At 42.3% G+C, this 72089-nt stretch overlaps 2 protein-coding genes across 2 annotated transcripts in view; one reads left to right on the top strand and one right to left on the bottom strand.

The window, feature by feature from the left end:
• The window catches only part of endou2 (endonuclease, polyU-specific 2), a 21892-nt gene extending 19510 nt beyond the window's left edge, over positions 1-2382 (top strand). Inside the window, exon 7 of the mRNA XM_059987120.1 lies at positions 1538-2382. Within this exon, the coding sequence (XP_059843103.1) occupies positions 1538-1792 (255 nt within the window). The 3' untranslated portion in view covers positions 1793-2382. The remainder of the gene's footprint in view (positions 1-1537) is intronic.
• Positions 2383-17679: 15297 nt separating this feature from the next.
• On the bottom strand, positions 17680-37589 carry LOC132403464 (C-type lectin Cal-like). The gene is made up of 6 exons (XM_059986869.1): positions 36954-37589; positions 33212-33280; positions 26175-26308; positions 22663-22803; positions 21701-21818; positions 17680-17885 (listed from the first exon to the last, which is right to left on the bottom strand). The coding sequence occupies exons 1-6, from the start codon at positions 37144-37146 to the stop codon at positions 17809-17811; spliced, it is 732 nt and encodes a 243-aa protein (XP_059842852.1). The 5' UTR covers positions 37147-37589; the 3' UTR covers positions 17680-17808.
• Positions 37590-72089: the final 34500 nt, after the last annotated feature.

Raw genomic sequence — 72089 nt, 5'->3', positions numbered from 1 at the left:
TGTGGTTAGAGCAGCGAAACGATTGCGTTCTGGTGGAATATTTTGAAGATCATATTTTGCTACTCTGGTGAAAGGCTTGTGCTTCCTCAACTTTACTTTGAACTTGCATATTAGTAGTTAGTGGTTTGAGCCACAGTCAGCTCCAGGCTTGGTTTTTGTTGAAATGATAGAACTTTCCATCAGACTTCTGCAGATATTGTCCATTTGATTTCTATGTAATTCGTTGGGAGAGCTCCAAGTGTATATTGTGCGCTTGCATCACTAGAAAAACGAATTTGAGATGAACAAGTTGTTGGTTTTGCAGAAGTTGACCAAACATTGTCCAGCATCATTTCTGGTACCCAGTCCATATTTCCTGACTCCTTGACCATCCTTTCTATTCCCATAACTATCAATATATCCTGTTTGCCTGTTCCATCAAGTTCAGCCTGTACTTGTTCATAGAACTGATCTACTTCAACTTCCTCTGCATCTGTTGTTGGTGCATATATTTTTATGATGGTAATGTAGATAAGTCTTCCCCGTAGACGAATGGAGATCAGGCGATGGCTGACAACATTGTGTTTCAATACAGCTCAAACCAGTTTCTTCTTGACTATGAATGTGACACCGTTCCTCCTGCACTTGTTTCCGGCATAGTATATCCAGTGTTGATCAGATTGCAAGCGTCCCTCACCAGTCCACTTCAGTACCCTGATCCCAAGTCAGTCAATTTGCAATCATTCCATTTCATTTGTCACCATCTCCAGCTTCCCTTGTTCCATACTGCCTAAATACTCCCTGTTCCAAGTACCTAAAGTCAATATTTCTTCACAGCTTCTGACCCTCGATCCTGGGTAAGGCCCAGGGACATCAACAATTGAAGGTCCCGAAGACTTTACTCCAGCCACATCATAAACCTCGGCCTTACTCTGAAGGTCATCTGCTCCTCTGCTCTTCCCCTCTTCCCCGGTAGTTTGTTGAGTGTCTTCCGAGCTGGGGGTCTCATCCTCCAGCACTATATCATATATATATATATATATATATATTTAAATGCAGTTATCCACAGGGTTTTCATGGCAAGATGTGGAAGTACTTTACCAGACCTTTCTTCCACACAAATACTGCAGCTGCCCAAGTGAATGGTTTGTTTTAGTCAGCTGAGACCTGTCCATTATGGGAGACCCTGCCAGTAGATGAACTACCGATGGCTTAGCTCTCACACAAGCCAATGTGGCAGGACAAGCGGACAAACCTCGTGAGGGAATTGAGGGGCTAGGAGATGGATCCAGGGATTCCATTGGCTTTGGGAGATTTTGCTGAGGTGCTCAGGGACTCAACTGGGCGGTTAAAGTGTTTCATTGAGTGGTTTGATGGTTTATAAGTAATTTGTGCAGTTACTTCAAGGAGATGTTGGTATTTCATTAATGGAGGTTTTCTTTTATACTTTGGGTTATTGAGACTGTTTTGAAGCTTCACAAAGCGGGGGTAGAATTGGGAGGGCTCGAGGAGCTGGAGGGTGCAGATGATATTCTTGTTTTCTGTTTTGCCACGACAGCCGGATGAGAATAAACAGCTGATCACACTGCAGTTCAGATGGAAGAAGAAGGTGAAACTGCAGGGCAGCTGCTTCCTGGGGGTGAGCCCCGAGTTTGAATTCGCCCTGTATACCATCATCTTCCTCATTTCGCCAGATCGCCAGCTCAAGCTCAGGTTCAGTCAGTACGAGGTTATTATTGTGTGTCACAGCAACAAGCACAAGAACATTGAGACCACCTACCCTGTCCTGCTACGGTATCTAACCGTCAACTGAGTCAGGTTCAGGCACTTGCTCAGTCAGTGTGGTAGAGGCTATCGCAGAGACTGTGATGATCGATGGGTATTTTCAAGGCATGAGAGCAGAAGTGTGAGTGGTTTATGCGTCTCCTTAGATCTCCAGCATTCAGTAAGACCCTCAGAATTTTGCATAACAGCAGAATTGAGTGTTATGGGGAAAAGTCTGGAAGGTGGAGCTGAGTCGATGGCCAGATCAGCCATGGTGGGCAGACTTGACAGGGTAGATGACTACTCCTGCTCTTACTTCTTATGTTCTTATCATAGTTGATCTGGTACTTGACCCACTTTCATATTAGATCCTTTTATTTTCTAAGGACTTGATCATCCAAAAAAAAAACTAGACATGCAGTAAATACTCAATAACTGAGCATCCACAGCCCTTTGTGATGGAGCTTTCAAATAACCCTCTGTACTGAAATGTCTTTGTACCTTAGGTCAACATTTCATCCCAAGGCTATGGTTCCTGGCTCTTGACTTCATCTGAGGAAACAACCTCTTGGATAAATCTTGTATCTCCCACTGAGATTATGTCTCATTCTGTGAAGGTCAGTCTTAGCCAGCCTTTGTCCACAGGATAGCCCCTCTTCCTGGGAATTAATCTGATGGATCTGTGCACACTGGTTTTAAGGCAAATATAGACCCTTCTTTAAGTAGAGAGGATAAAACTGCATGTATTACTTCTAATGTGGCTTCTCTGAAACAGCACAATCTGAGGAAGGTGTTGTAGGGTAACGTAATTGGGAGAAATGTATCTAATTCACAGCCATAGACATTGAGTTGGGGTTTCACTTTATGAGGCCGATCTGATGTAATGATGCAATTATGTAAAAGGCTTTTTTTTAGCGCACTTTTGTTGTGTAGGTTTTGGAGTTCAATAAAATGTGTTACAGGTTTTGTTAAACATAAATCGCCTCATTTTGTTTTATTTGTGGAAACCTACATTGGTGACCTCGATGCTCTAGGATGATCCTGGAGTTATTGAATGTATTGGTCAATGCAGTTGCTTTGAAGCTGCTGGAGTTCTGGGAGCAAAATGCTGTTGCTTGGTTTGTACAAACTGAGGCGCAGTTCACTCTGAGAGAAAGCTCCGTGGATGATAACAAATATTGCTATGATCTCCTTGTGGATTAGGATCCTCACTTGCAGATCCCAATCAGTTTGAATTTGCAACATCTCCACAATCTCCATCAGCCCAGGTGCACCACAAGGCTGTGTGCTTAGCCCCCTGCTCTACTCATTTTACACTTATGATTGTGTGGCTAAGCACAGCTCCAATGCCATATTTCAGGTTTGCTGTGGTAGGTTGAATCAAAGGTGGTGATGAATCAACGTGCAGGAGGGAGGCTGACAATCTGGTTGAGTGGTGCCAGAACAACAACCTCTGATTATTGACTTAAGGAGGGGGAAACCAGAGGTCCCAGAACCAGTCCTCATTGAAAGATTAGAGGTGGATTAGAGGATTGAGCAACCAGGACAACCAGGGCAGTGAATGAGATTTTAAATGACAGACTGTCAGGGTGGGGGAAATCTCATGGAAGTAACAGAACCCTTGGAATGAAAGAAACCGGATCTGAGAGTGACAATCAGGGAGCAGAGTGAACAGAAAATTGGACAGTACGGGATCAGATAGTCAATGGATACAAAATCTGATCTACCAAAGAAAGCCAGTGAAGCAATGCCGAAAGGAACTGTGTGTGGGGTGGCCGAGCGAGCCACTGGGATCCTCCTTCAAACTGTGCAGAGTTGATAGGGTCAAAGTACTATAGAGAGATGTGGTGCAGTCAGAAAGCAGGGACCTTGAATACAGTAGAGTCACCGATCAATCTAGCAGGCTCTTCGCGAGAAACCCTTTTCTCCAGTCTGTCTAGGTTGTGACTCACAAGGGTGAGGGATCAGTGAGACAGATCAGAATCTCACATTTAAGGGAAAGGTGGAGAGGTTCATGAGAGAGAAAGGAAAGTCACACTAATCATGTCAGATGAAGGAAAGTGAGAGGAGGCTCATGTGGAGATAAACATGTAGGAATTTATTTGTTCACAGGATGTGGTGACACTGGTGAGACCAGCATTTATTGTCCTTCCCTGATCATCCTCTGACCATTTCAGAGGGCAGGTAAGTGTCAACACATTGATGGATCTCTGGAGTCACAGTGAGGCCAGACTGGGGAAGGATGGCAGATTCCTCACCCTGAAGAACAACAGTGAACCAGATGAGTTTTTACAACAGTCTGGTCATTCCATTGTCACCATTTCTGATAGAAATGTTTTACTCCAGATTTATTGCATTTTATTTATTTTGATGCAAATTCCCGCTTGCTGGGATGGGATTCAAACTCGTGTCCCTGGATCATTAGGATACACCCAGTAACTTAACCCCCACACTGCCACACACCCGTAACTCTGCAGGGCTTCAAGTGTAATTCTGTCTGTGAACACTGATGAGACTCCAGAGATCCATCAGTGTGTTGATGTAATCTGTCCTCTGAAATGGTCAGAGGAGATCGAGGAAGAACAAGAACTGGTCTAACCAGGTTTGTAACGTCCTACATCGTAACATGTCATAGTTAGCTTTACCTTGGATAGGTCATTCAGTCCAATCCAAGCCTTTGGTGTGTTTTTGTTCACAGCGTCAATCAGGTTAGAAATGAATCTGTTGCGGTAGGTTGAGATCATGGATGCCAGATGTGGGTAATGTGGGAGGTGATTGCAAAACTCCTTTAAACAAAATAAACAATTTATCTGCTGCTGAGAATCAGTGTTGCACCTTCTCCTACAAGTCCTTCAGAAAATTTTTTGAACTGATGTTGGAAATTCAACAGCTTTGTTCATATCAAATAGAATTCTTGTTCTTCAGACTCTCTGGTGTTAAAATCCACACAATGTTAACTTCTGGATGGAGAGATTCCCCTAGAGTTTATGGGAACGAACCAGCAGAGACCAATATTCCACAGGGCTCCCAGAGAAATCACTGGATTTCAGGGACTTACCTCAGCATTCAGCCATGTCCCGTTGTCACAGAAATACCGGTAACAGGATTTTAAAGTAGGAAAATAAAATCAGTTCTTATCACAGGGATTTTTGAGTTTCCCAGGGCTTGTTGAGTCTCCTCCACTTCCAAGGAATTGTAATATCCAAATTGGAATTACAATATCCAAAGTATGAGTTCTAAATAATCACAGATTTCGCTATTTCATGGCACTGGACCAGGTCAGGGCTCGAGAAGATGAAGGAGCATTAGCTGCTGCTGTGGCTTCTCCAGTGTTTAGCACAGGCCTAATGTGATATCCCGTAATCCTGGTTTTGTGAAAGAGGAAAGGGACAGATGGAAGGACTCCAGGCTGATCTGCCTGACATCGGGAGTGTCCAATGTCCCACAGTCCCAGCACACTGCCTGTACAGTCATTCCTCACAGCAATATATTTATAAAGCTCCTGGAATCAATGGACCTTACCTGCCACATCACTGACAAGCAGTGCGATCACCACCAAAACCCACATCAGCATCGTGTTTCTTCCCTCGAACCTGAAACACAAGAAAATAATTCATCATTAGTGTCAAGTTTCCCAGTGAAAGTGGGGATATCTTGCTGCCATTCCCATCTCTCTCCCTGTCCCTCTCCCTCTCTCTCTCCCTCTCCCTCTCTCTCTCTTTCTCTCTCTCTCTCTCTCTCCCTCTCCCTCTCTCCCACCTGTCTGTGTCGATTAGATTTCCAGTCCTGATGCACCCCTATATACAGGTGAAGATCTTAGATCTTAGAAGTCTCTGGAACCAGTGAAATCAAACCCTGTTAGCTGGACCAAATTACTGCTGACCAATCAATGACTGACAGATTGAAATAAGATGCACAGGAAACCACAGGAATGTCTTGTGAGTTCCAAGTGTGACTGTAGAATGTTGTTCGGTAACTGAACATCGAGAAATGGAGGCTGCAGAAAGCATTTATGATCAGTTAATGTGTTTGTGATATTGGAGATCATTGAGAACAATTCTCTAAGATCATGCCCCTTGGGTTAGTGTTCCTGCTGCCCGTCAGAGAGCTCAGTAACTGGAAAACACAGATCGATGTGCCTTTATTACCTCTTCCTCTCAGCTGGGACACACATGCTGAGGGAATTCGATTCATCATGTTGCCTCTGATAGGTTAGCCAATCATTTCCACATGTTGAGAAGAATGTGAAGGTCCCAGATTTCCACCATAGTGATCTCTGTAATTGCTGCCACTGGAAACAGTTTCTCTGCTCCGTTAGATTCATTTAGTGAATGACACGCACAATACCAATGGGTTATCAAAGTTGAAGGTGTGTTTCGTGTCATATGCACAAAGAAATGTTTGCACAGATGCAATTAAAAAATTAGTTGCAGTAGAATCGCAGGCACATAGCATCATCTAAGCGGCATTTACAAATAAACATCAGAATGGGAAAGAAATGCGATCTAAGTCACTTTGGCTGTGGAATGATTGTTGATGCTAGATGGGATGGTTTGAGTATCTCAGAAACCAGAGATCTCCTGGAATTTTCAGGCATAGCATCCCCCTCAACCCAATTCTCCTACCTTCCCCATAACCTTCGATGCTTTGACATCAAAAACCTGGCAACACTTAAATCTACTTAATGATTTGGCCTCCATAGCCATCAGTGGCAATGAACTTCACAGATTCACTACCCCTGGCTAAGGAAATTCCACCTGCTCACTGCCCCAGATGGACGCCCCCTTTTCTGCATCTTGTTTTCAGGAAGCGTCACTCTGACCTCACTTCTGTCATTCAGCTCTCTGCTCCGTGTTTGGACCAAGACCGTGAAGTGGATCAAAGCCAGACAATCTCAGTGAAACCCACCCGAAATGAGGGTGAGATTAATATTTAAATAGGGGCAACACGACTGCCCTGGTCCTCTCCTTCTAATCTACCACTTTGTCGATGATTGTGAGGAGTCTGATTGACTGGCAATTTGCTGGTTTAAATTTGTCTTGCTCTAATTTGTAATGAAAATATTACTATTGTTGGGATTTAATGTTCACAGCCTAAGCCAGCATTTTCATTTTCATTGAGAAATCTTAATTTTCATTGAGAAAGCTGTGGCGAGCAGCTTTCCTGAGCTGCTGCAGTCCTTGAGACATGGATACACTGATGGTTTGAGAGAGGGAGTTTGAGGAATTTGATCCAGTGATGTGACAGTGAAGGAAGGGTGATATACTTCCAGATCAGGATGGTGTCTGGCTTTGAGGGAGCTGCCAAGTGTTCCCATGCTCTGTCTTTCCAATGGGAACTGGTCATGGGTTTATCAGGTGTTATCTAGGGAGTAATTGTGAGTTGTTGCACACCATCCTGCAGATGGGACAAACTGTGTGACTGTGGCAGAGAAAGGGACAGGTTATGGATGGGGCGGCTATCACACACAGTACTGTGCAAGAGTCTTAGTAACATTTAGACAGCTAGGATGCACAGTACTGTAGTCATTTTAGGGACTGCACTGTACAGCTGCCACAAAAAAAAACAAATTTCATGCCATATGTGAATGATGATAAACCTGATTTTGATGTGGGTCTCTGCTGTGGACTTGAGAGTGGGAAGGGGGCAGGCAGAGGGGAATCATGGTTGGGAAAAGGGGAAGTGAGAGGGGAGGGAACGGGAAGCACCAGAGACATTCTGTAATGATGAATAAACCGGCTGTTAGGAACCAGATTACTTTGCTTGGTGTCTGAGGGCTGGGGGTGGGGGTGGGGGTGTGTCTGCACCAGTGCCACCCACCTTCTTGCTGTGCTCCATCCTCCCATTCCCAACAGCCTTTGTTTCTACCAGATTTACAAATTTTCTCTCCACCCCATGTTGATAAATACAGTACTGTGCAAAGGTATTCGGCACCCTAGCTATCTGTATGTGCCTAAAACTTTTGCACAAAACTGTAGGTTGCTATTTCCTGCATGGTATCTTGCATATGGCACTCACCCAGGCATTGGAATGTGTTCTCTCACACTCTTCAAGTGAACCCTTCAGATGGAGGGACTTTGAAGCCACTGGAGAGGAATGGAAGTTTGCAAGCAGGCTGATTGGGAGGAAGGGTCAGGAAAGGCTCTTTATTGTAAGGGTGATGATGCTGGTTTGAAGGAGAGGGGAACTGGCCTGTGGGTTTATCAGCACTGAAGACCAAAGTATTCGGAGTGGGGTCAAGAGGACAGGATTAGCAAAGTCCTGGAGAGCTTGTACTGGGAAAAATAGAACAAATGCAATACTCATTCAGATGGAAAATCCAACTGTTGCTGGAGATCTGAAATTAAATTATTGGAAAGACTACAGATCACACAGCACTTGCAGTGGGAGACACTAGAGGATATTGTCAGTACCTCCAGTTGAATGCTGTCTTTTTGTGTGTTTCCCCCTAGCTGTCAAGCTGTGGTTTTGTATTGCCACGTGCTCCTGTCCCCGCTCCTGATCTACTATGGCCCCTGTATTACTGAGTACTCTGTCTCTCATCTGTTTCTCATTATTATCTGTATTGCTGCCACTTCTGTCTCATTGTGCTCCACCTATCATCTGCCTCTCTGTTTATTGCTCAGTGTATTTCAGTCCTTATTTTTCACCTGTTTGTTGCCAGATTGTGCCAGTGAATTTTCCTGAGCCTTTCCAGCATTTGTATCTGTACCCTGTCTGTCTGAATATTGACTCTGCCTGTTTCCTGATTTAGGTTTTTGGATTTCTCTGGATGTTTTGTTTTCTGCAGGAACTTTGACACTGACTTTATTTGCACCTCAGATTTGTTACTCAATTAATATCACAGTTTGCACAGTACTGGGTCTGCGATGGGATCCCTGCTCCGGCGTCCATACAGATATATATGTTGGAAATGGGAAATCTTTGCGATAAGATGAGTTTGATATTAGAGAGAAAGTGGGATGGTGGGCTGGATAGAATAAGTGAGCCATAGGATAATGAGAGGGCTGAAAGAATGTTATCAATATTGCTGAATGATCAAAGATACATCCAGAGGAAGAGGGAATTTCGTACTTAAATTGCCAACAGTTTATTAGAATTAAGATATGAAAGGTTCAGACTAGGAGCATGTGCAAAGGGTTGAAGTTGGTGAATGGTTGATTGGACAGTAGCTGAGTAAGTTTGATAGGAACTGAGGCAGATCTCAGATTGTTCAGGAATGATTTGCATAGTATTTTATTATATAATTCACTTCCTTCTGTGGGTAGGTCTGTTAGCCTTCCCCTGTAACATCCAGAGAGTAATAAATTTGATCTGGTTATGTGAGATTATTGATAAACTGGAAGTTACTGACCAAACATTGTGATAATGACAGTCTACGCATTCTGAATATTGACAGTTATCTGAAGTGGAACATTCAAAATATTGAGTTCCCTGCACAAGAAAATTCTTTTCTAAATCCTAAAATGTTGATGGCTCCTAGTTGTAGACCCTCCAGACTGAAGAAATTGCCTCCCATTATCCTCTCCTCAGTCCCCCAGGATTCCATAACTCTGAATGAGATCACCTGCAGCTTTGTTTCTAACTTCCAGTAAATTTAGTTCTAATTTTCTTGATCTCTTTTCAATGAGAAACGTTCCTCATTTGAAGAATCCATCAGGTAAAGTGGTGCTGTACTGTCTGCAAGGGTGGTATTCCTGTCTTGGGTAAAGAGATTAAAACAACCCCCTGAACCCTCAATGAGGTTTCATGAAACACTGTAGAATATCTGTGGGACTGCATTGCTTTTGTTCTCCGGAGACCTTAAAATAACAAACAATTTGCCATGTGGCTTCAAGTTGGTTTGTTCCACAATCAAATTAACTTTCTATATCTGGTGAACCAACATACATGGACCTCTCCACCCTCCAATATTTAGTAGTTTCTCTCCACAAAGAAATGGTTGGGTGGGGGGGGGGGGTGTGCAGGTAAATGTGGTTATAGGACTGCTTTCAATCAGGGGACTGGACCATATTCAGGGATTTCACTTTGGATCAGAATGAATATGCTACACTCATCATTGACATCATCGAGGTCTGTGTGGATAAGTATACCCACAGAAGTATTTCAGTTCTCCCCAAACCAGTAGCTCTGGTTTGCAGTACCCTGTTGAGGGCCCAGATCTGTGGTGTCTAGGACTGTCCAGTGACTGGTGTCTCGCAACAAAGGGCTACTAGAAATCCAGGTACTGTTTTAGTTCTGGAAGGCTATTGCAAAAGAAAAGACAACCAGATAGTTGACGGTTGTGGCAGGATTTGCATATGATTATCCCCTGCAAAGCAGAAACAAATAGCATAAATTTTTGATGAACTTCATGCCTTTATTCAAGCTTTGAGAGAATGAATAATAAAACACCTGCATGAGTCCCCACAACATCCAATGACTCTGTGATCACAGACCTGGTGCCTAACATCAGAGCTTCAGTCAGGAGCTGAATGCTTGCAAGACTTCAGGATGGCTTTCTAGAACAGCTTGATGTTGAGCCCACAAGTGGATTGGCTGTGCTGGATTGGGTGTTGTGCAATGATCCAGAGGTGATTAGAGAGCTTAAGGTTAAGGAACACTTCGGGAAAAGTGATCACAATATGATCGCGTTCACACTGAAATTTGAGAGGGAAAATATAAAATCCAATGTGTCAGTATTTCAGTGGAATAAAGGAAATTACAATGGCATGAGAGGGGAACTGGCTGAAGTTGACTGGAAAGGGACATTTGCAGGAAGGACAGCAGAGCAGCAATGGCTGGAATTTCTACAAAAAATGAGGGAAGTGCAAGACAGATATATTCCAAATAAGAAGAAATTTTCAAAGGGAAGAAGGTCACGAGGCTGTCAAGTGAAGTCAGAGCCAAAGTAAAAGCAAAAGAGAGGGCATACAAGGAGGCCAGAGCTAGTGGGAAGATAGAGGTTTGGGAAGCTTTTTAAAAACTTGTAGAAGGAAACTAAGAAAGTCATTCGGAAGGAAAAGATGAATTATGAGAGGAAGCTGGCGACTAATATCAATGAAGATACTAAAAACTTTTTTTTAAGTATATAAAGGGTAAAAGAGAGTAAAGAGTAGATTTCAGACCAATACAAAATGATGCTGGAGACATTGTAATGAGAGATGGCAGAGGAACTGAATGCATATTTTGCATCAGTCTTCACAGTGGAAGATGTCCGCAGTGTACCAGATATTCAACAGTGTCTGGGAAGTGAAATTTATCCAGTGAAAATTGTGACTGAGAAGGTGCGTAGGAAGCTTAATGGTCTGAGGGTGGATAAATCTGGACCTGATGGAATGCACCCTTGGGTTCTTAAGGAAGTAGCTGGAGAGATTCTGGAGGCATTAATGATGATCTTTCAAGAATCAATAGATTCTGGCATTGTACCGGATGATTGGAAAATTGCAAATGTTACTCCACTACTTAAGAAGGGTGGGAGGCCGCAGAAAGGAAGTTATTGACCTGTTAGCCTGACATCAGTGGTTGGGAAGTTGTTGGAATTGATTGTCAGGGATGAGATTACAGAGTACCTGGAGTCACATGATAAAACAGGTTTCCTGAAAGGAAAATCCTGCCTGACAAATCTACTGCAATTATTGAGAAAGTTACAAGCAGGATAGACAAGGGAGATGCAGTAGACATGGTGCACTTGGATTTTCAGAAGGCCTTTGACAAGGTGCCACACATGTTGCAATTCTATAAATCTCTGGTGAGACTGCACTTGGAGTATTGTGTTCAATTCTGGTCACCTCATTATAGGAAGGATGTGGAAGCTATGGAGAGGGTGCAGAGGAGATTTACCAGGATGTTGCCTGGTTTGGAGAACAAGTCATGTGAAGCAAGGTTAGCAGAGCTGGGTCTTTTCTCTTTGGAGTGTAGAAGAATAAAAGGGGACTTGATAGAGGTCTACAAGATAATGAGAGGCATAGATAGGGTGGATAGTTAGTACCTGTTTCCCAGGGCACCAATAGCAAACACCAGATAGCATATGTATAAAATTAAGGGAGGGAAGTTTAAGGGAGACATCAGGGGAAAGTTTTTTACACAGAGGGTTGTGAGTGCCTGGAATGACTTGCCAGGGATGGTGGTGGAGGCTAAAACATCGGGGTATTAAAGAGCCTCTTGGACAGGCACATGGATGAAAGAAAAATAGAGGTTTATGGGGTAGTGTGGGTTTAGTACTTTTTTTTAAGGATTATATGGGTCAGCACAACATGGAGGTTTGAAGGGCCTGTACTGTGCTGTAATGTTCTATGGTTCTATGGGGCTGCTTAGCAAGATAAGAACCCATAGAATTACAGGGGAGTTATCACCATGGGTGGAACATTGGCTGGTCGGCAGAAAACAGAGAGGGAATAAAGGGATCCTATTCTGGCTGGCTGCCAGTTACCAGTGGAGTTCCACAGGGGTTGGTGTTGGGATTGCTGCTTTTTATGATGTAATTGAATGATTTGGACCACAGTATTAATGGATTTGTGGCTAAATTTACTGATGATACAAAAATAGTGGAGAATCGCGTAGTGTTGAGGAACTGAGAGCCTGCAGAGAGACTTAGCTAGTTTAGGGGAATGGGCAAAGAAGTGGTAAATGAAATACAATGTTGGAAAGTATATGGTTGTGCACTTTGGTGGAAGAAATAAACGGGCAGACTATTATTTAGATGGAAAGAGAATTCAAAATGCAGAGATGCAAAGGGACTTGGGGAGACCTTGTGCAAGATACCCTAAAGGTTAACCTTCAGGTTGAGTCGGTTGTAAAAAAGCGAATGCAATTTTGGTATTCATTTCTAGAGGTATAGAATATAAGAGCAGGAATGTTGAGGCTCTATAAGGCACTCATGAAGCCACACTTGGAGTATTGTGGGCAGTTCTGGGCTGCTTATTTTGGAAAGGATATATTGACATTGGAGAGGGTTCAGAGGATCCTCCAGGATTCTAACAATGAAAAGGTATGAGGGACGTCTGGTAACTCTTGGGCTGTATTCCCTGGAGTTCAAGAGAATGAGGGGGTATCTCATAGAAACATTCTGATTGTTAAAAGGCCTGAACAGATCAGATATGGCAAAATTATTTCCCATGGTAGGGGATTCTAGGACAAGAGGACATGACTTCAGGAAAGGAAAATCCTGCCTGACAAACTTACTGCAATTATTGAGAAAGTTACAAGCAAGATAGGCTATAGTTAAACAGGTTAATTTAATATTAAGTTAAGTTGAAGGAGGAGTTTCACATTCAGATTCTCATAAAGGTAAATCACTAATAATTTACCCTGATGACCATATTGTTGTAATGACACAGGAGACACCAGATAATGAGTTGCTGCCACCTCCCATACTGTAGCTTTTCATTGATCAGATAGCCAAAGGGCAGGGGCTATTTTAAAGTGATCAATAGTATGAGTACATTTGGTGGCCAAATACCAATGGATATTCTTTTCAAGTAATGCAGAGTGATGCTGCCTTTGTAACAAAGCCATTGAAGTTGATTTGACAATAACCGATTGACCCCCAAAAATGAGCAGAGGAAAGAAACATCAATAAGAAGGGCTAATTTAGTAATAATGTCCCCACATTACTGTTCAATTTTGTGATTCTGTTTCATGACAGTAATCCCCAGATATGAAACCTATGATTTCATAATTTGAGGCTTATTAGAGCTAACCTTTAATCCAAAGGAATAAAGTAACTGAATCAGTTCATTGAACAAGGTTAAATATTCCTCTGCACTGTTGGTCTGTAATAGTAGATTATGTACATACTAAATTAAACACTCAGGATGTGAAAGAGATTGCAATGCCTTAACCGGAAAATAAGTCCAGGCAATGAGAAGGAGTGGAGCTGTTCAACGACTTGGGTGCTGAAACCTCTAGCAGTGAAATGGTTTATTCACAGATCAATATGGCTGATGAATCAGGCGAATGAACTGGCTTATCCCTAGAATGATAGAATTTCCTCAGCTAAGCTGTGAACAAATATCCCTGCTGAGCTCTTTCAACACAGGAACGTTTCTACCCACCTGGTAAATTGGTCTATAATCACCAAGCAGTACCATTTACTTCCAGCTTGAGGCAACAGTCCTGTGAAGTCCATGCATGGACCCTTGAATATAGGCTGGTAACCAATAACAGTCTTCTCTTGGTCACATTGAGGACAGGTAACACCTGACAAGGATGAGTGATGAAGGGCATCTGTGGATTTCAGGCTGCCCCAGGTCAGAGAGTACTGGGATTGGATATCTATATGAGCAGGAGGCAAGAGGAGACTTGAGGGTCAGTCAGTCAGTGAGTATAGAGTTCGAGCCTGGAGTTCAGTGACCTGTCATCGGCTAGTCCAGTGGTTGATACCGAAGATTGAAACCTGAAGGTCGATTGGATATTGAAGTCTAATGTCTAAAGCCAGGGCACTATGGGCTGGTGTCCCTCCTGGAGATGGAGGACTGTGTGTGTGGTGGTGGAAGGTAGGAGAGGGCTTGTTTTGCTGTTGTTGTTTTGTTGCTTGTTGTGTTCTGTTCACTTTGTGTTCTGTGTTGGCCTTCCAAGCATTGTGAACATGTTATGCAGGCGCTGGACTCTGTGCCAACACTTGTGTCCCCAACACATTTTGTCTAATCTCATGCTATGTGTGTTAAACAATGATATGTCCCCAACTAGGTATCCCGAACATATCATCTAGACACCAGCTATTAGAAGCATGTTTTGGTGATGAAGACTAATTTTTTGGTGGGTGCAGTATTCCACATACCCAGTCAAGGTGACAACCAGTCTCACACTGTTCTGCTCATATGCCACAAAAACATGGTAAAGTTTCTCCAATTCAAGGGCTTTGGGATGGAGAGTCAGAGTAATATCAACCCAAACTAACCAATGGCACAGGGTGGCCCAGGTAAGGACCAGTCAATATCAATTGAGTATCATTGTGAAGGTGCTTGATTTATCATTCACTGGATTCACAGGATCAAAACAAAGGGAAAACCTCTGCATCAAATCAGAACCCAAAACCTGCTCAGCTCCAGGGTACAAATTGATAAAACAATAGGATGGCACCATTTCAAAGATCCTAACATGAAAGGAAGAGGAACACTGATGCTGCCCTTTTGTGTATGTCCAGGGAATCCACTAAGGATGACTAGAAGTTGCCTCATTTTTCTAGTTGACAATGCCAAGTTGGATGTGTTGAGAATAACGTGGGATGTCCTGTGTCCAAGAGGAATTTTGTGAGGTGGTGTTTTCTCACACTAGCCACTAGAGGGCACCAAACACCATCACACCTGAAGTTAGACATGAAAGCCATAGTAGTCAGGTTTCCTGCATTCTGTGGCTCAGAAGGTAAGTGTGATGAAGCGAGCAGTAGTGATAGGAGACAGGAGATTTTGTGGATAATAATAACAACTTTTCCCGATGGTATACTGTCTCCCAGGTGCCTGGGTCAGAGATGTCTCCGTGTCAGATTTCCTGAAGTTTATCTTCTAGGCTGAGTTGGTGCTAAGGATGGCAAGTGTAATGTTAGTAATTTTTTGTGAGAACTAGAATATAAAAGCAAAGATATAATACTGTGACTTCATAGGGCATTGGTCAGACCACACTTGGAGTAGTGTGAGCAGTTTTGGGCCCCTTATCCAAGAAAGGGTGTGCTAGCATTGGAGAGAGTTTGGCTCTGACAACAACCTTTCCCCAATGTCGACAAAACAGAAGAGCTGGTCATTGATTTGAGGAGGTGGGCAGTGCACATGCTCCTGTCCACATCACCGGTGTTGAGATTGAGAGGGTTGTGAGCTTTATGTTCCTGTGAGGGAACATCACCAATTACCTATCCTGGTCCAAACACGTTGATGTCATGGACAAGAAAGCTCACTATTGCCTCTACTTCCTCTGGAGACACTTTTTTGACATGTTTCTATCGATCCTTGTCCTCTGTGGACTCTGGATGCATTTTGGCAACTGCTTTGTATGTATCCACAAGAAACTGGAGAGAGTTGTGTACCCAGCTCAGTACCTCACAGAAATCAGCCTCCCCTCTGTGGACTCTGTCTACACTACTTGCAGCCTCAGTAAAGAGTGAGCATAATCACAGACCCCACCCATCCCACACATTCTCTCTTCTCTCCTCTCCTGTTTGGCAGAAGATACAAAAGCCTGAAAGCACATACCACCAGGATCACGGACAGCTTCTATCCCACTGATATCAGACTCCTGAATGGACATCTTGTATTCCTGAAGTCACATCTACTTTGTTATGAACTTTTACTTTATTGTTTACTGACACTGCACTTTCTCTGTAGCTTTTACACTTTATTCTGCATTGTTACTGTTTTACTTTGTCTCCTCATTGCAGTGTGTAATGATCTGATTGATATGAACTGCAGTACGAGACAAACCTTTCAGTGTATCTTGCTAAACCAATTCCAATTACAGAGAGTTCAGTGCAGACGGGCCATAAGGTGCAAGGCTACAATGAGGTAGATTGTGCTGTGTCTGTATTTCTAAATAACAGAATGCAGAATAATGTGTAATGGCTCCAGAGAAAGGACAGAGCAGATAAACAATACAGTGCAAGATTATAAGGTAGATTGTCAGCTCCAGATTCCATCATGTTGTGCTCAGGGAAACATTTGATAATATTATAATAGCGGAATAGATCCTGGTGGGATGTGTTTCAGGCTGGGTATCTTCTGCTCAATGGAAGAAGGAAGAAGAGAGAATGTGTGGAGTGGGTGGTGGCTTTGATCATGCTGGCTGCTTTACTGAGGCAGTGAAAAGTGTAGACAGGCTCCGTGGAGAGGAGGTTGGTTTCCCTGATGTGCTGAGCTATGTCCACAACTCACTGCAGAGAGCAGTGGACACAGCCCAGTCCACCATGGACACGGCTGTCCTTATCATCAAGAGCATCTACATGAGGCACTGCTTCAGGAAAGCAGCATCTATCCTTAAATATCCTCACCATCTGGACCATCCCCTCTGCTTGCTGGTAAAGTCAAGCAGGAGATTGGAAAGTCTGAAGTGCCACACCACCAGGTTCAGGAAGAGTGACTGTCCTACAACCATCAGAGTCTGGAACTAGTCTCCACTACCCTAATACGACCTCAGCAATGGGACACTATGGACCATCATTTGAATCACCATGGACCTGTTTCTAATTGTGATTGCTTCACTAATATCTTGTTTTGCACAGCCATTTTCCTGTCTTGAATAACTGTTTAGTAATTTCTAAATGAGTTATGCATGATATATACTTTGTGTGTTGTCTACATGCCTGTGATGCTGCTGCAAGTTTTTCATTGTATCTGTAATTCACCGTACTTATGCATATGACAATAAACTTGACCTGTAAAACAGTGTCATGTAATTTATTGTCTGACTTTAAAGGGCTAAATCTCAGTTCAGTAACTAAGTAGGAACTATATGGGTTAGAGGAGTTTAACGTTGAGTTATTCCCACCATCTCTCGCTTTCATTATCAGGTCAGTGAATTCTACAATTCCTAATGTCCCACTGTTCCTCATCACATTGACTGGAGATTTGGACAAGGCTTGTGTTCTGTCAGATTTTACTATATCCAGACAAATGTCAAAGAGCAAGAATTGTTTGCAAAATAACAAACAGTTAAACAGACAGCTGAGGTTTTCGTGCCATTGTGTAAAGGTAGTTATGGGCCCATTTCTTCTTTCAGTGTTGTAAAATTTCATTCTCTGCAGCTATTTCAGTAAATCCCCTCTGCATCCTCCTCCGATCCTTTATTTCACTTCCACCCAGAGTGATCTGGACCCAACACACTATGTGTGGACAAAGGGAAAGTATATTTTGCACAGTATGTGCCGAATTCTCCTCGGTTCAGCACTGGGGGCAGAGCTGGGAAGGGAGCAACAGTGGGACGGGAAGGCTGCTGGAAACTGGACTCACACAGCAACAACACAGCTCACGATGCAACTCTCTTTATTATTGGCTGAGAAACTAAGCGAGTACAGTCACCGTGGACAGTGAGAGCGGCTACAAAGAAATCAGGGCACTGAATCATCCACTGGATACAATGAGTGGCTGGATCTGGAGTCTTCTAAACATTGAGAAGTTTGTAGGCACAGACAAAACCAAGTTTGCTATCACAGGGCAAATCATTCCAACATCCGTAACCTTGAAGCAGAGAAAAAGAATCCAACATTGACCTGTTAGTTCACAAGCATAATGCTGCAGAAGCTGAAAATCTGAAAATAATTCTGGAAGTACTCCCTAGGTCAGGCAGCATGTGGGGAGAGAGAATCAGGAATGTCATTAACAGAAACATCATCTCTATTCCTCTCTCCACAGATGCTGCCTCATCTGCTGAGTGCTTCCAGCATTTTGTACTTTTTGCTTAGATGAAATGTTTCATCATTTTGAGTCGGTGTCTGTGAGCCATGGATTTTCCCTGATCTTGATCCATTAATTTGCCTTGTAAATAAAGGGAGTCAGTTGCTGTTGTGGCCCATGTGCAGTCAGAGTGTGTGTTGCTGAACCCTGACATCCCACTAAATTCACTGGGGATTTGGTCTGTTCCAGACTGAAGTGGCTGGGCTCACCCTGAGCTGGAACTCCCTGTGTGGGCTGGACAGTATGGCAGTCCCATCAGGAATAAACTGTGTCCTCAACATTTCATGGACCTCCAAATGGGAGCAGAATGAGGAATTGCTGGAATTTCTGGTTTCAATTTCACTGTGAAGTTTTATTTTTCCTTTATGTGATAAAGAGGAACCCAGAGGCCCATGGGCCAGTCAGGGGATCAGAGGTGGAGAAGGACAGTAACTTTATATTTCTCAGCATTTAGCATTTCAAAGAATATATTCTGTGTTCACGTGTACATGTCTTTACTAAGAAGGCACAGCAGCATCTCTTTCTTAGAAGTTTGTGAAGATTTGGCAAATCAGCTAAAAACATGATATTCTTCCACCGATGCATGATGGAGAGGACACAGAGTGGTTGCATCACAGCCTGGAAAGGAAACACTGGTGACTTTCAATGAAAAAGTCACCAAAATATGTGTTTACACCCAGTCCGTCCCAGGTAATACTCTCTCTACCAGTGAGCACATCTCCGAGAAATCAGCTTCCATTATTAATGACTTTCATCATCCAGGCCAGGCTCTCTTCTTGCTGCTGCCATCAGGAAGGAGGTACAGGTGCCTTAGGCCCCACACCATCAGGAACAGTTATTACCCCTCAACCATCAGGCTCCGGAACCAGAGTGGATAACTCCACTCACCCCAACACTGGACTGACTCCACAATCTATGGAATTGGCATTAGTGATTCATAGAGAACTTTGCACAGTTTGGGGAGAAGAATTTGAAAAAGGAGAATTTCATGGGGACCAGCAGTGGACCAGTTGATTTGCGGTTCATTAGCAGGAGCAAATAAAAGTAAAGCTGGGTCAAAGTGTGAGTGGACCAGTGTAGGGGTGGGAACTTAATGCTTTGGCTCAAAGACTTCACTGAGGAGGCACAGCTGAGTAGCCTGTCAGGCTTTTGTAGTTGAATAAAAAGTCACTAAACTACAGTTAATTAAATAAAGTAGGGATGATGCAGGATCAGGTGATGTGCTGTAGCTGCATGATGTGGGAGCTGTTGGACCCCACTGTGGATCTTGGTGACCACATCTGCAGCAAGTGTTGGTTGCTCGAGGAACTCAGGCTCAAAATTGATGACATGGAATGTGAGCTTCAAACACTGTGGCACTTCAGGGAGTGGGGGGGGGGGAGAAGAGTTATCTGGATTCCCTGTTTCAGGAGGTAGTCTCACCGATTAGATTAGCTGCCTCAAATTCAGTCCGTGGTCAGAAGCAAGAGGGTGCGACTGCGAGTGAGTGAGGTGGGTAATGGGAGGAGCTTGTGCAACAGGTCTGAGATTCTTGCTCCTTCAGTGGACGAGAGTGGGGGCTTTAGGAAGGATGAGCAACCCAACTGTTCAGGGAGCCATTTAAGAGGGGAAAGAAGAGAACTGTAGTGGTAATTGGGGACAGTATAGTCAGGGGAATAGACCGAGTTCCCTGTTATGAGGGTAGAACATCCCGAAGGCTCTGTTGCCTGCCTGGTACCTGGATTCGGGAGATCTTATCTGACCTGCAGAGGAATTTGCAGTGTGAGGGGAAAATCCAGTTGTTGTGGTCCATGGAGGTACCAATGGCATAGGTTGAACGAGGAAGGAGGTTCTGCTGAGGGAATTTGAGCAGCTAGGGACTAAATTAAAAAGAACCAAAAAAGTAGTAATCCCTGGTTTATTACCCGAGCCATGTGCAAATTGCCCTGGGGTCAAAAAGAATAAAGAGTTAAATGTATGGCTCAAGGATTGGTGTGGGAGAAATGGGTTTGAATTGATGGAAAATTGGCACCCGTATTGGGGGAGGTGGGAACTGTTCCAATGGACGGGTTCACCTGAACCCTGATGGAACCTGGATCCTACTGAATCAGGCTGTGGACTAAGGCATTAAAGTAAATGGTAGGGGAGTTGGTTTAACAGACTGGAGAAGTATGGATAAAGTAAAAGAATGAAGAAAAGTCAAGAAAAAGAGAAGGATTACAAGATTTTAAAAGCACAATGAGTGCAAAGGCACTTTCTCTGAATCCTGCAGTATTCAAAACAAGGTCAGTGAATGTGCCACTAATCAGTACAAAGGGGTATGATTCAGTGGCCATTACAGAAACGTGATTGCAGGGTGGAGAGGACTGGGAATTAAATATCCAAGGATATCAGGTAATAAGGAAGGGCAGGCAAGGTGGGTAGGGTAGCACTCTTAATTAAAGATGAAATCCGAGTGATAGTGAGAGATGATACAAGATGTAAGGAGCAGAATGTTGGATCCACCTGGGTAGAGATTAAGAACAGTAAAGGGAAACAATTGCTATCACTGAAGAGGTTGTCCTGAGCAAACTTGTGGGCCTGAGGTCCTGATGGACTGCACACTAGTGTACTGAAAGAAATGGCAAGTTATAATAGAGGCTTTGGTGATAATTTACCAAAATTCTCTTGCCTCTGGGCAGGTCCAGGCAAACTGGAAGATGGTGAATGCTACACCACTTTTCAAAAAGGATGTAGGCAAAAGGCAAGTAATTATAGGCCAGTTAATTCAACATCTCTGGTTGGGAAAATGCTTGAAGAAGAAATAGCGAGTCAATTGGAAAGAAATGGATCCATCAGGCAGATGCAGCATGGATTAAGCAAAGACAGAACATGTTTGACAAACTTACTGGCATTCTTTGAGGATCTAATGAGTACAGTGGGTAGAGGGGAACAGATGGACGTTATTTACTTGGATTTCCAGAAGGTGTTCGATAAGGTGCCATATGACAGGCTTATCGAAAAGTATGCATAGAGTTGGGGGTGATGTATTAGCATGGATAGAGTATTGGTTAACTAATAGAAAGCAGAGAGTTGGGATCCATGGGTGTTACTCTGGTTGGCAATCAGCGGTGAGCGGTGTGCCACAGGGGTCGGTGCTGGGCCTTCAACTGTTCACTATATGCATTAATGATCTGGAAGAGGGGACTGAGTGTAAGTTTACTGATGACACTAAATTGAGTGGAAAAGCAAATTATGCAGAAGATAGATCTCTGCATAGTAGGGGAATTATGGGTTATGGAGAAAAGGCAGGGAGAGGAGGAGGAGGTACACAGTGGTAGGTGATAAGTGAAACTGCTGGGGGGGGGGGGAAGGAGGAGGCGTGAAGCAGCCCAGTTACTTACTTCACCCCTTCCCCTCACCCGATTTTCCCCTAACACCTACCACCTTGTACTTCCTCTCCTCCCCTCACCTTCTTACTTGGGTATCTCATCTTTTTTTGTCAGTCCTGATGGAGGGTCTCGGCCTGAAATGTTGACCGTTTACTCTTTTCCATAGATGCTGTCTGGGCTGTTGAGTTCCTCCAGCATTTTGTGTGTGTGTATCAAAGAAAATAACATTTCTCTCACTCTTACACTTACCGGTACTTCCATAAAGAATGTGCACACAGTCTTCACTGTTTTGGAAGTCATCAGGCTGATATTTATTCCAGCTTCTATAAATATAGGAAGTTCCATCACTCCATGTGAAAGTCCCTTCCTGTGGGATATAAATCAGTGATTATTCCTGTGGGAATGCAGAGTAACCTGTCACTTAATGGTACAGGGAGGAGCTGGACCTGAGCCAGAGTGAGTCCAGAATACGAGCAGATAGGACAAACGGGGCAGTGAATGAGATTTTAAATGATGGACCGTCAGGGTGGGGAAAATCTCATGGAAGTAACAGAATCCTTGGAATGAAAGAAACCGGATCTGAGAGTAAAAGTCAGGGAGAAGGAATAATGACAACTTGGACAATGAGTCATTGAGCACAAATATACAGACTGATCTCATAAACACCAGAGGAACAAACAACAGAAAATGACTGCACATGAATGGACACAGTCTACAAAATTGTTGGATGTCTGGAGTCAGTGAGGCCAGACTGGGGAAGAATGGCAGATTCCTCACCCTGAAGAACAACAGTGAACCAGATGAGTTTTTACAACAGTCTGGCAGTTCCATTGTCACCATTTCTGATAGAAATGTTTTACTCCAGATTTACTGTTGTCCCTCCCTGTGCTTTGTGGCACAAAGGGTGGAATGTTTGCTGTTCCTTCAGCTTTTGGCTGCTTTTTATTATGAGGCTAAGTTGTTCAATCAACACTCAACTCACCATGGACATCACTACACCACCGATTGGTTATTACTCTGAAATTATTGTAATTTTATTTACTTGGATGCAAATTCCCTGCCTGCTGGGATGGGATTCAAACTCATGTCCCTGGATCATTAGGATACACCCAGTAATTTAACCCCCACACTGCCACACCCCTGTTACTCTGCAGGATGTACGGTGTAATTCTGCCTGTGGTGGCATTGTAACACATCATTATAAACTTCACCTTCCATATGTCATTCAGGCCAATCCATGTCCAAGGCTTGCTTGCATCCATGGCGAGGATTATACTGGAAATGAATGTGTTGTGTTTGGGTGAGGTCACAGTAGCCAGATTTCCATAATGTGGGAGTTGATTGCAGAACTCCTATAAATAAGAGTATCATTATCTTTAATCCTCACACTGGGCCCTCAGTAAATCATCTGACCTGATGTTGGAAATTTCCTTAAACAGACTTGTTTTTCTTCAGAGTGTTTTGTGTCAAAACCAGCTCTGTGTTAACTGCTGGTTGTGGAGTTTCCCGTGACCGTTCTCAATAATATTTGGATGCACACAGTATACGGAATAGGTAGAAGATCTTGTACAGCAGTTAAAGATTGTCTGATATGATGTTGTGGGCATCTGAGTTGTGGCTGAAAGAATTTATAGTTGGGTGCTTAACATCCAAGTATACACATTGCATCGAAATGACAGGCAAGTAGGCAGAGGGGGTGGGATGTCTCCGTTGGCAAAAAGTGAAATCAAATCCTTAGAAAGAGATGACACAGGATTGGAAGAATCCCTGTGAAAACAAAGAAATTGCAAAGGTAAAAGGCCCTGATGGGAGTTATATACAGGCCTTCTAATGGTAGACAAGATGTAGGATACAAATTACAATGTGAGATAGGAAAGGCATGTCTGACATGGCTTTAAAGAGCAGCTTGTGATTGACCCACTAGGGGAATAGCAATTCAGGATTTGATGTTATCTAATGACTCAGATTTGATTAGGGAGCTTAATGTAAATGAACACTCAGGAGGCAGTGATCAGAATATGAAAAATATACACCCTGCAGTTTGAGAAGGAGAAGCTAATATCTGATGCATCAGTATTACAATGGAGTAAAGGGAATTACAAAGGCATGAGAGAGGAAATGGCCAAAGTTGATTGGAAGGGGACACTAGCAGGAATGATGGCAGAACAGAAATGGGTGAGGAATTCAGAAGGCACAGGTTTTCATTCATATAAAGAGTAAAAGAAAGACACGAGTGGATATCAGACCAGTGGAAAAGGATGCTGAGACATAATAATGTGGGACAAAGAAATGGTGGATGAACTTAATAATTGTGGAGGGCTGTCAGAGGTTACAGTGGGACATTAATAGGATGTAAAACTGTGCCGAGAAGTGGCAGATGGAGTTCAACCCAGATAAGTGTGAGATGGTTCATTTTGGTAGGTCAAATATGATGGCAGAATATAACATTAATGGTAAGACTCTTGGCAGTGTGGAGGATCAGAGGGATCTTAGGGTCCGAGTGCATAAGACACTCAAAGCTGCTGAACAGGTTGACTCTGTGGTTAAAAAGGCACACAGTGCATTGGCTTTCATTAATCGTAGGATTGAACTTAAAAGCTGACATGTAATGTTACAGCTATATAGGACCCCACTTGGAGTACTGTGCTCAGTTCAGGTTGCCTCACCACAGGAAGGACGTGGAAACCATAGAAAGGGTGCAGAGGAGATTTATAAGGATGTTGCCTGGATTGGGGAGCATACCTTATGAGAATAGGTTGAGTGAACTCTGCCTTTTCTTCTTGGAGTGACTGAGATTGAGAAGTGTACAAGATGATGAGAGGTATTGCTCATGTGGATAGTCAGAGACTTTTTCCCAGGGTTGAAATGGCTAGCACGAGAGGGCATAGTTTCAAGGTGCTTGGAAGCAGGTACAGAGGAGATGTCAGGGGTAAGTTTATTCGCAGAGAGTGGTGAGTGCGTGGAATGGGCTGCCAGTGGCAGAGGCAGAAACGATAGGGTCTTTTAAGAGACTCCTGGATAGATACATGGAGCTCAAAAAATTAGAGCGCTATGGGTAAGCCTAGGTAGTTCTAAGGTAAGAACATGTTCGGCACAGCTTTGTGGGCTGAAGGGCCTGTATTGTGGTGTAGGTTTTCTATGTTTCTAAATATTTTTGGTCAGTCTTCACTGTAGAAGACAAGCAGTGCTAGAAATGTTGAGAATCCCAGGGAGCCAGAAGTGAGGGACTTTGCTATTACTAAGGAGAAGTTGCTCGGGAAGCTAAAAAGTCTGAGGATAGATAAGTCACCTGGACTAGAAGGACATCTCAGGGTTCTGAAAGAGGTAGCCGATCAGATTGTGTAGGCATTAGTAATGATCTTTCAAGAATCACTGGTTTCTGGGATAGTTCCTGAGAATGGAAAATTGCAGATGTGACTCCTCTCTTTAAGAAGGGAGGGAGGCAGAAGAAATTGTAAGTGTGTGAGCCTGACCAGTGTTTGGAATGATATTGGATTCTGTCAATAAAGATGAGTTTTTGGGGTACATGGGAGTACATGAAGGCACGTGATAAAACAGTCAGTATGGTTTTCTGAAAGGAAAATATTGCCTCACAAAACTACTGGAATTCTTTAAAAAATAACAGGCAGAATAGACAGAGAGTCAGTAGATGTTGTTCATTCGGATTTTCTGAAGGTCTTTCACAAGGTTCTGCACATGAGGCTGCTTAACAAGACAAGAGCCCATTATATTACAGGAAGAGTGTTGGTATGGATAGAAGATTGGTTGATTGATAGGAGGCAAAAAGGGGAATAAAAGGAGGCTGCTGGTGTGAGTGGTGTGCACAGAGGTTGATATTTGGACCACTTCTTTCTCATTATAAATCTATAAATTTGAGAGTTCTTGTGCAGGATTCCCTAAAAATTAACTTGCACATTGAGTGGGTGGTAAGGAAGGCAAATGCAATGATTTCAATCCAAAAGCAAGGATGAAATGCTGAAACTTAATAAGGCATTGTTCAGACTGGATTTGGAGAGTTGCGAGTAGTTTTGGTCCCTTAGAAAAAATGCACTTGCATTGCAGTTTCATGAAAATGATCACATCGGTGAAGGGATTATCATATGAGGCGTGTTTGACTTAACTGGGCCTGGACTCACTGTAATTTAGAAGAATAAGGGTGTTTCCTATTGAAACCCATCAAATATCGAAAGGCCTAGATACAGTGGATGTGGAGAGGATGTTTCTTATAGTGAGGGAGTTGAGGACCAGAGGATGCAGCTTCAGAATTGTGGGACATCCTTTTGCAACAGAGATGAAAAAGGAATTACTTTAGCCTAAAGGTGTTGAATCTGTGGAATTTGGACAGCTGTGTAGGCAAAGTTATTGGGTAGAAACAAGGCAAAGTTTGGTAGGTTTTTGATTAATCAGGGCATGAAAGTTTAGAGGGAGAAGGTCGGAGAATGGGTAGAGGGGGAAATAAATTAGCCATGAGCAAACTCAATGGGCTGAATGGCCTAATTCTGATCCTCTGTCTTATGGTTTTATGGACTAAATTCCCCAATTTTTCACTCATTGATTGAACTGATAGAACCAGAGCTCATGGCTGCAGAGGAGTGCATCCTAAAACACAGAGACTCAACACGAACAATTTACAAGAGGCTGTACTGTGAGATCATGGGAGCGAACCAGCAGGGACTAGTATTCCCTGGGCCTCCAGAGAAAACATTGGGTTTCAGTGACTTACCTCAGCTTCTTGCCATGTCTTTTTGATATTGAAATACCGGTAGCAGGAGTTGAGAGATGGAAAATAAAACCAACCTTCATCACAGTCTTGAGGTTTGCACAGTGGCTGCTGCACCTCCAAGCAAATGTTTTTCCCTTTCATTTAAACAGATCAGATATAGGTACAGGTAATAAGTGTTAAACCAAATTGAATAATTAAAAGAAAATTTAAAGCACCAATTCCAAGTAGACAATAGGTGCAGAAGTAGACCATTCAGCCCTTCGAACCCGCACCGCCATTTTGAGATCATGGCTGATCAATTCCTATCAATACCTGGTTCCTGCCTTGTCTCCATATCCCTTGATTCCCCTATCCATAACCATATAACAATCGCAGCACGGAAACAGGCCATCTCAGCCCTCCTAGTCTGTGCTGAACTCTTAATCTCACCTAGTCCCACCTACCTGCACTCAGCCCATAACCCTCCACTCCTTTCCTGTCCATATACCTATCCAATTTTACCTTAAATGACACAACTGAACTGGACTCTACTATTTCTACATGAAGCTCATTCCACACAGCTATCACTCTCTGAGTAAAGAAATACCCCCTCGTGTTTCCCTTAAACTTTTGCCCCCTAACTGTCAAATCATGTCCTCTCGTTTGAATCTCCCCTACTCTCAATGGAAACAGCCTATTCACGTCAACTCTATCTATCCCTCTCAAAATTTTAAATACCTCGATCAAATCCCCCCTCAACCTTCTACGCTCCAATGAATAGAGACCTAACTTGTTCAACCTTTCTCTGTAACTTAAGTGCTGAAACCCAGGTAACATCCCAGTAAATCATCTCTGCACTCTCTCTAATTTATTGATATCTTTCCTATAATTCGGTGACCAGAACTGTACACAATATTCCAAATTCGGCCTTACCAATGCCTTGTACAATTTTAACATTACATCCCAACTTCTGTACTCAATGCCAGCGTTCCAAAAGCCTTCTTCACCACTCTATCTACATGAGACTCCACCTTCAGGGAAATATGCACTGTTATTCCTAGATCTCTCTGTTCCTCTGCATTCCTCAATGCCCTACCATTTACCCTGTATGTACTATTTGGATTATTCCTGCCAAAATGTAGAACCTCACACTTCTCAGCATTAAATTCCATCTGCCAACGTTCAGCCCATTCTTCTAACCGGCATAAATCTCCCTGCAAGCTTTGAAAACCCACCTCATTATCCACAACACCTCCTACCTTAGTATCATCGGCATACTTACTAATCCAATTTACCACCCCATCATCCAGATCACTTATGTATATTACAAACAACATTGGGCCCAAAACAGATCCCTGAGGCACTCCGCTAGTCACCGGCCTCCATCCCTATAAACAATTATCCACCACTACTCTCTGGCATCTCCCATCTAGCCACTGTTGAATCCATTTTATTACTCCAGCATTAATACCCAATGACTGAACCTTCTTAACTAACCTTCCATGTGGAACTTTTTCCAAAGGTCTTGCTGAAGTCCATATAGACTACATCTACTGCCTTACCCTCGTCAACATTCCTCGTAACTTCTTCAAAAAATTCAATAAGGTTTGTCAAACATGACCTTCCATGCATGCTGGGTACTCCTAATCAGATCCTGTCTAACCAGATAATTATAAATACTATCTCCAAGAATACTTTCCATTAATTTACCCACCACTGATATCAAACTGACAGGTCTATAATTGCTAGGCTTACTTCTAGAACCCTTTTTAAACATACCTATCATACCTTTTTAAACATACATACATACATAAGATACCTATCTAGCTCCTTCTTGAAAGCATCCAGAGAACTGGCCTCCACTGCCTTCCAAGGCAGTGCATTCCAGACCCCCACAACTCTCTGGGAGAAGTTTTTCCTCAACTCTGTCCTAAATGACCTACCCCTTATTCTCAAACCATGCCCTCTGGTACTGGACTCTCCCAGCATCTGGAACTTATTTCCTGCCTCTATCTTGTCCAATCCCTTAATAATCTTATATGTCTCAATCAGATCCCCTCTCAATCTCCTTAATTCCAGCGTGTACAAGCCCAGTCTCTCTAACCTCTCTGCGTAAGACAGTCCAGACATCCCAGGAATTAACCTCGTGAATCTATGCTGCACTTCCTCTACAGCCAGGATGTCCTTCCTTAACCCTGGAGACCGTACACAATACTCCAGGTGTGGTCTCACCAGGGCTCTGTACAAATGCAAGAGGATTTCCTTGCTCTTGTACTCAATTCCCTTTGTAATAAAGGTCAACATTCCATTAGCCTTCTTCACTGCCTGCTGCACTTGCTCATTCACCTTCAGTGACTGATGAACAAGGACTCCGAGATCTCTTTGTATTACTCCCTTACCCAACTCTATACCATTCAGATAATAATCTGCCTTCCTGTTCTTACTCCCAAAGTGGATAACCTCACACTTATTCACATTAAACGCCATCTGCCAAGTATCTGAACCATCTAAGCCCATCTAAGTCACCCTGAATTCTCCTAACATCCTCATCGCATGTCACACTGCCACCCAGCTTAGTATCATCAGCAAATTTGCTGATGTTATTTTCTATGCCTTCATCCAAATCGTTAATGTAAACGGTAAACAGCTGTGGTCCCAATACCGAGCCCTGCGGCACCCCACCAGTCACCACCTGCCATTCTGAGAAACACCCATTCACAGCTATCCTTTGCTTTCTATCTGCCAACCAGTTTTCTATCCATGTCCATGTCTTCCCCCCAATGCCCTGAGCTTTGATTTTACACACCAATCTTCTGTGGGACCTTATCAAATGCCTTATCAAAAGTAATCATAACACCAGAAAAATCTATGGATCTGCAGAAGTTAGCCAATGCTCTTTGTCCACCTCATGGTGCCAGAGGACTGAGGGGTTTCTGGACGGACACCTTTGCAATAGGGACAGTGGTCAACCAGACAATTACAGATCACAGTCAGAAGGACAGAACAAATTGATATTTGTTCAGTTCTGGTTGCCTCACTACAGGAAGGATGTGGAAACCATAGAAAGGGTGCAGAGGAGATTTACAAGGATGTTGCCTGGATTGGGGAGCATGCCTTATGAGAATAGGTTGAGTGAACTTGACCTTTTCTCCTTGGAGCGACTGAGGATGAGAGGTGACCTGATAGGGGTGTATAAGGTGAGAGGCATTGATTATGTGGATAGTCAGAGGCTTTCTCCCAGGGCTGAAATGGCTAGCACGAGAGGGCACAGTTTTAAGGTGCTTGGAAGTAGGCACAGAAGAGATGTCAGGGGCAAGTTTTTTTTTAAATATAATATAAACGCAGAGAGTGGCGAGTGTGTGGAATGGGCTGCCGGTGACAGTGGTGGAGTTGGATACAATAGGGTCTTTTAAGAGACTCCTAGACAGGTACATGGAGCTCAGAAGAATAGAGGGCTATGTAACCCTAGTTCACTTCTAAGGCAAGAACGTGTTCTGCACAGCTTTGTGGGCCAAAGGGCCTGTATTGTGCTGTAGGTTTTCTATGTTCTATTTACAGCTTGGCAGGTTATTTTAGGACAAAACATTCCATTAAGAGATTGTTGTATGTGACGAGCATCTAAATTTTTGGGGTCTCTAGTCAAGTGTTAGTGAGGATAGGAGGTTTGATTTGGCAAATGTGGATTTTAGCTAACTGTTTGAGAAAGCCCCACGTGATTGATTCAAGTAGAAACAACTTTATGAAACATTTTGTTTAGTCGACACCTGGAGATCAGGTGTCTATATTATTGCACAGCCGAGGTTACAGAGGACATTCACCAGGACACTGTCCAACATGGACTGCATCAGATCCCAGTGAAGACTCAATAGTCTTGGTTTGTTTCGCTGGTGTAGAGCAGGCTGAGCAAAGACTTGATAGAGATACATAATATAACAAAGGGCAAAGACAAATATTCCTGAGTACAGAGATACCTAAAACCCGAGGAAATGGTTTAAGGCGAGGTGTAAGAAATTCAGCAGGGATCTGAGGATTTTTTTCACCTGAAGTGTGTTTGCAATCTGGGATGCACTTTCTGAGATGGTGGGAGAGATGGGCACTCACAGCACTTGGAAGCATTGGAGAAACATGTGAATCACAATGGTAGGATGGATGGCTACAGGCCAAGTGTAGGTGAGGGAATGAGGTGGATTGAATTTGATAATTGACATGCATATGATGAAACAAAAGAATTTTTGTTGTATAATTTGTTAACTTGAAAGTGAAATTAAAGGTTAGTTCGGTGAGGAAAACAAAAGGAAATGATTATTACTATTATTATTATAATTGAGAGACTGTACAGAGCAGGCCCTTCCAGTCATTTATGTCACACCCCCAGCAATCCCCCAATTTAATGCCAGCCTAATCATGGGACAATTCACAATAACCAATCAACCTAAAGCTGACAGTCTGATAGGCAGTATAGAACAATGATTAGGTTACAGGAAGATATCTGCGGCTTGGTTAGTTAGGAACAACAGTGGAAGTGAAATTCAATCCTGAGAAAATGTAGTAATGCATTAGTAGGGAGCAAACATGACAAGGGCCTACATGGGAAATGGTAGGATAGTAAGCAGTGGGAACGGATGTCCAAGACATCTGGAGACTAGGCTCTGCAGAAGTTCAAAAACGAAGGGGATGGACACAAGTAGTTGTTCACAGCATTCATGGGTGATGTGGAGAAATAATTTCAGTACATCTTCTCTATCATTCTGGTTCTCTGCCTAGTTCCATCTACCTGCATCTAAACTGCAGCCCTCCATATCAATCTCATCTATATACCAATCCAAACTTAAATGTTACAGTTGTATCCATATCTGCCACTTCAGCTGGCAGCTCATTCCACACATGTACCACCGAGAGAAGTAATTACCCCTCAGATTTCCTGTAAATTTGAACTTTCACCCTAAACCTCTGACCTCTAGCTCTAGTCTCATCCACCCTCAGGGGAAAACTCACCTAAATTATGGCCCCTTATAATTTTATATTCCTCTATAAGATTTCCCCCAAGTCTCCAGTACTCCATGGAATGAAGTCCTCGCTTAATCCACCGCTACCTCATTAAACTTTCTCAGCTTGGTGTGTTATCCGCTGACAGAGCTTCAAATCTATTCTTCACTGCTGCAGTGCGTTTCATCTTCACGTTGGGCTCTCTCAAGCAAGCCAGGTGTAATTTGGTGTGACCCTTAGACTTCACTAACAACCTAAGCTCCAGCTTGCATCTCACTGGAACATGGTTACTGTCACAGTCCGCTCCTGGATACACCTTGGACTGTTGCACAGCATTCCTGAAACACTTGGTGACTGTGATGTAGTCTATTTGATTGCAGTACTGATCAACTAGGCTTCTTTAAGTCCACAATCTTCTTACATAAGTGCTGCTTGAACCATGTGTTTGTTATTATCTGATCATTCACACAACGCCAGTCCACGGAACTCTCACCTATTTCTTTCCCAATCAAAATGCACCAACAATATCATCTCTTTGTTGGCCAACTTCAGCATTCATATCCCGTTCTGTAAAGATTCTGCCCAGAAAATATTGGAAAAGATGGCAATAGCAAACCAATTCTGTGGAAACAATTGCCAAGAACAATCATTGTTGTGGATAGTGAAATGAATAAGGACAACAGTGCGAAGGTGGTCTTCCCCACAGGCAATGATCCCTCACTCAATAGAGACACTCAGGACAGGCAAGACTCCACCGTCAGGGTACTGTTCTTGACAATGGCATCATCAAAATAACAACATGGAATGTGGAAATTCTTTATCAAGTTGAAAATTAGAGAATGGAAAGCAAGAAATTGAACATTTGAAAGTCAGCACAAAGTAGAACGGGAGTGGCTATTTCAATTCTGATGAATACAAAATGACCTATTCAAGTGGTGATAAACAGGACCAAGGTGTGGGAATAATACTAGATGCTGAAATTAGCAAAAACCTGAAGGGATACTGGGCATTATCAATACTAAGGGCAAGCTATGAATATTTCAACAATAGTACTATATGTTCCAACAGCCAATAATAGTGAAGATGTGGGAAGTTTTTATGATATTTTGCAAGAAGTACCACTACATTGAAATCACCATTGTTTGATCCAAAGTGCTCCCCTACCCTCACTTCTGTCATCTGTACTGTCTTATTGTGTTGGCGCGTGGCCTAGTGGGCAAGGCATCAGACTAATAACCTGAAGGTCACTGGTTCGAGCCTCAGCGGAGGCAACGTGTTTGTGTCCTTGCACAAGGCACTTAACACATTGCTCTGCGACGTCACCGGTGCCAAGCTGCGTGGGTCCTAGTGCCCTTCCCTTGGACAACATCGGTGGCATGGAGAGCAGAAGGCCTGCAGCTTGGGCAACTGCCGGTCTCCCCTACAGCCCTGCCCAGGCCTGCGCCCTGGAAACTCCAGGCGCAGATCCATGGTCTCTCGAGACCGACAGATGCCACCAAGTACTGTCTTATTCCCTGAGAGGAAATCCGGAATCGCACTCTATCCAATTGGAACACTGACATATTGATTAAGTGTTACCATCTGCAACATTTTCATATTTTGAAGATATGTTGGATGTCAATTAAGTTATCAATTCAGGCACAACTACAACTTATTTCCCTCCCCATTCCAGGACTGCCTCAGATTCCACTTTACCATTACCAGCACTGAATATCCTCCCTTAAGTCATCAGCTTCATGTACAGATACACAGCACCCAGTGCATTGGACCATTGGCTGTAAAGCCATTTTTCTCTGTACCCCTTGGGTTCCTGACAGCATATCACATATCCCTCTTCCTGTAACTATGATTTCCTATGAGGTAACATTGTGGAAATATCTGTCTCCTGCTCTGTAAGGGACTCTGACTCATCTTCCATCTCAATAGCCCAGAGTTGAAAATGTCAATTCCTACCACACCCTGACTAGATTCAATGCCCGCAAATTCCCACATCCCTCAGTCTGTATACAATGCTGATGCATTCATTCCTCACAGCAATATATTTATAAAGCCCTGAGCTCAATGGACCTTACCTGCCACATCACTGACAAACAGTGCGGTCACCATCAAAACCAACACCAGCATCGTGTTTTTCCTCAGTCCTGAAGCAGAAGCAAAAAAAAAAATCATTAATGTCAAGATTTGCCATGAAGGTCAGGCTAGCCTACTGCCTACTGACATTCTGAGGGTCACCAGTGAACCCACGTGCATGAATTATCAAGAGTTTGGAAATTCCAACAAAAGTAAAAATTTATGACAGAAAGCAACCCGAAAATTTAGAAGAGCCCAGGCACAGTGTACTGCAACCTGATGAACTGAAATCACACACAATACATAGAAGAACTTAGTCTGAGTTTCACCGGACAAGGAACCACAAGGACCCAACAACGAGAGGTTGGCATGCCCCCCTGAAATACACCCTGGAGCCTGTAGGAATTCAGCCCCAATCAGACAACACAGGTGTCCAGGCAAAGCAAGAGTCCCCAAAGCCAACAACTACAATACCAGACATTGAAAATACTGAGCTAATTAAATTATCCCAAATTGAGTAAAAGTGATAGTACAAAGAAAGCTCGAAAGTCTCCAAATTACCAAATGAGACACTTACAAAACAGTGAAAAACCAACAACTCAATATAAATGGTAAACAATCCAAGGAACGATGCATACTCATGAGGTGACACTGAGAAAATACAGTGCACATACTAACTGACAAAAACAACCCCGGGTTGTGGCAGAATCCTCCCTTCTAAAGCCAACTCAGGGTGATGCCAATAAAAATCAGTAACCAGATCCCTTTTAGGGTGTGTCAGTGGGTTTGGCTCTCTTACCAAGACTTTCTCCTTTTTATGAATTCTATGGTGCATGAAATCCCAGGGTGGGCTGTTACCTTGGTTACATACCCCCATTTGTGAGCCTCCAACCTAACTTCAAGAGGCACAAAAAAGTGACTGAGGGGAACATTACTGGGAACTAGATTAGTCCCCTTGAGTGCTTGACTGACTGGGGAATTAATATCCCAAGTGACAGGAGCCAAAAGTATCTTGTCATTCTCGATTATAAACTAAATTCTTATTATCCTTCCAAAACTATAAACGGTGCACTGCCTGTCAACCAGTGCTGCCACTTGTCCAAGGCCAGTTTAACGGTCAATAGCTCCCGGTTACCAATATCGTAATTTGATTTGTCTGGAGCCAACAGTTTTGAAAAGTAAGCGCAGGGATGCAACTTTTTAGTCTTGAAATCCGATATAATAAAAAAGTGAACCTCTTGCAGCAAGTCAAAGGCTGATTTCATTAATATTAGGGGATAACGAGTTTAATAGTAATCTTTTTGAAATCCTGCTTATCAATACAGAGTCTCAGGCTGCTGTCCTTCCTTGTGACAAAGAAAACCCATGCCCCTGCAGGGGATGTCGAGGGTCTGATAAACACCGCTGTCAACGCCTCTGAGGTAAACATCCATAGCCTGTCTTTCCAGACCAGATCAATGGTGCATCATAATTATGATGGGCTGGCAACAAGGTAGTCTTTTCTTGCTAAAATCTGCTAGGAGATCTGAGTATTCAGGAGGGATTCTCTTCAACGCATTAGTAACTTTAACTCAGGAAAGTCGGACACAAGTTCAGTGCGCTTCATTTTGACCTCACAAACTCACGGATTCTGAGAAACAAATGAAAAACAATCATTCCTGTATTTAGGGGAACAACAAGTAGTAACTCCCCATAAGACCATAAGACATAGGAGCAGAATTAAGCCATTCATCCCATCGAGTCTGCTCTGCCATTCTATTATGGCTGATCCCAGATCCCACTCAACCCCATACACCTGCCGTCTCACCAAATCTTTTGATGCCCTGACCAATTAGGAAACTATCAACTTCCACCTTAAATATAGTCACAGACACAACCACCACTGCAGTCTGTGGCAGAGCATTCCTAAGATTTGCTACTCTTTGGCTGAAAAACAATTCTCACCTCTGTTCTAAAGGGTTGCCAGGCAATTTTTGAGGCTGTGCTCTTTAGTTCAGGATCCCCCCCACCCCCCCAGGAAACATCTTCTCTACATCCTCCCTAGCTAGTCATTTCAACATTTGGTAGGTTTCAATGAGAACCACCACCCATTCTTCTAATTCCAGTGAGTACAGACCCAAAACTGCCAAATGCTCCTCACATCTTAACCCCTTCATCCCGGAATCATCCTCGTGAACCTCCTCTGGACTCTCTCCAATGACAGAACATGCTTTCTGAGATATGGAGCCCAAAACTGTTGACAATGTTCCAAGTGCATCCTGACCATTGTCTGATAAAGGCTCAGCATTGTTTTTGCTTTTATATTCTATTCCCCTTGAAATAAATGCCAACATTGCATTTGCTTTCTTTACCACAAACTCAACTTGTAAATTAACCTATTGGGTGTCTTGTAGGACTCTCAAATCCCTCTGCACCTCTGACGTTTGAACCTTCTCTCCATTTAGACAACAGGCTGGATATTGTTCATTTTACTTAAATACACTATCAATCGTTTCCCAGCACTATGCCAAATGCCACTTTTTTGCTCATTCTTACAATTTGTCGAGGTCCTGCTGCAATTGCATCGTTTCCTCAACACTACTTACCCCTCCACCTATCTTTGTATCCTCCGCCAATTTGCTATAAAGCCATCAATTCCATTATCTAAATCCTTGATAAACAATTTGAAAAGTAGGAGTCCCACTCAACATCACTACTTGCCAGCAGCTAACTGCAAAAGGCCCTTTATTCCCACTTTCTGCCGCCTGCCCATCAGCCATTCCGCTATCTATGCCAGTATCTTTTCTGTAACACCATAGAATTTTATCTTAAGCATCCTCTTGGTGGCATTTTATCAATTTCCTTCTGAAAGTTCAAGTAAATGACTCGAAGAATTCTAGCACATTTATCAGGCAAGATTTCCCTAACTGCAGAAACCCATTACTGCTGCCGTCCTCTTCAGTTCCTTATCCTTCCGAGCCACAGGGACAGACTCAGTGCCCGAAGCACGGCCGCTGTTTCTTCCTCTAGGTAGGTCGTCCCCCCAACAGTACTCAAACTGGAGTACTGATTGTTGAGAGGGACGGCTATCGGGGTGCTCTCCATTATCTGACGTTCTCCCTTCCTGACAGTCACCCATTTACCTGTTTCCTGTAGCCTTGGAGTGACTACCTCCTTGTAGCCCCCGTCTATCACTGCTTCACTTCCAACAAGCTGAAGGTCATCGAGCTGCAGCTCCAGTTCCCTAACCCAGTCTCTAAGGAGCTGCATCTCGATGCACCCGGCGCAGATGTGGCCATCGGGGAGGCTGGAAGTCTCCAGGCCATCCCACATCTGGCACTCAGAACAGAACACCGAGTCCCTGAGTCCCATTCACAGATCACAGGCGAGGGGGCGGCTCCCCGGTGTTTCCCGACCTCTCGAGACACATGGCAAGATACTGCTCAAGGGGTCGGGAAACTTCTGTTTGCCGTTGATTAAACTGGAGTTTCCCGCCCAACATTTGTTGACTCGGGTTCAGTGGGTATTTTGTTCAGATTTAGGGGTGGCACGACAAATGGGGTTCTCTATCGCTAAGCTTGATCATCTTCTTACCGCCATTACGCCACGGCTGGTTGGTAGACCTCTTGAGCCGGGTAAAGTTCGTCACATTTCCGGACCGTTGGGCTTTCGGATAGCGAATTGTCATGAGATATTAAGTTCCATTCGATTCTCTTATTCTTGGGTACCAATGATTGTACAAGCAACGTCTCTATATAAACTTACCGCGTTCAGCAACCGAGAGATGTGTCCTGCCCCAATGCTCATGTTCCAAGGCATTCGGCGGGTAGGACGGCGAAGGATCTGTAGGAGGAAATTGTAAAGTTGGAGGAGGGCGAGGGCAGGTAGGATAGAAACGGGGGAACTGCTGAAGCCGCTCTAACAGACGGACGTCTATACCAACGGTTAAATCGATCATTAGTCCATTAAGTCCGGTACAGGAGCTGCCAGTTCATTTTTAAGATGGTGGATAAACCATTTGTACAGCAAGACCGCCAGATCTCGTCGGTTCCAGCCACTCTCAGGAGCCAAAGTTCTGAACTTGATTGAATAGTCTGGCACGATCCTCGATCCCTGTCCCGTGTGAGGAAGTCTCGCATCCGCCTGCTGCCCACCCATGGGGCAATTAAACAACCTCCTTAGGGCGCCGATAAAAGGAGCATTCGGAGCCCCCTCTCTCCTTATTAGTTGCTGCCCATTTCAGAGCTTTATCGGAGAGGAGGAAAAAAATGTAAGCCCCTTTACTTCGTTTGGTAGGAAACTCGAGTATGGCTTCAGTTCGAACAGCAGAGAACAATGGGCTCTAAACCCGTGCCACGACTCCGGATTCCGGCAAAGCGCTCCGGAGCAGGCGGATTTAGAAAGCAATCGGCACTCTCCCTCGGAGATCGTTACACACCCGATTCCTGGGCTTTTGGATTTAACTCAATGACAGAGAGAGACGTGTCATTCTGTTTTGCCAAATCAGATCGCGCGTTGAGTCCTGTTGACTTAATTTTTCTCGTACCATGACTGTCACTAGCGAACTCAAGTGTAGGAATCACAGAGACTTCGGCAATCCAAACAAAGCGAAAGGTTTATTACAGACCTTAACTAGAAAAACTAGCAAGAGCTCGGGCGAACTATGCAGAATCTGGATGAGCTGAAATCACACAGGACGCACGGTAGAAGCCGGTCTGAGTTTCACCAAACAGGGAAACACAACGAGGGGTTGGCATGTCCCCTGAAATATACTCTGGAGCACACAGGAATTCAGCTCCAATCAGAAAGCACGGGTGTCCCGACGAAGCAATGATCCTCAAAGCCAACCACCACAACACAAAAAGTCGAAAATACCGAGCTAATTAAATTATCCCAAATTGAATCAAAGTAGTTAATACAAAGAGAGCTTAAAATTCCCCATTATTCCAAATGAGACGCCTGCAAAACAAAACCAGAGCAAGTCCAAAGACAAACCATTAGGCATAAAAGCAACGCAAGGAACAACCATACCCACCAGGTGACACTGAGAAAACACAATAGTTCACTAAATGAAAAGATTTTTTTTTTGAAACAACCCCTGGTTGGGTCAGCTATCCCTAGCTCTCTCTCTCTCTCTCTCTCCTAGCTGTCTGTGTCAATGAAGTTTCCAGTGCCTTGCATCCCTATATATATATAGATTTTGGAGGCTTCAGAAACCATTGAAATTTAACCCAATTGGAAGGGGAAACCATCATAATAGTTTCTTGCCAACCAATCATTGAGTGACAGATGAACAATATTAGATTATTTGATTTTATTTGAATAAGATGAGCAGGAAGAAACAGGAATGTCTTGTGAGCTTCAAGTGTTGCTAGAGTGTAACTGAATACTGAGAAATGGAGGCTGCAGAAAGCACTTAGCATTCCATGATGTGTTTGTGATATTAGAGCTCAATGAATAGTATCAACATGAACCATTAGGATGTAATATTCAGTTGAATCCTTCAAATACAAACGAGTATTTACACAGATTACCTGGCTCACTCATACACTTGCTTTGGTCTGCTTTCTTTCCATTTCCCACTTTGGAAGAAAGTCTTTTTCTGTCTCTACTCTGGAAAGTTTGTAAAAATCCATTTGTAAGAATCAGGTTGAATTCAGTTGAGCTGGAGTTGGAGTGAAATCTGCTCAGAAGGAAGAAGAAGGTATGTGAGAAAATAAGATCACAAGACCATGAGATATAGGAGCAAAATTAGGCCTTTGGCCCATTGAGTCTGTTCTACCATTTCAACATGGCCGATTCATTTACGTTCTTACCCCCAATTCACCATGTATTCCTTCATACCATGAGTAAGCAAGAATTTATCAACTCCTACCTTAAATATACCCAGTGGCATGGCTCCGCAATGAATTCCACAGATTCACCAAAAAGAAATTCCTCCACTTGCTTTACTTCTTAAACAAATACACCTCTCTTGAAATCCACAGACTCCTTCTCATTCCATCTTTGACCTTCCTTCTTTCTGGAACTTGCCTGCCTGTGCATTTGGTCTTTAAACACCCTCGATATGTCAGACATGCACTTGATCAACAATAGCTATTCATAAATTACTCTCTCTAGTTCCTGCCTAATGCTTTCATACTTGGCCTTGTTACAACTTAATTTCCTCTGCAAGGTCCATATATATCCTTCCATAGCTATTGAAAAGTTGTGGAGTGGTGATCATGTTTCCAAAGTTTTCTCCTTTCAAATCAGGGGATTGACTACATGTTGATTTAAGAACCTGCTGCTAGACACATCTAACAGATTCTGCTCTGTCTAAACCTGCTGCAGTAAGTAGATCCCAGTTAACGTTGGGGAATTTGAAGTTATCCAAAGCAACCCTATTGTTTTTGTACCGCTCCCTAATCTCTCTGCATTTCTTTTCCTCAATGATTCGATGCTTTCGGTGGCTACTCATCAGTTATCACCAACCCAAGCACGCACACTCAGGGTATAATGAATTCCATTGCCTAAACTTCATCTCTCCTTTTAATTACTTCTTTCAAAAACACCAAAGAATTCATCTGTCGTGACCAGCCCACACATACAAAAAATCATGCTGATTATTTCCAATCAAGCTTTGACTATCCAAGTGTTGTAGCTCTTGTCCTCAGAATTCCCTCTGGTAATTCCATGAGATCTGAAGTGAGGCTCACTGACTTGCAGTTCCCTGGCCTGTCCTTGTTATCCTTTGTGAACAATGGAATTAGCTGCTATCTAGTCTGCAGAAGTTCCCCAATGGTCAATGACGAAGCAAATATCTCCACAAGGGCTTACACAGTTTCTTTCCTGGTTTTGTAAGGGTGCACTTGGTTAGTCCCTACCATAATATGCTTCAAAGCTGCAAATACATCCTTCCTAATGTGCATTTGATCCAAATCCTCACTAATTATTACTCCAATTTTCGGCATCCATGATATTCTCTTTCGTCAATACAGAGAAGAAATGGGCATTAAGGTTAGTGAATTTATCACAAAAATATGTTACTGAAAGATGGTGTTGTTCCTAAGTTTTGAGATATCACTGTGTCTTTATTGGTGATTTTTGAGAACATTCAATGAAGGGTGAAGATCCTTGTCACAGTTTGGAGTCACATGTGTCTGGAGAGAGGGTGACCAGAAGATTCCCATCCAAAGAGGCTTCACTGAGATGTTCAGTGCTTATGCAGACTGTCAGTATCATTTATTGAGATGACCCCATCATGTAATAGTCAGTGTATGTACATTTTAGTCACCTGGGAGCCTCTGAGACAGAATATTGAAAAGGTACCCAACAAGGAAATTTCTCCTCTTCTAAATCCATAAATGTTGACACCTCCTTAGTTCTGGACTCTCCAGATTGAAAAAGCAGTGTCCTAATGTCCTCCATTGCTCCCACTTAGAATCCTGGAATGTTTGGTGAGATCACCTGCACTTTTTTTTTCTAAATTTCTGTAAGATTAGTGTAGTTTTTCTCAATCTCTTTTCAATGAACACTACTGTCATTCCAAAAATCCATGTAGTTAATCAATTCTGCACTGACTCCAAGGCAAGTATTTCCTGTCATGGTTATTGAGATCTAAGCTACCCTTGAACAACAAATGAGAGCTCACTATAACATTGTAAACTATTGAGACATCCTTGTTTTTGTTCTCCAAACACTAACAGAAACTGTGCTATTTGACGTTTTAATTGTGTGCTTCACCTGTGGATTAAGTTTTGAACCAGTGCACCAGGACTCCTCTACACACCAACGTGTATCACCATGTAAAATGTTCTGTTCTGCTAATTCTTCCTTCAAAGAGCACAACTTCCCATTTTCCTACCATACCCTTCAGGTGAAAAATTTAACAGATTGCATTCAATGTCATTGAATTCTGGAGGTAAGCCTGTGACAGATATATAGGACCCTGGTCGGAACCCACTTGGAGTACTGTGGTCAGTTCTGGTCACCTCACCACAGGAAGGATGTGGAAACTATAGAAAGGATGCAGAGGAGATTTACAAGGATGTTGCCTGGATTGGAGAGCATGCCTTATGAGAATAGGTTGAGTGAACTTGGCCTTTTCTTCTTGGAGTGACGGAAGATGAGAGGAGACCTGACAGAGGTGTGTAAGATGATCAGAGGCATTGATCATGTGGATAGACAGTTTTTTTCCCAGGGCTAGCGTGAGAGGGTATAGTTTTAAGGTACTTGGAAATAGGTACAGAGGAGATGTCAAGGGTAAGTTTTTTTACGCAGAGAGTGGTGAGCGCGTGGAATGGGCTGCCGTTGACAGTGGTGGAGACAGATATGTTTAAGAAACACTTGGATAGGTATGTGGAGCTTAGAAAAATGGAGGGCTATGTGTAACCCTAGGTAATTTCCAAAATAATTACGTTTGGTGCAGCATTGTGGGCCGAAGGGCCTGTATTGTTCTGTAGGTTTTCTATGTTTCTAGGTGACCACAATAAGCACAAATAGGTATTAGATTAAAGGATTTATGAAGAAAGCTGCATTCAGCTTAATAAAGAAATACAAAGTGAATCAATTTCTTGACTTCATTTATTTGTGCAGTCCAGACTCCACTTCAGCACAATCTTTCAGGTTCACTGAGATAACTTGGTATGTTCAAAACTACAAATCATTTTTCCGTGTTACTCACCTCCCTCTGTGAATAAAATGTTATCAAATTATTTACTTTTCACAGTAAGTTCGGTCTTGGCTTTTAATAATGTTTCATTTTTTTGCCAGTGTGTTTCCATGGAGAAAAGAGAGAGAAATCAGGAATGATAAACCAAAGGGGTTGATAGGAGCTGTCCAATAAACACTGGAATCCACCAATGAGGAAATGGGTGCCAGTTGGATGGAAAATCAGGGCATGATGCATTTAAAAAGTTCGAGGTAAGTTTATTGTTTAAGTTCATATATGTCACCATATTCAATCCTGAGATTCATTTTTTTTTCTTTTGGAGGCAATCGCAGTAAATATAAGAAACACAATAGAATCGATGAAAGATTGTATCCAACAGGACAAGCAAGCAAGTAATGTACAAAAGACAACAAACTGTGTAAATACTATAATAATAATTGCTCCTTGTTGCATTACAGGACCGGGTGGTTAACACAAAAAAATGAAAAATACATAATAAAAGATGAACAAATTTAAGATGATAAATGTAGAAAATGCCAAGTAAAAACAAAAATAATCCAACACATTATAGTATCCTGTAGCAGTTTAACTCAATCTGATTACCTACACAGGGGCACAATTGAGTGGCAAACACCAATCATCAAAAGCTTGGTTTAAAATACAAACTGAAAAAAATAAAATCACATCTTTCTATAAATACAAGCATTATCCAGTTTTAGAGTCAGAATATTACAGATTATATTATGACCGATCAGTTATCATAAATAGGACAATCCATAATAACTGTCTGGATATAATATTACTGGATAACCAAGCAAGAACAACTTATGTAATAGATAGAGCCATTCCAAACACACGTAACTTACAGAAATCAATAAATGTAAAACACCAGAAATATGCTGAATTAAAAGAGGAAATTGAAAGACTATGGAATGTGAAAGGAGTATCTATTACCCTAATATCTACAACTGGTATCATCACAAGGTCACTACACAATAGTATTAAACAAATCAGCCTACACAATAATACCTATGTAAATGTTCAGAAAGCCACAATACTAATCACCACTCTAATAGTCTAATATCTCCGAGCAAATGAGAAATGAGTATTCTTGGCTATGCCTGCTCCTCAGGTTTTACAAACTTGAGTTGAGAAAAAAAATTATACAAGGGGTGATTGATAAGTTTGTGGCCTAAGGTAGAAGAAGTCAATTTTAGAAAACCTAGCACATTTATTTTATTAACTCATCTCCTTCTGCCTTAGGCCACAAACTTATCAATCACCCCGATGAGTTATTAACTTCAAACTTTCTGCATAATCACTCCAAGAGTTGTACTGCATGTGCATGTAACGAGAGCTGTATAACTCATCTCCTTCTACCTTAGGCCATGAACTTATCAATCACCCCTCGTAGTAATCCATGGGGGTTTTTCTGTCCCCCATTGTGTGTGTCATCAGGTGACAAAATGACCCCATGTGCCAAAACAAAATAATCATCAAAATTTGCAGTGCAATAGCTCCAAAATAGAGGCACTCATTAGTAGAAACTCAAAACTGAGTAGTGAAGTGATAACAGTGAAATTGCAGAAGAGTTTATGAAACAAAATTGAAACCTTAGGAGCAGAAATAGCCTGGCTAAGGGAGTATAGATAACCCGAGCAAAGCTAGAGGCGAGCTAAGAAAATATTAGGGAAACATAAGGTCCATACAAGGTTTGATCAACCGTACAAAAGCACTGTAGAATTTGTAGAGACATTATATCAAAAGCTTGGTGCATCCAAACCCAGACTAAATCAATACATGAAATGCACCAGACGAAGAAAAAATGATCAATCCAAAAATAATGAAAAAAGAATATACATAACATTGAAACTAAATTTGACCTGCCAAAGTGTCACCAATCCTAGCAGAGAATTGCCAACAAACGCAGAGAAAATGAACTTTTGGTTTAACATTTGGTCAAACAAGGTGATGCACAATCAAGAAGCAAGCTGGATTAGGAAGGAAAAGGAACACACACACACGATTGAAGAAATGCAAACACCTGAAGTTACAATAGATATGTTAAAAGAGTTTGTACAAAATACCCACAACTGGATTTCTGGCAGTGATAATATTGATAATTACTGGTATAAAAAATTAACTTGTCTTTATCTGTACCGATTAATGAATATCAACAATTTCCTTAAAACTCCTGAAAAACTGCCCACACTTTTGACAGAAGGTAAATATATATCTCTTACCTAAAATCACGAATTTCACAAATGATCCATTAATATTTTGTCCTATTACTTGTTCACAAACTATATTTGAAAATGTTATTTCATGAACCTTGCATCTAATCACCACTCCACTTAGGTAACCACAAAATACGTACAGAAGAGCAGAAAGGAAGCCATAAGGGTATGAGAGGATGCAAAGAACAACTGATAATAGATTCTGTGATTCTAAGTCAAGCCCAGTGGGAAAGCAGAAATCTTTCATCGTGTTATATTGACGACCAAAAAGCATTTGATTCTGTTCCACACTTATGGTTAATAGAAGTTCTTAAGATATATTAAGTACACCCAATACTTGTGAAATTCCTTTAACATCTGATGGTGTTTCGGCGTACTATAACCACCCTATCTATTAACAACCAATAACGGACAACCACCATTGTCAAAATAAACCGTGACATTTTCCAGAGTGACTCTCTAAGCTCACCATGGTTTTGTCTAACTTTAAACCTGCTCTCTAATTTACTGAATCAGATGAAAATTTGGGTATTAAATCAGAGAAAACAGCATGAATTATAGCTTGATACACCTTTCCATGGATGATTGAAATTATCTACTCCATCAGCAAAGCTAAAACAATTAATTCAAATAGTAGAACTATTTTCAGAAGATATAAACGTGAACTTTGGACTGGATAAGTGCAGAAGGCTAAACATAAAGAAAGGTGCAATAGAGCTAATCGAATACAAAACAGAGCAGCAGGATACAATACAATCGATAGATGAATTTGAAACATAGAGATATCTGGGATACCAACAAGCAAAGAAAATCGATGTGGTGTAATAAAGGGAAATTTTTCAGCAGAATTGACTTCAAGCCTGAAGAAAATCTGCCAAACAGAGCTCAATACTAAAATTATAGCAAAGTCAAGGAACACTTTCGCTATACCCATATTAACGTATTCTTTTGGCATAACATCTTGGTCTGAGACTCATCTGGAAGTTTTACAAATAAAAATAAGAACTGAAATAACAAATTATAGAAACACTATGTATACTCAAATGTGTTTAGATGAACACTCCCTAGGGCAGAGGGAGGAAGAGGAGTAACAGATGTAAGAAGTTTATACAAGTGTCAGATAAAGCTTTAAGGAAATATTTTCAGCAACGAAAACGGGATTCAGCACACTATGCAAGTATATTCATTTCTTATAAATACACACCGCTAAACTTAAATGAGTGCACAAACTCAGAAAAGTGAACAAATTATCTCTCTAGAAGAAGAAGCTAATGAATGGAAGAGTGTAACTATCATGGATGCTTTCACCCTATAGGAGCAGACTAGATGTTGACAAGGAAGCATCGCATGCCTGGCTCAGAGTTGGAGATCTCTTCCTAGAAACAGACAGGTTCCTTTTGACAATACAGGACCAGGTGGTTATCACAAAAATATCAAAAATACATATTAAAAGAATAACAAATTCAAGATGGTATATGCAGAAAGTGCCAAGAAGAACCAGAAACACATCACAGGATCTTGCAGCAGTTTAATTTAACCTGATTAATTACACAGGCACAATCAAGTGGCAAATATCATTCACCAAAATCTTGTTTTAAAATATAAATTCATAAAAGAAGCCATAAGTGCAAGCCTGATCCAGTTTTAGAGTCAGAGTCCTACAAATTATATTACAATTGATCTGTTATTACAGATAGGACAATCCAGAATACAGATCCTTGCCACCCAGGCCATGCTCTTTTCTCACTGCTGCCATAAGGTAGAAGGTACACGAGTCTCAGGACTTGCACCACCAAGCTGAAGAACAGTTACTACTCCTCAACCCTCAGGCTCTTGAACAGAATGGGACAACTACACTTGTTCTATTTCTGGTGTTCCCACAACTGATGGTCTCACTTTAAAGACTCTTTATCTTGTTATCCCATGCTCTTGTTATTTATTGCTATTTATTTATATTTGTATTTGCACAGTTTGTTGCTCATTGATCCTGTTTACAGTTACTGTTCTATACATTTGCTAAGTATGTTACCACAGGAAAAAGAATCTCAGGGTTGTATATGGTGACATGTATGTACTCTGACAATAAATTTGACTTTTATCTTTGGATATAATAATACAAGATAAATAGACAAGAACAACTTACTTAATAGATACAGCTATTCCAAACACACATTACTCACAGAGATCAATGTGAAAAACACCAGAAATATGCTGAATTAAAAGAGGAAGTTGAAAAACTATGGAATATGAACAGGGTATACATTGTCCTATAGTAACATCGACAACTGTTACCACCCCAAAGTCACTACTCAAAAGCATTACACAATTAGGCCAACACAGCAATATGCCAATTTTTACTAAATCCTCTCCCACAGCATATCATCTATCTTCCTCCATTCACTCCATATTCATGAGTCCAGCTAAAAGCCTCTTAAACTCCACCAAACTGCCTGATTCCATTACTACCTTGGTATCCCATTCCTAGCAGTCATTGTATAAACAACACAATACTCCAAATTTGGGCTCACCAGTGTCTTATACTACTTCAGCTCCTGTGCTCAAAACTTTGTCTTCTGAAGGCCAATGTCCCAAAAGCTTTCTTTACACCCCTATCTGACTGTGAAGGCACTTTCAATGAACTATGGACCTGTATTCCCAGATCCCTTTGTTCTACAGCACACCTCAGTGCCCTACCATTCACTGAGTAAGACCCACCCTGGTTGGTCCTAGTGAAGTACAACACCCTGCACTCATCTGCATTAAGGTCCACCTTCTGTATTTCAACCCATTTTTCCATCTGGTCCAGATGTCACTGACAGCTCTGATAGTCTTTCTTGTTGTCCGCTATCCCCCGCCTCAAATATGGTGTCATCCGCAAATTTAGGTTTACCACATTATCATCCAGATCATTGATATAGATGACAAACAGCAATGGACCCAGCACTGATCCCCGTGGCACACCACTAGTCACAGGCCTTCAGTCAGAGAGGCAACCATCTGCTACCACAAACAAGAGAAAGTCTGAAGGTGCTGGAAATCCAAGCAACACACACAATGCTGGATGAACTCAGCAGCCCAGGCAGCTTCTATAGAAAAGAGTATAGTCAAAGTTTTGGGCCGAGACCCTTCATCAGGACTGAAAGAAAAGATGAGGTGTCAGAGTAAGAAAGTTGGGGGAGGGGAGGAAGAAATACAAGGAGGAGGAGGGGTGAAGTGAAAAGCCGGGAAGTTGATTGGTAACAGAGATACAGGGCTGGAGGAGGGGGAATCTGATTAGGAGAGGACAGAAGGTCATGGGAGAAAGGAAAGGCGGGAGCACCAGAGAGAGGTGATGGGCGGATAGGGAGAGAAGGTTAGAGAGGGAAATGGGAGTAGGGAAAGGTGAAGGTGAGGGCGCATTACCGGAAGTTTGAGAAATCAATGCTCATGCCGTCAGGCTGGACGCTGCCCACACAGAATATAAGGCATTGCTCCTCCTGAGTGTGGACTCATCGCAACAGTAGAGGCGTCCATGGACCATCACATTGGAATGAGAATGGGAAGTGGAATTAAAATGTGTGGCCACTGGGAGATTCTGCTTTTTCTGGCGGATGGAACTTAGGTGCTCAGCAAAATGGTCTTCCAATCTGCCATGACAATCTGACAATCTGGACATCAACTACCACTCTGTTGTCTTCCACAAAGCCAATGCCTAATCCAATTTATGACCTCATCTTGACTGCCAAACGACTAAACCTTCCTGTCCAACCTCTGTACGGTAATGTAGATTGAGTGTGCCCTGACAAAATCATTCAGGGTTTTCTCTAATCAGAAGCCCTGGATGAACAATGAAATCCAGAACCTGCTCAGAGCCAGATCAGAGATTTTGAAGTCTGGAGATCAAGAATGCTATAAGAGATGTGGGTATGATCTCCGGAAGCCCATCCCTCTGGTGAAGTGGAGATTCCAGACTAGACTAGAATCAATGAAGTATGCTTGACCCTTGTGGCAAGGTTTGAATGCTAAAACTTCCTACAAAGTTAAATCTTGAGACATAGAGTACAGCAGAACTTTGTGTCCAAATGAACTCATTGCCTTCTCTATTTGATTTGACCACCAGAACAGGGAGGAACCATTGTGTATCCCCATGTCTCATGATGATCTTTCGGTCTCGGTATCTGAAGATGACATGCAGGCTGCCTTTAAGACAGTCAATCCAAGGAAACCATCTAGTCTGGATGGAGTGCCTGGTCGAGTACTGAAGACCTGTGCCAACCAATTGGCTGCTGTATTCATAGGTATCTTCAGCCTCTTGCTCCAGCAGTGTGTGGTACCCACCTGCTTCAAGCTGGCTTCAATCATATTGGTGCCCAAGAAGAATGTGGTAACTTCTAAATTACTATTGCCCTATGGCGCTTACATCCACAGTGATGAAGTGTTTTGAGAGGCTGGTGTTGAAGTATATTGGCTCCTGCCTGAGTGATGACTTGGATGAACTCCAATTTGCTTACCAAAGCAATGGATCTACAGCAGATGTTATCTTGTTGGCTCTTCACTCAACCCTGGAACATCGAGACAGCAAAGAAGCACACACCAAGATGCTCTTTATTGATTATAGTGCAGTATTTAATACCATTATCTCCTCTGAACTAATAAGTAAACTCCAAGACCTGGGCCTTAATAACACCTTGTGCAATTGGATCCTGGGTTTCCGCACTTGTGCACCCAGTCAGTTTAGATTAGCAAAATCATCTACTCCACAATCTCCATCAGCGCAGGATGTGTACTTAGCCCCCTGCTCTATTTGCTTTACACCTATGACTGTGTGGCTAGTTACAGCTCCAACACAAGTTTACTGATGACACCACTGTTGTGGGCCGTTTCAAAGGTGGTGACAAATCAGTATACAGGAGGGAGACTGAAAATTCAGCTGAGTGGTGTAATAACAACATCCTCTCACTCAGATTCAATAAGACCAAGGAACTGTTTGTAGACTTTAGGAGAAGGAAATTAGAGGTCCATGAGACAGTAATCATCAGGGGTGGAGAGGGTCATTAACTTTAAATTCTTGGGTGTCACTCTCTCAGAGGACCTGTTCTGGACCTATCATATAAATATTATTGTGAAGAAAGCACAATAATGCCTCTTCTTCCTTAGAAGTATGCAAAGATTTGGCATGTTCTTGCCAAACTTCTATAGATCCTATAATGTGCTGTACTATTCTATGTTCTATGTGTGCTGACTGGCTGCGTTATGGCCTGGTATGGGAACACAAATGCCTTTGAGTGGAAAATCCTACAAAATTCAGTGGATTCCGGTAAAATCCTCCCAATTATTGAGCACATCCACATTAAATGTTGCTGTAGAAAAGCAACATCCATCATCAAAGATCATCACCACCCAGGTCATGCTCTTTTCTCACTGCTGTCATCAGGTAGAAGGTAGAGATGCCTCAGGACTCGCACAACCAGGTTCAAGAACAGTTACTACCCCTCAACTGTGAATTTTCACTTCAGTGATCTAAAATACAGACTCAGTAGAGACAGAGTGTGACATACTTGTCTGGATGATCAAACGGATTTCTCTTCACAAATCCATGTTGGTTTTCCCTCATCAAGCTCTGATTTTCCATTCATCTGGCACCCATTCCTCAGTGGTGGATTCCAGTGTTTATTGGACAGCTCCTGTCAACTCAACTGGTTTATAGTTCCTGATATTTCTCCTTTTTGTCTCCAGGGACACATGCTGACAAAGAAGATGAAACATGAAAAAAAGCCAACACGGAACTTACTGTGAACGAAAAGGCAAACTGAACGCTCAGTGTACACAGAAGGAGGTGAATTACAGGAAACATAGAGGTGCATTCAATCTCCCTCATCACTTTACTCGGCGACCAATTGAAGCTGTAATCGGCAAAATGGAATCGAACTTCGGCTGACGCTCCGTCCCGTAACCTGGCCACCATGAGGTTTGTGAACACTGCCACTGCCTCCCAGAATCCTCTTAGAGACTGCAGAGCGCTGGAACACCCACGTGATCTCCAAACAGCAAATCACAGGCTCCAACAGTTCCAGAAACACATCCGAGATGAAAAACAAACATAAAAGACATAAAAGAAGTGAAATATATTGTTTCATGATCCATCCAGAAGATGTCGACCAAAGCAGTGTTGTATGGAGGGACCTTCTTGATCAGGGTACGAATAGCAAACACCAGAGGGCATATGTACAAAGTTAAGGGAAGGAGTTTAGGGGAGACATCAGGGGTAAGTTTTTTTACACAGAGGGTTGTGGGTGCCTGGCCCTGGAATGACTTGCCAGGGATGGTGGTGGAGGCTAAAACATTAGGGGTATTTAAGAGCATCTTGGACAGGCACATGGATGAAAGAAAAATAGAGGGTTATGGGGTATAGTGTGGGTTTAGAACTTCTTTTTTAAGGAAGTTATGGGTCGGCACAACATAAAGGGACGAAGGGCCCGTACTGTGCTGTAGTATTCTACTGTCTAGTGTCAAAGTCCCTTTCCCCTTCCCCAATCTTGGTATCATCTACAAATTTTCTGGTCCAATTTACCACATAATCATTTAAATCATTAATGTACAGTTAGTAATAAACAATGACGGACCTATCACTGGGGCCTTTGTGCCCAGGTTTGTGGGCAATACAAAGATAGGTGGAGGGGCAAGTAATTTTGCTGAAGTAGAGAGTCTACAGAATAACTTTTACAGATTAGGAGAATGGGCAAAGAAATGGCAGATGGAATACAGTGTTGGAAGTGTATGTTATGGTAGAAGAAATAAAACTGTAGGCTATTTTCTAAATGCAGAGAAAATTCAAAAATCTGTGTGCAGAAGGACTTGGTCATCCTCATGCAGGATTCCATCAAGATTCATTTGAACGTTAAGTCAGTGATGAGGAAGGCAAGTGTGATGTTAGCATTCATTTCAAGAGGACTAGAATATGGAGCAAGGATGTAAATGTTGAGTCTTTATAAAGCACTGGTGAGGCCTCACTTGGAGAATTGTGAGCAGTTTTGGTTTCCTTATCTAAGAAAGGATGTGCTGGCATCAGAGAGGGTTCAAGTCGGTAGGCTTATTCAGAAAGTCAGGCATGGGATCCAGGTAAGTTTGGCCAGGTGGATTCAAAATTGGCTTGCCTGCAGAAGGCAGAGAGTCATGGTGGAGGGAGTACGTTCAGATTGGAGGGTTGTGACTAGTGGTGTCCCACAAGGATCTGTTCTGTGACCTCTACTTTTTGTGATTTTTATTAACGACCTGGATGAGGGGGTAGAAGGGTGGGTTGGCAAGTTTGCAGACGACACAAAGGTTGGTGGTGTTGTAGATAGTGTAGAGGATTGTTGAAGATTGCAGAGAAACATTGAGAGGATGCAGAAGTGGGCTGAGAAGTGGCAGATGGAGTTCAACCCGGAGAAGTGTGAGGTGGTACACTTTGGAAGGACAAACTCAAGGCAGAGTATAAAGTAAATGGCAGGATACTTGGTAGTGTGGAGGAACAGAGAGATCTGGGGGTATATGTCCACAGATCCCTGAAAGTTGCCTCACAGGTAGATAAGGTAGCTAAGAAAGCTTATGGGGTGTTAGCTTTCATAAGTCAAGGGATAGAGTTTAAGAGACGTGATGTAATGATGCAGCTCTATAAAACTCTAGTTAGGCCACACTTGGAGCACTGTGTACAGTTCTGGTCGCCTCACTATAGGAAGGATGTGGAAGCATTGGAAAGGGTACAGAGGAGATTTACCAGGATGCTGCCTGGTTTAGAGAGTATGGATTATGATCAGAGATTAAGGGAGCTAGGGCTTTACTCTTTGGAGAGAAGGAGGATGAGAGGAGACATGATAGAGACATACAAGATATTAAGAGGAATACACAGAGTGGACAGCCAGCGCCTCTTCCCCAGGCACCACTGCTCAGTACAAGAGGACATGGCTTTAAGGTAAGGGGAGGGAAGTTCAAAGGGGATATTAGAGGAAGGTTTTTTCACTCAGAGAGTGGTTGGTGCGTGGAATGCACTGCCTGAGTCAGTGGTGGAGGCAGATACACTAGTGAAATTTAAGAGACTACTATACTACTAGGTATGTGGAAGAATTTAAGGTGGGGGGTTATATGGGAGGCAGGGTTTGAGAGTCGGCACGTCATTGTGGGCCAAAGGGCCTGTAATGTGCTGTACTATTCTATGTTCTATGTTCTAAAAGTGGTTCACAAACATGATTCCAGGATTGAAAGGTTTGTTGTGGGACTGTGTGAAACAAAATGGAAAGGGAGTGGATATTTGCATTCTGATGAATAAAAACTGATCTATTCAGGTGATGATAAACTGGAATGAGGTGTGGAAATAACACCAAATGCTGAAAGAAGCAAAATCCTGATGTGATACCGGGCATTATGGGACAGAGTACTTCTGGTGAAACTCTGAGGGCAACAAGTGAACATTTCAAAATGGTAGGATATGCTCCAACAGTGATAGTAGTGAAAAAGATATAGAGAAATTTTAATGATATCTTGCAAGAAACAAAGGACCACTATGAATCACACAGAAATGCAAATAGCAAAAACAAAATTGTTCTTGATCTTTGATTGTCGGTAACCAAGGTTCTCTAAACCTGTTAGCCTTGCCTTTCCTTTTCACAGGAACATACAGATTAGGTACACTCAATATTTCATTTCTGAAGGACTCCCACTTGACAAGCATCTCTTTGCTGGAAAACAATCAATTCAAATCTACCCCCCTCCCACTTTCAAATCTCTTACTATCTCTTCTTTCAGTTAGTCCCGACGAAGGGCCTCGGCCCAAAACGTTGACTGTACTTCTTCCTATAGATGCGGCCTGGCCTGCTGTGTTCCACCAGCATTTTGTGTGTGTTGCTTGATTTTCCAGCATCTGCAGATTTGCTCATGTTTCCGGATTCAAATCTACACCTGGGAGATCCACCAAAATTAGCCTTCCTTCAGTTTAGAAATTCATCCGAGGACCAGTCCTATTCTTCTTCGTAACATTCAGAAACTAATGAAATTGTGATCACTCGCTCCAAAGTGCTCCCTTTTACTCACTTCAGTCACCTGTTCTGTCTCATCCCTGAAGAGAAGATCCAATATCCCACTCTGTCTAGTTGGGACATCTACATATTGATTAAATGCTAAATCTGTGACATTTTCATATTTTGAAAAGATGTGTGTTAATTAAAAGATCAAATCAGGCACAACTACAACTTCCCTATTTCCCTCCCCGCTCCAGGACTACCTCACTTTCCACTGTACCATTGCCAACACTGTGGATATCCTCCCTCATGCCTCACTGACATGAGTACAAGTACACTGCACCCAGTGCATTGGAGCAGTGCCGATAGAACCACTTTCTCCATATCCCCTGGGCTCCTGACAGAATATCACATCTCCCTCTTCCTGCAAATTTGTTTTCCTGTAAAGCATCACTGTGGAGAGATCTCTGTCTTCTGATCCATAGTTGAGTCCCTGACTCATTTCACATTACAATAGTTCAGAGACGAATGTCCCAAACAAGAGACATTTCCTACCACACCCCGACTGACACAATGCCCACAAGTTCTCCTGTCCCACAGTCCCAACACATTTTCCTCACAGCAATGTGTTTTGAAAGCTTCTGGAATCAATGGAACTTACCTGCCACATCACTGACAAACAGTGCGGTCACCACCAAAACCCACATCAGCATCATGTTTCTTCCCTCAAACCTGAAACACAAGAAAACAAAACACCATTCATGTCAAAATTTGCCATGTAGTTATGGCTATCCTGCTGCAATTCCCATCTCTCTCTCTCTCTCTCTCCCTGTTGTCTGTGCCAATGAGGTTTCTAGTGTTTTGCATCCCCATATACGTGTAGCTCTTAGATTTTGGAGATCAGTGAAATTTAACCCAATTGGACAGGGCAATCGTCACAAATGTTTCTTGCCAACCAGTTACCAACTGACAGAAGAACAAGGTTAGATTATTAGATTTGATATCAACAGGATGAACAGGAAACCACAGAAACAATATGTGAGCTCCAACTATGCCTGCAGAATGCTGCTCTGTAACTGAGTACTGAGAAATGGAGGCTGCAGAAAGCATTTATGATCCCATTTGTGATATTGGAGCTCAATGAATATTGTCAACATGAACAATTAGGATGTAATATTTGGTTGAATCTTTCAAAAACAACAGAGTATTTATTCACAGATCACCTCACTCGCTCACATATTTGCTCTAGTCTGCTTTTTCTCCATTTCCCACTTTGGAGGGAAGTGTTTCTCTGTCTCTGAGTCTGGAAAGTTTGTAATCCATTTGTAAGGTTCAGGTTCAATTTAGGTTGGACAGGCTTCTTCCAGTAAGGTGGCAGTGGCTTTACACATAACTGTCTCTTGGAGGCCAATCAAAGGTGCTTTTTTCCTTGTTAAATGTCTTTATCTACATAGTAAGTCAATTCTTTACTCCAGTAACTACCTGTACAGCAGGTCATTCACATCAGTGAACTGCTCATTGTTCAGAATAATTGCTGAGGTGTTGTAGGAGCCAGCTGGCAGTTTAGAGAAGGTGAGTTGCCCCTTTGGGCCAGGGGTGTTGAATTGGGCCATTGGGCTGAGAATGTCAAATCAGGCCATCAGATTCAAGCTGGGCCGTTGGGCCACAGGAGAAGCTGGACTGGGTTCGAAAGAGCGGACCTGGGTGGACTCCGTGCTGCTGTATGCTACTCGGAGGCACTGGAGCTGGTACCTTTGAATTGGTGTGAAGGCGGCCTGCAGTGAAACCATGAGTGACTGTCTTGGACGTTTCTTTTACAATCGCAAGACTCTGTTGGACATTGGTTGCCACAGGCATGCATCTCTTGTTTGATGTTGAGAGAGGTGGCAAGGCAGAAGTGTCGCCTTGGTTGCAGCTAGAACTAGGCCTCAGTCCTCGGGCTTGAATTGGGTGTGTGGCATCTGGGCTCAGTTGGGGGAGGCCTCTCCCATCCAAGCTGCCCTCCGGTGATGGATCAGTGGAATTACAGGCAGGAACCATCAACTTGTGGAACTTGTCGCTCCGGAACTTGCTTTAAAAATTTGTTTTCTTATATGACCTTGTTCCTTTTTTTTTATCTTTCTTGTTATTTTGAATGCACGTTGGCTACAGAGGAACACTGTCTGATTCAGCTGTATCCATGTATAGTTTGAATGACAATTACACTTGATTTGATTTATGCTGACTGTCCAACTGGAGTTGGAGTGTATTTCTGCTCAGAAAGAACATGGAGCTTTGTGGAGATAATGGACTACTTGATGCCTGATGCTTTTCCAGGGGCAGCTCAAGGAGATCCCTGTACTAACCTGATGTGGGAAGCAAGTTGTCACTCTCCAGTGGATTTGGACTGATGGGCCAATTGGCCCTTTCTCTCTCTGGATCTTCTTTTATTCCCCAGTCACTTCACATCCTACAGGCAAACACATTGTCCATATCCTTCATTTATTTTTACACTTCAGCACAATCTTTTAGGTTCACTGAGATAACTTGGTATGTGCAAAAACTGCAAACCATTTTTCCATATAATGTTATCAACTCAATGTTATCAGTTTGCTTATTTTTCACAGTAGGTTCCGTGTTGGCTTTTATTCATTTTTCACTGTCTTTGCCAACATGTTTCCATGGAGAAAAGAGAGAGAAATCGGGAACTAGAAACTAGTTGGGCTGACAGCAGCCATCCCACACTGACAGCTAATCAAATATAAACTACACCCAATACTTGTGACATTACTTCAACATCTGATGAAGCATTGGCATACCATAATCACCCTATCTATTAGCAAATGGATGTAAATTGCATATCAAATCAGAAACAACAAAATGAATTATATATTGACATACTGACAAGGAAGATTTGAAATTATACACTCCATCAGTAAAGCTAAAGCAATTGATTCCAATAGTTGTTCTGATCCAAGCGGTTCAAGGTCCAATAGAAAATTGCTGACCAAGTCAGTGCTCTAGTTTTCTTACCTGATCAGTGTGAAACATAATTTAGTTTCAGCAAATATTTTTTCATCGGTATCATTTTGTGACTTTCCGTTGCTCACCAGAATGCCCTGCTGCTGCTGTGAGACATCTCTGACCCCTGGACCTGGGGAGCGATCACTGACCAGGAATCCCGTTTGTGGTTACAGAAGCTCCTGTCCACACAAAACCTCCTTTCTCAATTCCAACACGTTGTCCCACAGCCTCAATATGGCCACCCTTGGGTAGGAGTTGCCCATCACTTCCCGTTATTGCGCCTCGGCCCAAAATGTGAACTGTTTATTCCTCTACATAAATATTGCCTGACATTCTGAGTTTCTCTGGTATTTTGTGTGTCTCCATCTCTATCACTGCAACTCCACCCATACCTCCACCTCCACCTTTGCATCCACCTCCATCATGTCTCTATCTCTTCTGTTCTTATGTTTCTCTTGTGACTTGCCTTGTTTCCACGTGCCCAACAATATGAATTTTTGACTGTTTCATCCTTCGGTTTGTTCTCTGTATCTCACTGCTGTCCTGTCTTAACTTCCTTATGCGCGTCCTCTGGAGAGGATCTGCCATAATGAAGCCTCACCGTGCTCTGCTCAATACTGTTGTACTGACATTTTCTTTGTTCCCTCCACCCCCTCTCACTCTGCACCAAGATATTATGCCAAGAGTATACATTAATACGGTTAAAGTGAAGATGTTTATTGCCTTTGTTATATTTTCACTATTAAGCTCTGTCAAATTTTCTTAAGCCTTGAAGTAGATTCTATTGAAAGTTTTCCTTTATCACACTATTATCTATTGTCTTTGTTTGTTGATATCCCAGGTATTTATATGTTTTTAATTCATCCACCGGTTGTATTGTATCCCGCTGCTCTGTTTTGTGTTCTATTAGATCTATTGCACCTTTCTTTATGTTTGATGATCTGCCCTTATCCTGTCCAAAGTTCATATGTATATCTTTCAAAAGTAGTGCTATTATTTGAATCAATTGCTTTAGCTTTACTGATGAAGAAGTGTATAATTTCAAATCTTCCATGACAGTATGTCAATGTATAGATTGTTTAGTTGTTTCTGATTTGATATGCAATTAACATCCATTTGCTAATAGATAAGGTGATTATGGTATGCCAATGCTTCATCAGACGTTCAAGTAATGTCACAGGTATTGGGTGTAGTTTACATTTGTTATGAAATTTGATTAGCCATGAGTGCGGGATGGCTGCTGTCAGCCCAACTAGTTTCTAGTTCACGATTTCTCTCTTTTCTCCATGGAAACACGTTGGCAAAGAGTGAAATATGAATAAAAGCCAATACGGAACTGACTGAAAAATAAGCAAACTGATAACATTGATTTGATAACATTTCATGGAAAAATGTTTTGCATTTTTGCACATACCAAGTTATCTCAGTGAACCTAAAAGATTGCGCTGAAGTGTAAAAATAAATGAAGTCAAAAAATGGAGGATATGGACAATGTGTTTGCCTGTAGGATGTGAAGTGACTGGGGAATAAAAGAAGATCCAGAGAGAGAAAGGGCCAATTGGCCCATCAGTCCAAATCCACTGGAGAGTGACAACTTGCTTCCCACATCAGGTTAGTACAGGGATCTCCTTGAGCTGCCCCTGGAAAAGCATCAGGCATCAAGTAGTCCATTATCTCCACAAAGCTCCATGTTCTTTCTGAGCAGAAATACACTCCAACTCCAGTTGGACAGTCAGCATAAATCAAATCAAGTGTAATTGTCATTCAAACTATACATGGATACAGCTAAATGAGACAGTGTTCCTCTGTGGCCAAGTTGTATAAACATACACGTGCATTCAAAATAACAAGAAAAATAAAAAAAAGAACAAGGTCATGTAAGAAAACAAATTTGTAAAGCAAGTTCCTGAGCGACAAGTTCCACAAATTGATGGTTCCTGCCTGTAATTCCACTGATCCATCACCGGAGGGCAGTGTGGATGGGAGAGGCCTTCCCCCAACTGAGCCGAGGTGCCACACACCCAATGCAAGCCTAAGGACTGAGGCCTGGTCCTAGCTACAAACAAGGTGACTCAGTGCCAGATTAACCTTGTAGTGCTGGATTAACCTAGTAGCAAAGGTAGTATATGCTATGTGCCCTGCATTTTTGAAGGCCCCACACTAAATGCTTGCAAGTTGCAGTCTGGTGAAATCGGCACCTCAACGTATCACCAGATCTGGCAACGCTGTTGTTTTCATGTCGGGAGAGCTGCATGCTGCATGGTATGTGTGTTGGCTCCTTGCTGTGTCTTGGTGACCTTTGTGCTATCTCCCACACTCCCAAGCCACTGCAGTGTACGCTGTCATGCTGCTGGAGGGTGTGGCCACGGTGAGCCTGCGACAAGGATGTGCAATTCAACAGTTTTATGTGACCCAGTTCATGATCCCTCATTTTTTCCTGATTTTAGGTAGTCCGATCTAGCTCAGGAACATACAAGATCGGATTTGACTGTGAGTTTCAATCTGTATTTCCCAATTGAAATAAGCTTCAATAAGCAGATAATTTTCAGAACATTATTCCCAGTTGGTTGTTGAGTGCATGTGATCCACACATGCTCATAGCCACAACAGTCACATAAATTTGTTATTGTTCACTCGTCTTTGTTGATACCGCTACTTAGCTTTTGTAACATAAACTATTTATTTTAAATGCATATTTCATTTGCATTGGTGAATGGCCAAACAATCTAGATGATTGTGATCGTGAATATTGGATAGCCAAGGGAAGTGATGAACGTCAGCACGCTGAGGAATGACTTCTTTTCATCCATGTGATTGTGTGACAACGAAAGGAAACCTTGGCACTGTCAGAAGTCTTATTTTACATATGTTCATAAACCTACAAACAAGCAACATGCAAGAAATTGGTTATGCTATTCAGAAAGCAAAGGAAGCCTTTTCTGTTTCCCATGCAAGGTTACGACTTCAGGATGTTCATCAAAGTTTAGTGAAGAGGGTTTAATGACTGGAAAAATGCAAAACAATCTATTATGTCGAGACGAAGAAAGTTCCTCAAATAGACAAGCTTTAATTTCACTGTCAATGCGCAAAAGCAAAGCTAAATGTGTCGATTCCCACCTTGTGAAAGAAATGGAGACTGAACAAAAGCATTGGCACACACTTCTAGAGTGAGTAATTGAAGTTGTAAAGTTCTTAGCAGAACAAGGCCTTTCATTTTGTGGTAATGATGAAACTGTTGGATCTGCTCATAATGAGGTTGTTAGAATTACTGGCCAAGTTTGACCCTTTTCTGGCAGAGCTTAGAAATGCTCATGCAAACAAAGGAAGGGGACATAAATCATACCTATCCAGAACATGTGAGGAATTCATCAATCTGATTGGGTCCAGCATAATGGATCACATTACCGGTGAAGTGAAGAAATACAAGTATTATTCTGTTTCACTGGATTCTACTCCAGATATATCTAATGTGGACCAGCTGACTTTGACTGTGCGCTATGTTTTGCTGTCTTGACCAGTTGAAAGATTTGTGAAGTTTTTGCATATGGGAGTTCATAGCGCTGAAGAGCTCACTCAAAGTTTACTTGACTTTTTAAAGGAAAATTACATTGATATAAAAGACTACCGTGTTCAAAGTTATGACAATGTTAGCAACATGAGTGGCAAGTATAGTGGCTTACAAGCACGAATTAAAGAGCTGAATGAGTTTGCGGATTACATTCCATGTTTTCCACATTCACTAAATTTGGTTGGAAAATTTGCTGCAGAATGTTGTCAAGAAGCATTAACTTTCTTTCAATCTGTAGAAAGCCTGTACACTTTTTTTTTCTGCTTCTATTTATTGGTGGGATCTCCTTTCTGCTGCATTATCTGATGGTGGTGCTCATTTGCTCATTGTGAAAAGAATGTCAGATATCAGGTGGTCAGCTCGTGCAGATGCAACAGAAGCACTTTGACACAGCTTTTCTGCAATAAAACAAGTCTTGGACGACGTTTCAAATAACAGTGATCACAAGACAGAGTGTTGACAACAGGCTCATGGACTACTTTCAACCATGATGAAGTTGGAAACAGGAATAATGGTCATATTGTGGGATCAAGTATTACAGCATTATCAAATGACCATTGCTTCTTAGCAATCTTCTGACCAGCAGCTTGTGCACTCCATGAATCCTTGCATATTCAAACTGTGTGGTCTACTTTTTCAGACATTGAGCAAAAAGCCAAGGATCTGACTAAGGTTGAAGATTATCAACAGCAAATTCGAAGAAAACACAAGCAAAATCATACGTATGATGATTTCAGTGGTTCCAGCACTCTTGAACCACTTGTTGAATCTCAAACGCCTTCTCAGAAGTTTAAAAGCCGAACATTTCTTGCCATTACTGACAGCTTGCTTTCTGCCCTGTCAAAAAGGCAGAAAGCTTATCTAAAGGTGAATGGTGTTCTTGGATTCCTTCATCAGTTACAGTTGTTTACACATGAAGAGATCGTAAAGAGGTAATCAAATCTTATTAAACTATATCCGGAAGATCTGGAAGAAAGTCTTTACAAAGAATTTGTGCAGTTTACTGAACTGTTGAAAACTGGTCTTGCTTCTCATATTGGCGCCAAGCAAGACCTTCTAGAGTTACAGTTGTACCATTTGCTAACTGAGAATTCTTTGGAGTCATGTTTTCCAAATGTTGAAAATCCCTTGCACATCTATTTGTCACTCATGGTTACCAAGTGCAGTGGAGGACGCTCATTTTCAAAACTAAAAAGGATTAAAAATGAACTAAGGAGCACCATGGGTCAAAACAGATTGAACAATCTCACTCTAATGAGCATTGAACAAGAACTTCTGCGTGAAATAGATATTACCAGTATCATCAACAAATTTGCTCATGCTAAATCTAGAAAATGTAACTTTTAAATTGTATTTTTGTTACTTTTGACATTTGAAATTGATACCTACATGTAAGTAATACTATTACTGAAGTGTCAGACATTTGTCGTATTATCTGGCTGTATAGCAAATGAAAAAAATGAATTACTTTACTATGCAAGTAAATAATTTATGTTTTAATACTTATGTGCATTTTTAAAATTTAAGGCCCCTTTATAAGATATGCTGCAGGCCCCGCACTAGCATAATCCGGCCCTGCTGCCTTGCCACCTGTCTCACCATCAAACAAGAGATGCATGCCAGTGGCAAGCAATGTCCAACAGAGTCTTGCGATTGCAAAAGAAACGTCCAAGACAGTCACTCATGGTTTCACTGCAGGCCGCCTTCACACCAATTCAAAGGTACCAGCTCCAGTGCCTCCGAGTAGCACACAGCAGCACAGAGTCCACCCAGGTCCGCTCTTTCGAACCCAGTCCAGCTTCTCCTGTGGCCCAACAGCCCAGCTCGAAACCCACGGGCTGATGGCTTGGTTTGACATTCCCAACCCGATGGCCTGATTCAATGTCCCTGACCTAACTGGCCGATTCACCTTCTCCAAACTGCCAGCCTGCTCTTACGACACCCCAGCCGACTACTCTGAACAATGAGCAGTTCACTGATGTGAATGACCTGCTGTACAGGTAGTTACTGGAATAAAGAGTAGTCTTACTATGTAGAAAAACACATTTAACAAAGTAAAAAAGCAGCTTCGATTGGCCCCCAAGAGACAGTTGCATGTATAGGTGCTGCCATCTTATCGGAAGAAGCCTGTCCAATCTAAATTGAACATGAACCTTACAAATGGATTACAAACTTTTCAGACTCAGAGATGGAGAAACACTTTCCTTCAAGGTGGGAAAAATGGAGAAAAAGCAGACTAGAGCAAATAAATATATAAGTGAGTGAGGTTTTTTGGGTAAATACCTTGTTGTTTTTGAACAACTGAATATTATATCCCAATTGTTCATGTTGATAATCATTGCGTTTCAATATCACAACACATCATGGGATCATAAATGCCTTCTGCAGCCTCCATTTCTCAGTGCTCAGTTACAGAGCAGCATTCTGCAGGCATAGTTGGAGCTCACATATTTGTTTCTGTGGTTTCCTGTTCATCTTGTTGAAATCAAATCTAATAATCTAATCTTGTTCTTCTGTCGATGATTGCCTCGTCCAGTAGGGTTAAATTTCAGTGATCTCCAAGATCTAAGATCTACACGTATATAGGGATGCAAAACACTAGAAACCTCATTGGCACAGACAACAGGGAGAGAGAGAGAGAGAGAGAGAATTGGGAATTGCAGCAGGATAGCCATTACTACATGGCAAATTTTGACATGAATGGTGTTTTGTTTTCTTGTGTTTCAGGTTTGAGAGAAGATGCACGATGCTGATGTGGGTTCTGGGGGTGACTGCACTGTTTGACAGTGATGTGGCCATTGATTCCAGGAGCTTTAGAAACGTATTGCTGTGATAATGATTGTACAGGCCTTGTGATCAGACTAAGAGAGATGAGAATTTTTGAGCACTGGGTATGGTCAGAGTGTGGTAGGAAATGTTTTCTGTTTGGAATATTCAACTCTGAGCTATTGTGATATAAGATGAGCCAGAGACTCTCCTACAGATCAAGTGACAGATTTCTCCAAAGTGATCCTTATAGGAAAACAAAGCTGCAGGAAGAGTCAGATGTGATATTCTGTCAGGAACCCAGGGGATACAGAGAAGAGGATTTTACAGGCACTGGCCAATGCACTGGGTGCAGTGTACTTGTACCCATGTCGGTGAGTATGAGGGAGGATATCCACAGTGCTGGCAACTGCACTGTGGGTGTGGTGATTTCATTGGTCACGTGACAGAATTTGGAGCATGCACAGAAATGACAGAATGATCGTGAAGCTTGTATGTTAAGGCGTGGTTGCTGTTTGCTGTTAAATGAAGGTTCTAGTTATGTTCTTCCAGAATATGTGTCTTTATGAGAAACCCATGGTAAGTATAAAGAACACAACATGGAGTCAGAAGTGTTGTCGACGTTTTGGGCCGAGACCCTTCGTCAGGACTAACCGAAAGGAAAGATAGTAAGAGATTTGAAAGTAGTGGGGGGAGGGAGAAATGCGAAATGTTAGGATTCCTATCATTTTGCATTTCCCCCTCCCCCCACTACTTTCAAATCTCTTACTATCCTTCCTTTCGGTTAGTCCTGACGAAGGGTCTTGGCCCGAAACATCGACAGCACCTCTCCCTATAGGTGCTGCCTGGCCTGCTGTGTTCCACCAGCATTTTGTGTGTGTTGTTGTTTGAATTTCCAGCATCTGCAGATTTCCTCGTGCATGGTGTCAGAAGTCGGTCTGGAAGAATAATTCGTTTCACTAACATGGGAGAAGGGAAGATAATGGAAAAAAAAGCGTGAACTTTTTCTTTGTTTGCTAACAGCTTTAAGAATGGAAGTTTTGCAACTTCCAAAAACACTTTAGCTGACTGGGAACATAGCTGGAAAATGGAGAAGATTTAAACAGTGTTTTGAAATTTATTTATCAACGATCGGAGCAGAAAATAAAATGGAAGAAATGAAAGTAGCGATCCTACTCCACGTAATAGGGGATGACGCAATTGAGGTATATAACCATTTTACTTTTGAAAATGGAGATAATTTGAATCTAAAAGCGATAATCGACAAGTTTGAAGCAGTTTGTATGCTGAAGTGTAATGTGACGTATGAGTGCTACAATTTTTTCAAATGTTAGCAGAGACCTGGTCAAACGATTGATCAATTTGTTACGGAGTTGGGAAACCAAAGTAAAAGATGCAAGTTTGCAGAGCTGACAGACTCTCTCATTAAGGACAGAATTATTTGTGGTATTCGGGATAATGGTTTGACAGAAAGATTGTTCAGAGAACAGGACTTAGACCTGGAAAAAGCTGTGATGCTTTACAAAGCATCTGAGACCGTGATGTTACAGGCTAAAGAGCTTTTTATTGAGAACTGCAACATACACACTGTGTGCGAACATATTAAAAAATAATAAAAAGGCACAGAACAAGAAATCATCTGAAAGAAAAAAAACGTTGTGATCACTTTGGGCAGCAGCACCAACCTGGAATGTACAGCGTATCAGAAAATGTGCGACAACTGTGGTAACAGTAATCATTTTTCACGCTGTTGCAGAAATAGAAAGGAAATAAAACACGTAAATGCAGTGCTTGAAAATGAACATGAGGAGTAGTGTTAAGAAGAAATTGCATAAGACCTCAAGAAAGAGCCAATTTCAGAATTTCCATTAACTGATGCTGACCAGACCAAACATGAAAATAACAACGAATCACAAGACCTGTGTTAACCACTTAGAAGGTCTACTCGTGTTCATAAACCCCCAGAGAGACTGATAGAGACATGTTAAATTATGTATTTGTTTTGATTAATGATGCTAATTGTTTTTCTTTTTAAGTAAAGGAAGATGTAGTGATATCATGTGTCACGTGACAGAATTCGGAGCATGAGCAGAAATGACAGAATGATCGAGAATCTTGTATGTTAAGAGGTGGTTGCTGTTTGCTGTTAAATGAAAGTTCCAGTTATGTTCTTCCAGAATACGAGCCTTTATGAGTAACCCACGGTACGTATAAAGAACACAATAGTGGGATGTGAGGTAGTCCTGGAATGGAGGAGGGAAATAGATAGTTCATAGTTGTGCCTGATTTAATAACTTCATTGACACACAACATCTTCCTAAAATATGAAGATGTTTCAGATGTAGCATTTAATCAATATGTAGATGTCCCAACTAGACAGAGTGGGATACTGGATCTCCTCTTCAGGAATGAGACAGGACAGGTGACAGAAGTGAGTGTAGGAAAGCAATTTAGATTGAGTGATCATGATTTCATTAGTTTCAAGATAGTTTGAAGAAGAATAGGGCTGATTCTCAGGTGAATTTCTAAATTGAAGGAAGGCTAATTCTGATGGATCTGGCAGGTGTAGATTGGAATAGATTATTTTCCAGCAAAGAGATGATTGTCAAGTGGGAGTCCTTCAGAAGTGAAATATTGAGTGTATCTAATTTGTATGTTCCTGTGAAAAGGAAAGCCAAAGCTAACAGGTTTAGGGAAACTTGGTTATCAAGAATCAAAAATCAAGCAGTAATTTTTTTGCTATTTGCTTTTCTGTGTGATTTATGGTGGTCCTTTGCATCTTGCAAGATATCATTAAAACTTCTCTATATCTTTTTCACTGTTGGAGCATATCCTACCATTATTGAAATGTTCACTTGTTGCACTCAGAGTTTCACCAGAAGTACTCTGTCCCATAATGCCCGGTATCCCATCAGGATTTTGCTTCTTTCAGTATTTGCTGTTATTTCCATACCATATTCCTGTTCATTATCACCTGAATAGATCAGTTTTTTATTCATCAGAATGCAAATATCCACTCCCTTTCCATTTTGTTTCACACAGTCCCACAACAACCCTTTCAATCCTGGAATCATGTCTGTGAACAACCTTTGAATCCTCTCCAATGCCAGCACATCCTATCTTAGATAAAGAAACCAAAACGGCTCACAATACTTCAAGTGAGACCCCACCAGTGCTTTATTAAAACTCAATATTTATGTCCTTGCTACCCATTCTAGTCCTCTTGAAGTGAATGCTAACATTACACTTGCCTTAATCACCAATGACTTAACACTCAAATGAATCACCATGGAATCCTGCACGAGGATGCCCAAGTCCTTCTGTACCTCAGATTTTTGAATTTTCTCTGCATTCAGAAAATAGCCTACACTTTTATTTCTTCTACCATACCACACGCTTCCACTCTGTATTCCATCTGCCACTTCTTTGCCCATTCTCCTAATCTGTAGAAGTCTCTACTTCCTCAAAATTACTTGCCCCTCCACCTATCTTTGTATTGTCCACAAGCCTGGGCACAAAGGCCCCAGTGATAGGTCCATCATTGTTCATTACCAACTGTACATTAATGATTTAAATTATAATGTGGTAAATTGGACCAGAAAATTTGTAGATGGCACCAAGAGTAGGGAAGGGGAAAGGGACTTTGGTCAAGAAGGTGCCTCCATACAACACTCTTTTGGTTGACATCTTCTGGATGGATCATGAAACAATATATTTCACTCCTTTTATGTCCTTTATGTTTGTTTTTCATCTCAGATGTGTTTTTGGAACTGTTGGAGCCTGTGATTTGCTGTTTGGAGATCACGTGGGTGTTCCAGCGCTCTGCAGTGTCTGAGAGGATTCTGGGAGGCAGTGGCAGTGTGCACAAACCTCATGGTGGCCAGGTTACAGGACGGGGTGCGAGCTGGTATTTAACTCCATTTCGCCAATTAAAGCTGCCGTTGTGCATCGATTAAAGTGAGGAGGGTGATTGGAACATTGAGGTGAATGCAGAAGGTGAGCGCCAGCAGCCTGCCGATTCGTTGCTGGGGAAATCAGTCTGCCACCGAAGAGGGAGGAGCCTGTGGCTCTGCCTGGAGAATGTTACCCAGGTTTTCTGTGCTTTGGATATGGACTTGGACTTTTGATATTTTTCAGACTCAGTTTCTTTTATATTCACCTAATCTTTTTCATTTTTTTTGTGCAGGAGGAGGGATTTTGGGGTTGATGTGTCTGTTCTGTTTTTGTTTGTTTTTTTGTGTGGGGAGAGGGGGATAGGGGGTTGATGATTGTGCTGCCTTTCTTTTCTTTCTCGGTTCATAGCTACTCGGAGAAGAAGAATTTCAGAGTTGTATCCTTCAATAATAAATGAGCCTTTGAATCTTTGATGGTAAGGAAGGCAATCAAAGCTTGCAATGTGATCTTAACCAGCTGAGAGCCTAGACTCAAAAATGGCAGATGGAATGTAATGCAGCCAAGTATGAGGTGTTGTACTTTGGGAGGACTTGAGTTACACAAACAGGTTGACTAGGCTAGTATTTAGGGACAGGGATCGCTATAGGGACAATAACTCTACTGGTTTTTTTTTGAACCCCCAATGGTAACTGAGACATTGAGGAGCAGATTCTGGAACAGTGCAATAACAAGGCTGTGGTGATGGGTGATCTTAACTTTCCTAATATTGACCGGCATCTTCTTAGAGCAAATGGTTTTGGATGGACTGGAGTTTGTTAGGAGGTAGTGGATGTACTTAATGAATACCTTGCTTCAGAATTTACTAGAGTAAAGGACCTTGGCAATTGTGGGGATGGCTTAAAGCAGACTGAAATGCTTGACCATATAGACATTAAGAAAGAGGATGTGCTGGAGCTTTGGAAAAGCATTAAGTTTGATAAGTCACCGAGACCAGACGGGATATACCTCAGGCCACTGTGGGAAGTGAGGAAGGAGATTTATGATCCTCTGGCAATGATCTTTGCATCATCAATAGGAATGGGAGAAGTACCAGAGGATTGGAGGGTTGCAGATGTTGTTTCCTTGATCAAGAAAGTGAGTAGAGATAACCCAGGAAATTATAGACCAGTGGTGGGCAATTTGTTGGAGAAGATCCTGACAGGCAGGGTTTGTGAGCATTTGGGGAGACTTAATCTGCTTAGGGATAGTCAGCATGACTTTGTCAAGGGCAGGTCATGCTTTATGAGCCCAATTAAATTCTTTGAGGATGTAACAAAACACATTGATGAAGGTAGAGCAGTGGATGTAGTGTATATAGTGTAAGGCATTTGATAAGGTTCCCACTGCAAGGCTCATTCAGAAAGTAATGAGGCATGAGATCCAAGGAGGCTTTGCTTTCTGGTTTGCCCACAGAAAACAAAGGGTGTTTGTAGATGTTTTGTCATCTGCATTGAGGTTGTTGACCAGAGGTGTTCCACAGGAATCTGTTCTAGGACCCCTACTGTTTGTAATTTTTAGAAATGACCTGGATGAGGAAGTAGAAGGGTGGGTTAGTAAGTTTTCTGATGACACAAAAGCTGGGGGTGTTGTGGATAGTCGGGTGTATTGTCAAAGGTTACAGCAGAACATCAATAGGATGCAGAACTGGGCTGTGAAATGGCAGATACTGTTTAAACCAGATAAGTGTGAAGAGGTTCATTTTGGTACGTCAAATTGAAAAACTGTATATAATATTACTGGTAAGATGCTTGGCAGTGTAGAAGATCAGAGAGATCTTGGGGTCCATGCCCATTGGACAGTCAAATCTGCTACACAGGTTGATAGCGATGTTAAGGTGTATGGTGTGATAGCCTTCATCAACTGTGGTATTGAGTTTAACAGCTGTGAAGCAATGTTAAAACTATATAAGATATTAGTTAGTTACCCCATTTGCAGTACTGTGTTCAGTTCTGCTCACTTCACTGCAGGAAGGATGTGGATTCTATATAGAGAGTGCAGAGGAAATATACAAAGATGTTGCCTGGATTGAAGGGTGTATCTTATGAAAATAGGTTGAACTTGGCCTTTTCTCCTTGGAGCGATGAAGGATGAGAGGTGACCTAATAGAGGTGTATAAGATGATGAGAGTCATCGATTGTGTAGATAGCTAGAGGCTTTTTCCCCAGGACTGAAATGGCTAACACGAGAGAGCATAGTTTTAAGATGCTTGGAAGTAGGTACAGTGGGGGATGTCAGAGGTATGTTTTCACACAGAGAGCGGTGGGTGAGTGAAATGCACTCCCGACAGCACTGGTAGAGGCAGATAAAACAGAGTCTTTTTAGAGACTCTTAGATAGGTACTTAGAGGTTAGAAAAATACAGGGCTATGCATTAGAGAAATTCTAGACATTTACCAGAGTAGGTTACATGGTCAGCAAAACATTGTGGCCCAAAGGGCCTGTGCTGTACGTTTCTATGTTTGATGTCCTATGTATAAAATTTTGTTGAACTCTTAGATGACATGCCAAATCTACACAAAATTATAATTAGAGGTGCTGTCTTGTATTGCACATCCTTCCAGTACCAACAAATCTTGTTGATCTTTTCCTTTTGTTTTCCTCTATGAACTAATCTTTAATTTCACTTTAGAGTCAAGTGAATCATACAAAAAAATCCCTTTGATTTTTCCATTTGACCCTTTGACCATCAAGTACAATTGACCTCATCCCCTTCACCTGTAGTCGTTCATCATGCCATCAAGTGCTTCTCCAATGCTTCCAGGTGCTGTGAGACTACCCACCTCTCCCACCATCTCAGGATGTGCGTCCCAGGTTGGAAAAACACTTTAGATGTAAAAATCCTCAAATCCCCTCTGAATTTCTTACACCTCACCTTAAACCATGTCCTCTGGTTTTGGAAGTCTCTGTACTGGGGAATACTTTCTCACAATCTATGCCCCTCATTATATTATCGATCTTCATTCAGCCTCCTCTACTCCAGGGATACAAACCAAGTCTATCTAGTCCCTTCTTATATCTGAAACACTCCACCTTGGACAATGTTCTGGTGAATCTCCTCTGAACCCTCTCCTGTGCAATAATATGAACATCTGAACTGGTGTTGACTAAACAAAATGTTTCATAAAGTTGTTTCTTTGGGATCTACTTGAACAAATGTGTTAAAAATCCATGTTTGCCACATCAAACTCTGTAACCTCGCTGATACTTGATTAGAGCCCCAAAAATGTAATTCCTTATCAGATACAACAATCTTTTAACAGAACATCTTATCATAGAAGAACCAGCCAAACACTAAATATCAATTGTTCTGTTCCTCAGAACTGCTTATAAACATTTCCCCATCACAAGTATCAGACTGTGAACTGTAGTTGCCTGGTTTACCACTCTCCCTTTGGCAAAATAGAAGGACATCCATTTAGAACAGAGATGAGGTGGAATTTCTTTAGCCAGAACGTGACGAAAGGTAGGTCAGGCCAACTAGTCTATAATTTCTTTCCTCACAGAGCATAAACAAAGGGAAAACATCTGCATCAAATCAGCACCCAAAATATGCTCAGCTCCTGGGTACAAATTGATGAAACAGCAGGATGGTACCATTTCAAAGCACTTGATATAAAAGGCAGAGGAACACTGATACGGTCCTTTTGAGTATGTCCAGTGAATCCACTAACGATAACTAACAATTGCCTTAGTTTTCTAGTTGCTAGGTGACAATTTGGATGTGTTGAGAATAGTGCGGGAGCCTCTTATGTCCAGTACGGATTTTGTGAGGTGGCGCTTTCACACTCCATCCACTGGAGCTCTCCAATACCATCCCACCTGACATTGATGGCTCGTTCTGTGATTGCGAAGATCAGGAGAGAAAGAGAGTCCTCAGGAGCGACAGCACAATCGTTAGTAACTGCAGAGACCAATTCTGGATCTGCAGACTCTGGAGCAGTAGGAACACCAGTACAGCTGGGATGCAGGCGCTGACATTGTAGTACCCTTCCACAGCAGTCGCTCTTCCAGATTCCTCAGAATTGTTGGCTGCTCCATGGATCAGCGTTCTCCAGCGGTCTCTGACACAAGTCAGCTGCTGCCTCTTGTCGATCTTGTTAGACACCTGAGAGAGCTGCTGCCTGTTGGTCTTCGTAGCTCTTGCATGGAGCACCACAATCTCTCTGGCCCTGAGAGAGTTCTTCGTAGAGTACTGCTTTCAGCAACCTGGAGTTGTCCATGTGGGACACGTGGCCTGACCAGCGGAGCTGCCCGATCAGCAAAGTGGCTTCAGTGCTTGGAAGTTGAGCCTTGTCCGGGACCTCGTTGTTGGAGACACGATCCTGCCAACTGATACCCATGATGGAGCTGTGACAGCACTGATGGAAGCACTCGAGCAACTGGATTTGTTTGTGGTACCAGATCCAGGTTTCAGAGCCATATAGTAATGTTGTGACGACGGTACCCTGTACACCTGGAGTTTTGTGGACAAACACAGCTGGTGGTTCTTCCACACTCATTTCTGGAGGTGCCCAAAGTCACTGCTGGCGTTGGTGAATCGATTGTTAGCGTCCCTTACTACCATAGCATCGTTGGAGATGACGCTGCCCAGGTAAGTGAACTGCTCACCATGGTGAGAGGGTGGTTGTCAATGTGATCCGAGGTGGGTTGTAAACACCATGAGGGGGCTTCTGATGGAGGATCATTGTTTTCTTCAGACTGACCATTAACCCGAAAGCCCTTGCAGCCTTGGCGAACTGAGTGACCGCAGCCTGTAGCGTGTCTGACGTGAAAGCCACAGCAGTCAGTCTCTGGCATTAGTCCAGCTCTGGCTCAGAGGGAAGTGGGGAGAGGAAGCGAGCGGCACTGACAGGGGGCAGCCAGGAGACTTTGTGGACAATACTGAAACTCTGGGTGATACATTGCCCCCTTCGTGGCAGCGTCAGAGATGTCCTCTTGCAGGATTCCCTTAAGGTTATCTTGCAGATTGAGTTGTTAGGAAGGCAAATGCATTTCGTAAAAACTAGAATATAAAAGCAAGGATGTAATGCTGAGGCTTTATAAAGCACTGGTGAGGTTTCACTTGGGGTATTGTGAGCAGTTTTGGGCCCCATAGAACATGGAACAGAGTACAGCCCAGGAACAGGCCATTCAGCCCACACTGTGTTGCCTAACCAGATCAAAAGCCAATCAAAAACACCCAAACCTACACCCTGTCCATATCCCTCCATTCTCTGTATATCTATGTGCCTATCCTAATGTCTCTTAAAAGCCTCTGACACATTTGCCTCTAACACCAAACCAGACAGCACATTCCAGGCGTTCATGACTCTGAGTAAAAAAACTACCCCCTCACATCCCCCTTGAACCTACCTCTTCTCACTTTCAGTGTAGGATCCCTGGTATTAGATATTTCAACACTCTATATTCACTCTGTCTATGCCTCTCATAATCCTATAAACCTCTATTAGATCTCCCCTCAGCCCTGATGCTTCTGAGACAAAAAAATATTTATCAAGCCTCTCATAATAGCTTATGCCCTCTAAACCAGGCAGCACCTTGATAAACCTCTTTTGCATCCTCCCCAAAGCCTCGATATACTTCCTGTATTGGGGTGACTAGAACTGTACGCAATACTCCAGATGTGACCTAACCAAAGTTTTATAAAGTTGCAACATAACCTTCTTGACTAATAAAAGTAAGCATTCTATAAGTCTTCTTAATCACCTTATTGACCCATGTCACGTCTTGCAAGGAGCTATGAACTTGGATCCCAAGATCTCTCTTCTTA

This window comes from Hypanus sabinus, chromosome 13 (assembly GCF_030144855.1).
Source record: "Hypanus sabinus isolate sHypSab1 chromosome 13, sHypSab1.hap1, whole genome shotgun sequence".
In the NCBI taxonomy this organism is placed as follows: Eukaryota; Metazoa; Chordata; class Chondrichthyes; order Myliobatiformes; family Dasyatidae; genus Hypanus; species Hypanus sabinus.
The sequence above is the reverse complement of the archived record's forward strand: the minus strand, read 5'-3'. Positions and strand labels throughout refer to the sequence as shown.

Coding starts and splice junctions, on each gene's coding strand:
- LOC132403464 (XM_059986869.1), bottom strand. CDS start 37,146: ATGATCGATTTAACCGTTGGTATAGACGTCCGTCTGTTAGAGCGGCTT. Junction 22,804..26,174: donor AGACATGGCAAGAAGCTGAG/GTAAGTCACTGA, acceptor TCTTATTTATAG/GAGTTCTGCAATCAACTCCC. Junction 21,819..22,662: donor GCCTGAATGACATATGGAAG/GTGAAGTTTATA, acceptor TATATCCCACAG/GAAGGGACTTTCACATGGAG.